Consider the following 72,089-nt stretch of genomic DNA (forward strand, 5'->3'; position numbering starts at 1 on the left):
GGGGGGAGTCAGGCCAAGAGGAGGGCTGTGGAGGAAGGTAAAGTTACCTCAAAATATTTCTACCTACATTTTAAAAACAGTAATCTGACTAGAATTGAACTTCCTTTTTTGTGTGGGACAGCATTCTTCCTAATTCGCACAGGAGACAGCACCTCTGGGTAAGATGCTGCCAGCCTGAGGTCGCTTTCATTTCTGTTAACAGGGCTATATTATTAAGTTGACCCGCCAGGTAAACACACCCGGGGGCAGCCTGGACTTTAAGGGAAACGGACCTCCAAGAACTGAACTCTGCAGGAAGCCTGAAGGACGGGCCTTCAGATGTAGAGGCCTGGACAGGTTTGGTGGGTTAAATTAAATAGAGATAGCCGCCTCCCATCACCTATAGACCTACAGCAGGTGGGCAGCTACAGCACCACAATATCAATATACCTGTCTGATGAAATATCGTCCAAATCTGACCTGCAGAGGCATAAAAACTCCACTAATAGGAATGAAATGAAATGTAAAAAAAAACGTGTTTTATTTTGAAAATTAATGTTATTTAGCTTTACATGATGCTCTGGGGGGGTTAACATTAAAAAGATTTATGTCACAGTGTAAAGGTGAGGTGTGTGAGCGTGGGAGGGGGTGGGTGGGTGGGGTGAGTTGGGATCTAACATCCCTGATCCTGATTCGTGCCACGCCGCTCCGTCCCCCTCGGACTGCTCCTGCTGACGGGGACACTCAGACAAAATGTCTCAAATGAAGTTAGTAATGGTCCACATGTGCCAGATCACTCAGGCAGCACAGACAGGCCGCGGAGAATCTCATATCATGCAAACGCACTGAGGGGAAAAAAGGGAGGCTGGACATAAAAGACTGCGTTAAAAAAAAACAAAAAAACCTGCTTTTTGCTTTTTGTGATTTCTGAAGAAAATACCAAACAAATATTCCTCTAACATACGTTCATATTCAGATACCAGAACAGCCATGGACGCTCGCCTGTCATTGCACTATAGAAAACGACCCAGACAAGATGCATAAAAATAAAAGGTAGACGGTTTCCATTAAATTAAAGCACAGTTTTATAGCCCGTTCGTTTCAAAAAAAAAAAAAAAGAATACTATTTACTCGTAAATTACATTTAAAAAAAAGGTGCAATCACTTTTCTTGCAGCAGAATCATTTTCAAATTCTACAATCCCACATTTGTTATTTAAGAAGAAAGTAAAATGCCTAATTTATTTTTAGTTTAAAGCCTTTTTATTAATATTTTTAAAAGCAATAATTGACAAAGAAAAAAAAAAATAACCCTGAACATTAAGAGCTGACTGTCACAATTTCTCAGAGGATGGCCTCTCGTAGCCACTTTGAAACGGATCTCATTTATTTAAACGCTCTTCCTAAATATTGAAACAGAGTTAATTAGCTTAAACTAAATGTTTTATGTTGAACAGCTCTGCACACGTTATGTTTTAAGCCATTTTAGCTAATAGGTTTACACTTCTCAAACTGTGCTGCAGCTACAATAACGAGGTATTTTATTGCTTTAGAATAATCTTTTGCTGCAATTACTTTGTCATATATTGTCATTAGAAGTCTATTAAAACATCAAGTCATTATTTGGGCATCCCCGGGCGGGGAATTAGAATAAAACCATCTTTGCCACACGGGTCCCATTTAGATTAATGGAAAAATATGTAAAACATTTCGTTTTAATTTTCCTCTGACAGTGTTTTGCATACATGCATTTTCTCCGCCTGCGCTGTCCCTCATAATTTATGAAAGCAATCTCGACCACCACATTACCGGGCTATGAAATACTGCTCGCAGCCTAATTGATTCCCGTCACAATTTTGTGAGGTTATAATCGTGTTAATTGTAATTTACTCTCTCAGGGAATACCGGAGAGATGTATTTAAATAAAACTGCCGAGCGGACGGAGAAGATTATATCAGTTCCACACATAATAGAAATGTCATGTAGAATTACACAGTGGAGGCAGACAAGGATGCATTCCTCTAATCAACAGAGATGTCACTGAGATCTTTTGCTTTTTCACATTTCATTTTCATTTCCCCAAATGTTCTGGGACTGCAGTGATCGCAGAGCAAGAGGAGCTCCATGAAGACCAAAGTAGAGTCGTTTGTGTCACCTTTCATCAGAGAGGGGAGGGTGAGAAAGTGTGGGTGTTTGTGGAAGTACCACACAAGAGAGGGCTTATTGGATGCAACGAAAAAATGATAATATATGTGGCACATAAAACACTCAGGGGATGTTGTGTTTTGTTAAAATATAAACTGGCCAAATCATTTCCTGATCGTCCTCAGAAGAGTTGCCCTTTTTTTTTTATTTTTGCTTTGTCCCTGCATGATGCCCTGTGCTGCTTCCTCTGCTTAGAGGTCTTCCTTCCTGTCTGTGGGGACACCTGTTGGCACAGAGCAGCTTGGAAAAGCCAAGATGTCCCGTCAGACTGGCCCTCCTTCACCACTAATGTCACCTGGTGAGCCTCTGTTGAACTCTGAGTGCAGGATATTCACAGCCAAGTGCCTATGAAGGACACTGCTCTCACTCAATAGGGACTGCCAAAGTTGTTTTATTAAAGATGAATTAATCTGAAGAAAACACCCATTCTGGCAACTTTTCATTTTAACATATATTGATGGAGACATTTGTTATCAAACATTAAATAAAACCAGAGGGAGAAACTGTCAAACTGTTAAGAAACAGCTCTTTATTTGTATTTAACCATTTCAACAATTAAAAAGAGACAGCACCACAACTTATTCATTCTGCAACTTGCAAGTTTAAAAAGTGTTTCACAGTTTGATCAAAATCCGCAAAACCTGCTTAATGACATAACACAAAAACAAGATACATTATGATTTAAGCAATCAGTACAGGCTACTCAGTCTACAAATTCTGTAACTGACAAGAAGAAACATTTGAAATATTATACCGTTTAAGTCGACCGAGTTGAAGATATGGCTTGTCCAACATCTATTTTAAAGATCTGGAGAACCTCACAAAGTGACTCGACCTGGTTTATTTAATCAAAGTCATACATAATAGCAGTTTTGTCCACCAACCTCAGGGTATAATAGTAGATTGGGTGAAAACAAACAGACAAGCTGAATGTGAATTCACGACAGAAAAAGTGAGCCAGGGGTGCGAGAAATATGTGGCCAAATGCCAAAGAGACAGCTTACTGTTTGGGTCTTTGGCTGGGCGCAGGAGTGGTTTCAATCTTTTTGTCTGGCCTGGCACAGACCACAGTCCTGCCCCAGACACAATAGCTCATACAGTACTGAAGAGAGAGAGAGAGAGAGAGAGAGAGAGAGAGAGAGAGAGAGAGAGAGATGAGTGGATGAGGTGGGGTTGGGGAGGTATGGTGCCTTTCATTACCATGGTCACCAATGGCACTATTAACCATTCAACACCCCCCCAATTATCCTCCCATCCACAGTCAGAGAGACAAAGCCTCGGTCCTGGTCTGCTGGAGCAACATGGCCACTAATCTGTCTCACTCTAACATCACACCCACTTCACTGTCTCTGGAAGTCAGACGTGCACAAGCGCTCCACAGAGCCCCATTGTACTTTTATTTGTGACAACACAACAAATGACTTCACTGAACTTGTTTGGGAGTTCATTTTTAAGCAAAGTGATCCTTTAAAACTGTGGATAAGTTGAATTGTTTTTGAGGATGATGATAAAAAAATAAAAAATAAAATAAACAGGTGAAGTTAATCTAGAAACAATAGCTGAAAATCAAAGTTAAACTCTTGGTGTTAAATGAGAGATCAGTTAAAGAATACAGCCGCAGCATGCGCATGTATGCAGTGTTTATTTTTGGTACAGGTCATGGTGTGTCTGACGCCACACGCCTTCTCCATCAAGACCACAGGCTCACAGCTGCCACAGAGCGAGCTGCATGTCTTTACTAAGGAGGCTGACACAAAAAAGCTAAATCGTGAGTTTACGCACTTCCATCTGTGTTTTTTTAAGTGAGCAAGACTTTGATGTTTGTGAGTCAGGCCCTGGGCAGGGGGCTGAGGCCTGACTGGAAGACTGGGGCCTAATGAATAGATCCACAACAGTGGCTTGTTGTGTTTGTTTACCCTTTTGCCCAGCTGCCTGGACCGTGGAGATGGGAGAGCATTCATCATGACCTAGGAGAGATGGGAGGCATGGGCACACACTGGAGAATGACGTGATGGCGCACACACACACTGCAGAGTGTGCCAAGAAAGTGCCCACACAGGGCAATAATCCTCGACACTCGGTTTCAAGACGCAGATATCTGCTGCTGCTGCTGCTACTCGCTATGTGCAGATTTTATATCGTTCAAAAGGTCTTTTTTTAAAACATAAACTGGACCTCCGCAGCAGAAGTAAAACATTTCAACAATTAAAAAAAAAAAAAATTCACACTATCCACTTCCGTCAGGGAACTTAGTTTGTAAGCTTTTGAGGAGCTATTTTTGTCATGAAACCTGCAACATCTCCAGTTTCCTTTGACCTCTCCTGTCAGGGTTTAGTCGTGTGGTTCCTCACGTTTCTTTTCACCAGTCGTGTTATTTCTCTGGCACCACGACGGAGAGCGTTAGGATGTTCTGTGCCTGCTTCACCGAGGGCATGTCAATCATGCTGCCCCGGAAGGTGAACGCACCCTGAACAGGTCGACAACAGAGGCGAGAGCAGAAAAAAGAAGCATTAGACAGGACGCACACAGTAAATGCACTTCAGACGTTCTCAGATGAAGGATGATGTTTATAGCAGCATGTACGAAAAACACAACATGCCACTTCATAAGAGCCATCATAATATATATTTTGTGTGCATGGGGATGTAGCATAAACATGTTTTTATTTTAATCTGTACTAAAGCAAAGAGGGTGTTATGGAAGAAAATGTTACTGAAAGAAATGCTGTGAATTATACTACTACTTCAAAAAGATCTCCAAGAAACCTCCAGTCAGAAAATGCAGTCAATAGCTGAAGGTGAGAATTATGAAAAACAAGCACCTGTCGTGTTGTAAGACAAAGGGACTGACCCTGCACACACACACACCACACACACCACACACACCACACACACCACACACACCACACACACACCACACACACCACACACACCACACACACCACACACACACCACACACACCACACACACCACACACACCACACACACACACACGGCAGAGAGATGGGTAGGATATGAATCCCTCGGGCGATGCTTAGTAGGAGCAGCCCTGGCAGGGAGAGAGGTGTGGGCAGATTGTGTATTACCTCAGCAGATAGCCCACAGAGCTCAACACACAGGATCCAACCATGCACTAAATTAGGAACAATAATATTGTACACTTAATTGGCCCCAACCCCCCCTCGCCCCCTATGTTGTCTCTGAGAGTCACCCAGGGGTGTACAGTATGTATTCTCTGGGACTACAGAGGTGTGTGAGAGGGTACACAAAGGATCAGCCCGTGTCTCAGAGCAGAGAGCATGCATTTCAGAAAGTTTTGTATAAAAGAAATCCTCTGGTTTACACAGGTCTCTTAATTTGTGAAATAATTTATACATTTGTTTTGTTGTTTTGTGAAGTGAGTGCATCTTTCAACTGATTTGGGAACAATTCATCGTTCTGTCTAAGATTTAAAATGAGTAAATAAGGTTGTAGAATGAGTGAAATTACTGGAAACATCCAGTGAACAACCAGGACAAATGCTGACAAACTATAATGAGCATCATGGGCAGTGTGCCATTTTTTTAGTTATCTGTCCATTTTGCATTTGCATGTAAAATTGATTTCTAGGCAAATATTAAAACCATTTAGACCAAATGGTTTAATTTTAGACCAAAACACTGACGTGATTTTTTAAGCTTTAAAATAATGTGATTTTACTTTTGGCAGAGGATGTTAACCTTACCTTTCCCTCCTTTTGGTGTTGGTCAAAAGCAGCAATGAGCTCTTTGGCCCACTGAACCCTCTCTTGACTGGGGGAGAACTCTTCCTGCACAACCTGGATCTGCCCTGGGTGGATAACCTGCTTACCTGCACAGAAACACACCCACACCCACACAATATGCTAATGATAACAGCAGGCTGGATGTGGCTTCAAATAAAATTAAAATACAAGAGCCATTTGTGCTAAAAAAAAAAAACAGCTTTTACTTGTTGGCACAGAGCTATCAATAACACAGTTTGTGCCAATTACCCTCCCTGATTATAACAACAAAAACATGTCTTTTTATGAAAACTGCAAAAAGCTGTACAGAACTGGACGGAAAAAATAAAAAGCCTGAGAATTTGGAGGGATTGCAGCTGGCACTTCTCCTGTGAGAGAGAGAGACAGGTGAAACAGGAAATACAGAAGACTAAACCGCGTGTGTGTTTATGTGTCAGTATGTCCTACGGCACTGAGATGAGTCAGATGGCCGGTGCAGGACCAGAGGATGCTGTGCATCATGAAGGAAATCAAGTGTATCCTCTCTTTTTGCAGCCCTGCTGTCAAACACAAACTTTGCTGAACGCTTAGTTAGACTTCATTATGAGACAGACGTCTCTTATATCCAACTGAAACACAAGCCAAACATGGAGTGAAAGCTCTGTCTGACACAATCCCGCCCCCCCGCCCCCCCGCCACAGACATAATCCCGTGTACATTTGCAGATCAAACTTGTAGTGATAAGTTAAGGTTATGAAACGTCTGGTGAGAACGACGGCTCAGCGGCAGCCAGCAGGAACTCGACACTTTAGGGCTTAGCTCTGTCGCCGACAACAAATCCTTCAAGGTGGCCGAGCGGGCGGCCTGCACAAGTAAAAAATTTTGCCCAGGAGAGAGAGGCAAAAAAAGAGGAGAGAGAGGGAGAGGCGAGGACGGGAGAGGGAAGGGGAGGAGAGAACCCACTCCCTTCATCCAGCTCCGCTCACCCCAGTTAACCTCAGAAAAACACACACAGCAGTTACACAATCAACACACTGTAGTTGAAGGCAATACAATTACTGATGAGAGAACTTAATTCATTCAACTGCGACTTATGATTAATGGACACCTTTGAGGGAAGTGTGCGTACTATGAAATATGACATTTGGCACGTTTGTGAGTCATTGCAAGTGCATGAGTGGTGTGCGTTTGTGTGTGTGTGGTATATGTTGCACTCGATGAGGAGTGAGGCAAAAAGACTGTATTCCCTCCTCTGCCACCTGTTTTACTACTGAGCATGTTTCCACACTGAAAGTGGCAGGCTTAAATATACTCAAAGAGGGTGTATCTTTGTGTGCGTGTGTGTGTGTGTGTACGCATGTCTGCGTAGGACAACAGGAGAATGACAGAGCGAAGAAACAGACAGGGTGACTCAGGTGCCCTCAGTTACAACCCATTGGTTCCCCTAAAATGCATCATTCATGCCCTCCAGCCAATCCCGGCCTGCCATGTGGTGCTGGCATCCCATTGGAGGATTGCTATTTAGCAAAGTGCTCTCAGGCGAATGATGGGCAGGGTCCTGGGGATGGAAGTGAAATGTGGTCCCTGAAAGCAGAGGATTTTGTGGAACCGTCTTCTATTGCTGGGAGGCAAACATTTATATAAGGATCATCAAGTATTAGCAGCAACACGTAGTTTACAGCAATAAAACAAAGCGCTTATGAAGTAAAAATGCTGCACAATGAAATCCCCCAAATTAATGACCTTCCTCCCCAACTGACTTGATACTTGTCAAGGTTTTGCAGAATTTTGCCTTCACACTGTCGTGGTTACCAGTAAGAAGCACCGGGTGTTTGTGTTTCACCAGTGTGTTCTGTGCTCAGTGCTAATGGGTGCTGTATGCGGCTTAGGTAGTGCCAAGGTCAATTACTGCACAGGTAGAGGCTTTTGGCTGCACCGTATTATTGCTTAAGCACACTCGGGCCAGTAATAGCCACTAACTAAGATTATACAGAGTGCCCATGGCTTGTAAGCCACTAATCCAGCGCTTTGAATGGTGCTGTTCCATATCAAATCTAACAATTTATTTCATCAACCAGCGGGTTCATTAGCTTTTATATTTTTTACCTCATATAAACAACCATATAAACAACACCTTAAGTTCTCTTTTATAAACTTCTATTTGCTAAAAAAAGATGAGCTGAAAATCATTCTGATTCAAACAAGCGAGAACAATTAAAACAGATTATTATATTTGTAATACATGCATACATTTGAGGGACCTTGTGCTAAACATAATATGCAACACATCACATTGCAGTGTGTAAATGCTTCATTGTAGAACTGCAAAAAGACAAATGTCAGTAATTGGTCAGTAACATAGGTGGCAAATGGGGTCATCTGGAAAATAAGTTGCTGTATGAGACAGCAAGAAGCACTCCTACAAGGTGATTTGATGATGGGAAGTGCAGGTAACGTGCGTCTAGGCCAGTGCAACATGCAGAGTGTGCTCAGGGATTCACAATTTTGCATTGTGTCAAGTGCCTTTTTTTCCCCTCAATTTCTTTCCAGTGTGAAAGGTGACGCTGACGTTGTTCTGTGCTATTCAGTGATCTCACATTCGCAGAAAAAAAAATCTAGGTAATAAAACATTATATTATGAGACTCAATGATCAATCATACAGTGGGAAATATGTCAGATTTTGAAATAATAGTCTTCAAGGGATGAAAATACCAGACTAAATATATTTGCTGAGGCAATAGAAGACTGACTGGAATATCCACTTTGGAACAGGCTGTCCTGCCTTCTGTGGTCTGTTACACGCAGTCTGCGGGACACACACACACACAGACACACACAGACACACACAGACACACACATTCTGAAAGCGTTGCCTGGCTACAGACACACACAGAGCGGTGGTAAAGTAGACGCTACCACTCTTTGCTAATAACACCCTTTAATCATACTTGCACATACATGCACATTTAAACACGAGTGCGCACACACACACAAAAAAAATTCACGCTGTCAGAAAAATGTCAGAAAAGCATTTAAGGAGGGCAGCATTGTTCACAATTCACTTCAGCAGCTAAAAAAAGACAAAGACAAGCAGCCAGTTCTAAAATCACAGACACGATGGTCATTTTGAGGTGAGACTTTCACCACAATGAACAACACAAGCACATCAGTGTCAAATGAAAAGCCAGGAGCTGTTCTGCATCCTTCCAACTACATTTTAAAAAACAATTATCAACCAACTCATGCATCCTACTCTCACTTGGAACGCAGGAAGGGCAAGACAGAGTAACAGAGGGGCGGAGGAGTGAAAACTGAAACGTTGGATGTATGCTGCTTGTAACAGGAAGTTGAGGGAAGCCCGTTATAGTGCCGCAGGGAGGAGTGAAGAATATATGAGTTACAAAATAAAAGAGCAACCACTGTGAACGATGTGAAGCAACTGCAGAAATCAGAGGTATCAGGGGTGGACAGACATGTTGAGGTCACATCACTTGAGGTGACCTTAGTTAATGGGACAGGGGCAGATCTGAGATTCAGATAGCAGGAACTTTACCTGTGAAGCCCATGAGAGCTCCCTCTCTGGCCTGTCGCCGCAGCCCCTCCACATCTTTGTAGTCGATGTAGACCAGGTCGATAGCCTGCAGCCCAAATGCTTTGGTGGTCACGACCACCTTCTGCCTTGCGTAAAGGAGTTCCCTGGCATCTTCAGTCCGTGTGGCACCTAGAGAACAGAATATGGGGGTACAGACACATCATGTAGGTCACATGCCACTTAAGATCTCAGAAAGAGGCAGGTGGATAAGAGGTGGAGGTGGGAGGAGAAAAGGAGAGATTTGAGGAGAGTTTGGTTAATAAAGCATGGTCTAGTGGAGCTGTGTGATGTGTAATTTTAATGTACTTGTAGTAAGTGGCCATACGCTACATGTAATCATACGCTCTGAAGTGTTCTGATATAGAAAATAATGAACTTGGTAGAGGAAATGTGTCCTCACTTCACAAATCCCACATCCGCAAATCTCAAAAAAAAAACACTTTTCCTGCAGTCCTTTAATCATGTATTGAAAATAGGGAGAAGGGAAGTGACCTGTCAGACATGCTATTACAGAGCGGCAGTTAAACTTTTGGATTTTACAATGCAATACAACCAGATGTTCTCTCTCTGCCACAAATCCAGAAAAAGAATAGCACATTTGTGGCCAACAAGGAGTGTGAAAGTTAAGCAGAAGGTGTAATAGTTACCTATGCTGGCACAGAAGTCATCAGAGCCAAACACCACGCCATCATGGTGGAGACCAGCCTTGGGAGCAAGTCGACGGACTTCCTCACACACCGCCTGGAGAGAATATATATGAGTGTAATATAAGCTGAAATGACACATACGGAAAGAGGGGGAGAAATGTTGGACACAAATGCTACTGAGTAAATCTAATTACACTCCAATGTTCCGACAGTAGTTTCCTTAGAGTCACCTTTGCAGACAAAGAGCATCCTAAACAGCTGTCATCAAACTACATTCTCTCTAACAAATATGCAAATGAACACATATCTGTGAAAAACTTGTATTACATTTTCTTTCCATAAATATGCCACCTGCAGACACACATACTGTACATACATGAAAGCAAACCAACACAGCCAGGAGCACCAGAGAGGTCTCTTCACTCTTGGACGGCCCGAGACACTTACCTAAGTAGTGTTGGGTTTCAAACCTCAATACTTTTTGAGTACCAAGCAGTCAAATTTTAAACCTGTCCAGTACTGAAAGCTGGCATTGAATACTTGGTCAAATTTATACAGGTTTTCTTATTCTACGTATTTCCTGATTTAAATGTTATTTTTGCTCATTAAAAGACTGTATCTTATTGAGGTTATATAAGTTCTTGTATGGCTACTTTGTATTAAGACAACATCAGTTAGTTTATTTATGTTAAATGAAAAAAAAAATCATATATTGGTACTTTTACTGAAAAATGTAAAACAATAACAAGCCACATTCATTATCGAACAAGGTAAGTGCAATAATAAAAACTAAAAAAAAAATCTGGAATGTGATTGTCTGTGGGGATGAACGTGAAACAATAAGGACGCGTCTCCTGCTTTTGTTGGCCTCCAAATTAATTTCACCACTAGCTGTGCCACAGCGATTTTTCTTTTCGTGCTTGTAACCTGGGGTTCAATCTGGGCAAAGATACAGGGTGTTCTCAAGAAAGCACACAGAGGCACCCCCTGCCATCAAGACACACACACACACACACACACACACACACACACACACACACACACACACACACACACACACACACACACACACACACACACACACACACACACACACACACACACACTAACAACCACAAACACAGTCGCAGAATTAGAGTGGAGAACTAAAAGACAAATCAAAAGAAGGAAGGACAGATTGTTTCTCCCCAAATGGCCAAAACCATGCCCTTTTCCCCATGTAGCTGAAGGTCGTGCTGTACTACAACAGGAGCTGCTTTGAAGCTTGCCAAAATATCATTAAGAACTTTTCTGCTACGATGATATTAAAACAATTCTAATTAAAAAATGTCAGCATGTCTGGAGAGGGATAGAGAGAGAGACGCAGGCAGACAGACACAGAGAAAGGAAACAAAAAAGAAAAAGAGGCTCATTTTGAGAGACTGTCCAGGAGCTTTGAATCCTTTTCATTTTGGACACGTGGAGTGCTCCGCTCACTGACGCAGGCTTTAATCTAAAGTGAACACTGGACTAACAGCTAAATGTCTTACGCATGCAGTTTTTTCGGGGGTTTGTTTGTAATTTACCTTAAAATTGAGCAGGCCCACAGCGGTTTCCACAAAGGTGACCAGGCGCACGGGTTCTGTCAGCGCCCGTCCTTTCAAGTTGTGCTGAAACCTGTCAACAAACTAAACACACAGGGACAATCTCATGCACCACTCATTAACTACACCCACTGTTTCTGTAAATAGAAAACAATAAAGCTCCAAACAGACAAATTAATTTGTTCTCACTACTTTGTACAATCATAGTCATCACATTCATTAGATGTGTGTGTTTTGTTGGAGCACATATACTCTCTGCTGTTACAAAAATACTTTTCAGACTTATGATCAGCTTGAATCCATTTGTGATATTGTTTATAATATTCACAGATCTTCAAGGAAACATTATGTTTTGGTGGACTGTATTTCTGTTCAAGTTCCTGCTCTTCTGTAGAAGGTGTGGTAAAGTGTAGCTGCCACTCTCAGTGGACTTATCAATGCATTATACGTTATATGAATGAGAAAAACAGGAAACCCATACTGAGATACTGAGCTATTGTGTCAGAGTGAATTTAAAACTGGAAGAAAAAAAATGTTCAGGAGTAAAAATACATAAATGATATGACACATCTTTCAAAATCCACTATGGGGTAAGACAGAGAGAGAAAAAAGAAATCTTAACGTGCAAAAACTCACTTTTGATACAAATCTTGACACCTTTATTACCTGCACTGTTCCCATTTCAGTCCTTATTCAGAAACACATCTATGAGGGTTCAAATAACAGAGAGAGCGAGCACAGGAGAGCAGCAACAAAAGCGGGTGAAATGAAATATTTTACATTATCACCAGGGTTCCCCCTTCGTCTGAAGTCTTCTGCTCTACCTTCTTTCATAGACTCTGCACAACTACAGCACTTGCTCCCCTGAGAGTGTGCACGCATGTAAATGCGCACATGCACGCACGAGCACATGCATACACATGGCCAACCAAAGAAGAAACAAAATACCGAAAAGGGGAGAAGAAACAAGATTTGGGATGTCTTTGAGTGTGTTTTACTCCTACATTATTCTGTTTTGCGTCCCCCCCCCCCCCCCTCCATGGCAGGGAACAGGGAGACTGGAGCAACAATCAGAGAGTGATGTGACACTTTGCTGAGGCCTTTATTCTGCACGACTCCTGCTAATATGCAAGCTCACCTAAGTAGGGCTTTAAAACCAAGTTTAATTCTTTGAAGACCAAAGCATTTCAATTTTTTCCAACAGACCAGTTCACAGCTAGCCCTGGACTGCCAGTGGGGTAGCCCAAATTCCAAAATCTATCATCTGGAAACACACAAAAGCCCCCTCCGTCAGATATTTCCTTTCAAAGCCAGTCAAAAAAAAAGAAAAGGAGAGGGCGCAAAAGCTCAGAGTAGAAATGTCTAACTCCATGTCCCCCCTTCCTCGCTCCCTCTTTGACACACCAGGAAAAAGACAGATATAAATAACCTCAGGTACAGCACTGCTATTTTTCTAAATGAAGAGCAAAATAACCCATGTGCTCACACTCACCACTCTTGTTCTCAAAACTGAAAGAGTGGGCCTCCATTGAAGGATTTCAAAAATAGGGGCAATTTTAATCATCTCTCCATTCAATCTCAGTTGGATAAATCATATCTGAGAGATTTGCATAAATACAAACCATCAAAGACTTTTCATCTTCAAAGAGGTTTTCAAGACCCAATAGGCTTTGTACTGTAATCATCTGAGGTCACAACCCTGTGGGAGCAAGGCTGCTATGGCAACATAAAAACTAACGCTGGGGGCTTAGCATAATATCCCCCCTCCTTCGCAAACACAGGAAGGGGTGGGGGGGTCCGAGAGGGAGTGTGAAAAGAGGGTGTAGATAAACCTATTTCTGTGACAGAGGAAACTAGATAGATATGGCCCGTTGTGGGGACACCTAGCTGATATTACACACAGAGATTACCACCAGGACACTGTGCCACGCAAACCCTAACAAGGCTGCGGCGAGCCATGCAGGCTGTTTGGATTCTGCCGGAGGAAAACAAATGACAGCTCAATGCGGCACCACTGGATAGAGAGAGCCTCCTAGCCTCTCTGATTACATGTTTCTGTCCTTCTGCTGTATTCTTCTCTTCAGCTATTATGCAGTTTGGAGGGCCTGATTTACACAGCATAAGACGCACTATAGTGCTTGTTCATTGTTCCTCTGGCGCGTACAGCAACCATTAGCCGTCAATGGCTCTCAAAACTAGGATCCTTTAAGATGTTATTCACTACTGAATTGGGGAAAAATAAAAGAAAACAAAAAAGAAGAAATAACACCTCTTCTTGCCATTCAAAGCCACGCTACAAACAAGCCCTCTGACAATTTTGCCACCCAATCATGAAAAGAGAAGGAGGGAGAGATGGAGCTAGAGAAAGGAGGCTATAGTGGGACAAGTTTCAATTAATTTTCTTCAAAAGGGGGCCAGATTAAATGTTTCCGGCCTGCTGAAGTGTTCATTTCACAGAGGGGAAGCGGAGAAAGGGAATGAGGGGAGGGGACAGGAGGAGGAGTAGAGGAGGAGGAGCGGGACAGGGTGCGATTCTTTCGGTCCCAGTGCACACCAAATAGTGTGGTGGGCAAAGAATGCACACGGCTCCGAATCTGTGTGAGAATTGTCCTCAGACAAAGGAGGGAGTTACGCCTGTTATAGCCCAATAAGGCCTGTCAGTCACACAAGGGCTGCGGGAGAGGAGAAAGGCAGAGCTAAAGGTTTCTACACAAAGGGAAACAAGCAAGTCCATCTTTTAGCGACAAATCAGTCTGGAGGTTCCTGTGCTAATATCAATAAAAAGGGAGAAAAATAAACAAGTGAGGGATTTACAGCGCTGCCTTACAAGAGTGGAGAAAATCAGACACATGCTTAGAACACAGTAACACAGAAAAGCATGTGTGAAGGAGACACAGAAAAAATTGAAGGCACAAAGATGAGATTAGATTAGCATACATGAATGCATCAAAGTCCCATCCAGAGCTACAAACTTGACTCTGTTTCAGAAGCACACATGCACCTGCTTATGCAGAAACACCCAGACAAACACACTGTAAATCAAAAGTGCAAACAGAGTTACAGTGCACTCAGTGGTTTTGCAACAAAGCTTTAGTATAAAGAAGAAAAGAAAATACATAAGCAGGCAATTATCCGCATTTTAGAGCTCTCAAAGTGCTGTGGTTTTCAGCATAAATAATAATAATAATAACAATAATAACAAAAAAAGTGACTTTTATTTTGAGTGAGGAAAAGTAGGGAGGGAGAAACGGCTGAGCTAAGGGAGAGAATAAGTGAACACCTGTCAGCAATTATGCCTGGAAGAAAGAAAGGGCAGCAGGAAATAGATGTGTTCCAATTAAAACCACTAGTTAAAAACTTCCTGCTCCTGCCCCACAACCATGTATGAGTACATATATGTGTGTGTGTGTGTGTGTTAGTGTGTTAGTGTGGGTGTGTGTGTGTGTGTGTGTGTGTGTGTGTGTGTGTGTGTGTGTGTGTGTGTGTGTGTGTGGTGTAACACTGAGGGAAAAGCTAGACTAGACACCCTCCTTTCACTACTCATTACCTCTCTTAATCACCAAACACTGGAACGTTTGTAGCTTGGCACAATAACGAAAGCTTTATCTAAAAACGTAAATTAGCTACTTAAAAAAACACTTAGGTAAACTGCTTGTCCATGTGAAAGTGTGTGCAAAGAGAGAGAAAAAGAAAAGCAAACACAGCTCAAGCTGTGACAGGTTTTGGCAAAAAGTATTTCTGAGCTGAACATCAATAAAAGCACCTTTGAACTGTATTCAGACACAGTGAAGTAGGCAGACAGTAACCTGGTTGCTCCTGGTAAGTGAACCATATGGAGCTGATCAGAAAGACCTACATTAATGATGTCACTGTCTCCTGACCTTTCGGGACCTGACATCCGTACAGCGCCCCTTTATAGAAAGCCAGAGGGATGGCCAGGCCCAGACAAACACCTCTTAACTAGGGCACCAGCCCAGTTAGTATGGACAAATTGCATACAGTAATTGATTAGAACAAAAAATGGGAACAGGGAATTAGCAGACAAATCATTTCAAACATATTTGTTTAACAGTTATTTCATGTGTGTAATTATCAATAACCACTGTAGGAGGGCAAAAGCTTGTAATATCTGGCATCAAATCCAGTCTGTGATACATCTGTGAGGACTTTTAGTGAGAGAGGTGCCAGGAGACCTTAAAGTACCAATTCAAAGGCAACTAGATTCTCTATCTCACTTGCTTTTGACTTTGTACTTCTAGATATCAGTTGGTGAGCTTTCTCATACATACAGTAACTGGGAAGATGGCCTATCGACTTTGACAGTTGAAATACATTTTCAATATAAAAATTTTTCAAAGGAGTGCATGACTAAGGGAACGTAAAGTTAACTGCATAGTTTTATTCATTATACCTATCTGGCCGAGAGCTTTAAGTTTGATTAAATTAATTCTTAGCCACAACATCACACTGTTCAAGGCAGTCTCCAGTAAGTTCAGCAGTGGTAGAAGGCACCGTTGTGTTGTTACAGAAAGCTATCGGGCTTCTGAAGCTAATGCGAAGAAATGTCATCCGTTTCTTGAGCAGCAGCCAAGAAAAACACTCCTGTCTGTCCCTGAGCCCTGCCACAGGGATTGATTCCCACTTTTACTGGGAAATGGAAAAGTTTGTTATGATTGCTTTGAAGATTCCCGCGGTTTCCTCTTACTTACTTACATGACTTTGTGGAACAGCACCAGTGTGTTTTTTAAAAAGACACCCAGAGGTGAAAGAGAGAAATGCCATGGGTATTTTTAGTCTTGTTTAGTTTTTGCATGTATTGCAAGTTTGCGTTTTGTTTAGTTTTTTTGGGGGGTGGAATACAAGCGGGGCAATATTTGTAACTTACCCACTGCACCTCCTGCGTGTCCTCCACTTTTGGCAACATGATGGCAGGAGGGAGAACCTCCGCCTGCAGGATGACCTCCAGGTCAGCCTCAGCTAAGCCACTGGACACCGAGTTCACCCTCACACACTTCTCCGTCCGGCCCAGGTCCAGTTCCGCTAACATCCTGGGAATGGTCTCCCTGGCCTCTGTCTGCAGCACAGGAGCATAAAACAGACAGAAATCATGATTATTTCATGTGATATATTTGGTCAGACTGCACTTGGGAATCATTAATTAATTCAGAAAAACAAGCATAGTTACAGTGAGAGATGACTACCCAAGAATATACTACAAAAGTGCTAAACAGTGGGGAAAAAAAACTTAATAAAAAGGTGGAACTGGATGCAAATCAGTTCCATTCACCAAAACAGTACTGGATAAATTGTTGAAGAATGCAATAAAAGTCCAATTTCCTTCAAGGAAATGATCACTACATAAATTTTATTGACCATTAAGCATGATCATGAAAATAGACATTGCATTACAGACACAAATATGTAATAATGTGTCATCAAAGTGGGCAATTGACAAAGCATACCATCAGTCCCATTTACTCAGTCTGGAATACATAATATCAAGATGAAACATTAACACAACAAAAAAATAATAAACGGCACATCTGCAGTCTCCCTGGACTACAGTTTGTGTATATACAGTACGCCACAAATCAACAAAAGAGAGGCTGCACACTCAACTTTATTCTCTCAATGCAGGCATTGTACAAGCTGAGCAGGAAGAGCGATGAGGAGGACGGAAAAATCAAAGAGAAGCCTGCAGTCCCAACTTCTATCAGTAACACAGTAGCACACGCCGCTATATTCAAACCAGATGCTGGGCTACAGGAATGGAGAGAACGAGAGATGGAATGGGGAGAGAAGTCCGGTGAGTGAGGGGAGAGAGGCTCTCTGGGAGAAATGTGGTGTGAGTTAAGCAGCATGAGGAAACGGTAGCTTAGGAGTTGTCAGGCCAGATCAGAGGCTGGAGCCTTTGAGTACTTGTGTGTGTGGGTGTCGTGGAGATGCTCAGATTGGGATTTTCTTTTTTTTTTTTTACCCCAGTTTCCACTTATCCTACAAAAGAAATCTCTCAAAAGAAAAATACTCTCAAATTGATACTGGGTTTTGGATATGCTTATTCATGACATGAAATGTGGGTAATTAAAATATGGCACGGATGGATGGTGGCGAATGTGGCATCATGCCATGCGATGAAACTTCATCCTTGATGATGTACATGCTTTGGATTTACTGCAAAAAAAAACATCTGAGTGGTATATCCAACAGGCTGATCATTAGTGGACAGATTACTGAAATAATGTGGGTGTGTAGAGAAACTGTAGACAGATACAACATGGAGAGCCCATACATCACAATCTCTTGTAAAAACTGAAGTGGACTAGAGTCAACCTAGGTTCAGTTGTATGAGAGCTTATGGGGACCCCTCAAGGGTCACGGGACAGCTTCTGAGACAAAACAGCCCTCGCTCTGATCTCCTGGAATGCAGAACTGTACTTGATATTACGAACACCCCTCCAGTATCAATAAAATATGGTATCAAAGTACATATCAAAGATTTGCTCGGATTTAATAGGGGTCATGAGCGGGCTGGACTGCTGTGTGTCATCTATGTCTCCCCTTTGCCTCATTGAATGAGACAAGAGGGATTGTCACACCATATGATGAGTGCACTGTGATCTTTGACTCTTACTCAAGTTTTGCTGCAACCTCTCTGTTACTCTCTATTACTGTCGCTCTCATAAGCCAAGATAGACCCATAACTGTATCGCAGTAACTTAAAACGGATGGAGCGATTTACGCACCCATAATTCACTATTCATAAACCTGCTACTTGGTGGATAAAATTCTATCTGTCCCTCCCCAGTTCATGGTGACTGGAGAAAATTGATCTGTGAGAACCGCTGGCTGCCTCAAATGCCAGGAGTCAAATTGATCCCTGACCAAACTAAATAAATAGCTATCCAGAAATGATCAAAAAGCATGGTTTATAACATTCACAGATCAAATAGACTTGAGAGGGCCAAGTCTCCCACTCCAACCCCAGCCTGATATACTAGCGTGTATAAAATTCTTTTAATGTAACTAGAGGCCACTCATTGCAAGGATTGTCTCCTGTACTTCTCTCCTTTTGCGATGGTATTTCTGAAACCATGACGCCAGGAATGGCTAAGGAGACGGCCAGGTCACTGTGCACTATCCTTTCTTTTATCCCTCTTTCTCTCTAAAGCGAGAGAGATTATTCTGCCAGACACCTTGACCCCTATGGGCTCCGCTACTCCGAGCTTGAATAAAGCCCTTTGAAAAGGAGATATTTTACATTAATGGACAGCCATCCAACAAGTTGCTTCAAAGCTCCCTCCCCAATCACCTGGTGTCCCATGGAGAGCTCGCCCCAACGTCAGCTCCATCTCCTCTTTGATTCCCTCCATCATCCTCATCATTAGAAGCTGACACACAGGCAGGCAGGCGGGCGAGCGGTCAGCCAGGCAGGCAGGGCCGTCGAACGCATAGATGCGCACAAGAAGCTTTTCAAGTGCAGAGAGGCTGACCTTCCAGAGAGCGAGGTCAGCTCCTTAACACACAGCCTGAGCCTTGACGCTCAGGATCCTACAGAGTGCTGTGTATACATGACACAGCATGGCTACTGCCTTGTAGACACCACATCAGACTGGAGCGTCCAAACCGATGTGTGTACAGTCCACAGCGGGGCCACCTTCCTCTCCCGCATCAGATCATGGATGTCCAGCTCTGCCGTCACGCAGCCTGAAACACGCAAAGTCGATCATCGCCTCTGGACAGTCTCTGGTGTAGACTCACACCGTTTATCCAATTTGAATTAGATCTCTAGTTACTGTATATACTGGATAGAAACGAGGACAAATAAAGCATGACATGAAATGTGTATTAAGAAAAGGCATATGAAGGGGTAGGTAGGTAGATTCTAGTAAAATAGCAATTGTGGGTACAGCATCAATAGCCTGAGAGACATCACAACACACAAAAGACAAATGGCATAAATTAAGATCCTTTACAACATTAACAACATTCTCAAAACATGGCTGTGTCTGTATTCTCAAAAACAACTTGTATGTACATCACACCCTTCAAACAGTGGAGTGCTGTGTTTTTATTCTGAAAGAGTACATATATGGTTTTGTGTGAGTGGGAAATCATGAGTCACAATGAGTGTTTTTCCTTTTTTTTCTCCACTTTGAGAGCTGGCATTTTGCATCCTGCTGTGCAACTCACAATGCCATTTAAAATGAACTGTAGACGATCGCAGGTGAAGGCTGCCTGCCTGAAGTGTGACTGTGTACGCACTTGTTCGTCTGTCTTTGTCAGTTTGTGTGTATTGTGTGTGTGAGCAGGTTTCAAGTCAGGATGGGTTTTGACAAGTGACACGCTGCACTCCAGAAAGCTGGAGTGAGATGACTGACTAATTCAGGCTACGCTGATAACTGAGATGTAGCAGAAGGAGATTCAGGCTTTCACTCCGTCAGTTGGAGGCGCACTGTGTTATCCGTTATCCTGTCAGGGCAGACAACAAGATGTAACTAGCAGGATAGAGAAGGAGGATGAATTTGGAAATCATGAAACCTGCTTGTCATTGTTGGTCAAAACTGACAGCCTGGGGTGGAAAAACAGCTAGTTATTACACACTATTTATTCACTTTAATTAGCCATGAAAAGATCTCAATACAGCTCTTTGGTTACAGTTCATTACAAGCTGCACTGCAATGTTTTGGAGGAATGAATTCCCAAGGCTATGCATCCATTTTGTAGGAAAAATGAAGACGGTAAGGCTCATTATTCAGTATCTTTACAACATATATTATCTATTCTCCACATAATTAAAATTATCTACTGAATTTTGTTCATTAATGATATGCATCACAGTTTGTTTCCTAACAATTTATGTCTCATTTGCAACTCCCAGTACAGCGGCCCAATTTACAGATTGTCCTGACTACTCTCAACAACTAACACAAGACTAATTATGCTTAACTTCCCGTCTCTCTATTAGCTTTCTTTGATGTTAAGACCGTAATTATTATTAAAGTATGTAAAGTATGACTTAGATTTGGCTTTATTACTGAGCTGTAAAGCCTGTATGAGCTGGAGGGCATCTTCAAATCATCATGATCCTATCAAGTCTTCCTACATCTAGGCAGAAGCGGACCGAGTATGCGCATCGGGGTGAAAGAAACGATGGATTGGGAAATAAATAACAAGCAAGAAAGCAATATGTAGGCTTCAATGTATTCTAGGCTTTCACGTAGGCAGGTGCTCTCTGCTATTATGAGTCAACACAACCTTGCTGAATTGGGTCAATAAAGATTATCATATAATCTTTTCCTCCTCATTTATTTTAAAGCTGCATATGTACAGGTATGCTACAGATCACCCATGGTTAAATTTAGCATATATATAAAATTATGAAAGCATCAAAACTGGCACTAAAACAAAAGCAAAGATTACCTTTTAAACAATATGCAACATAATAAATCATATCACTGCAATATGATTCCACAGACAGTCAATTAAAAATAATATTGCCTGGCCCTACCATATGAAGGTGCCTGCTGCGTCATAAAGGAGCAAAAGCCTGTTTAAGAACACTAAATTCACAAAAGGAGAGAATTCTACAAAAATGCACAAATTCAAATCAATTAAAATGTGAAATTGTTAATGAAGCACAAATTACTATTTGAACTGTGCAAAATTGTTTTCATGACCTCAAGAAAACAGTCTGTTGCAACCTAGGAATCTGCTATCTTGAGGCAGTGCAAATGAAACTGAAGCTGCACAATGTGGAGAGAAAAAGAAGTCTTGGCAGATCCCTGTGAGGATGGATTTCTTCTCAACTTGGTGTCATAATCAGTTCATGTGACCAGGGCGCTAACAAGGTGAAGAAGGTGTGAAAACACAACAAGCGAACTGCAAACATGTGTCTTGAGACCACATGTGAAAAGTGCAACTAATTGCATGATGACAACAAATGGAAAATGACAGCACATTGGAGAACTGCACTGTGCAAAGCTTTGACTGGAGGCCTGCACACACGGTTTCCAGTCAATAGTAAATGTGGTGCTTCCTTCTGGTAAAAAAAAAAAATAAAGTTCCTAGACAAGGGTTATTTAACTTATTTAATTCCCATTTTTACACTTTATATATTTACAGTTCTTACTTGGACTAATGTATTAACCTTGCGTGTATCTTACTTTATATATATTTTTAGCAGGAATACTAAAAGATAATTTGAAAATGGTTTCAAATGGCTAGATGGGGTCTGATTTGTACAGAAAATTTCTCGCAAAATAAGAGGGACATAGCATAGCTTATTTTCCCCCCCATTCGTGCACCAACATCTGCTCCATTCCTCCTCCTTCCATTCTTTCATGTTTTCCTCTCCTCGCAGCCTTCTCCATCATCACTCCTCCTACCGGAGTTACTCTCCAAGTGTTGCGTTGCACAGCCCACGTAGCACGGAGCAGTGCGGGCTGTGGCTCTGCCAGTGAAAACACAAGAGTGTAACAGGATAATGAGAGAGGCAGAGAGGGCCTCTCTGTTCTCTATGTCTCAGCATTTTCCGATCCCTCGCTCGGTCTCAATCCTCGCCCTTAACCCACGGTATCTGGAGCTGCTGCACAAGTGTGTTTCAAAAGACCTGAGAAAGTTCAAATGTAATTGAGGACTAATATTGATATCCAAGATATCTCATTATGAGAAAAAACTTTCACTCTTTTAAATCCCTCCACTTTCTATGTGCTCCAACAGCAGACAAGCCCTCTCCACTCCTAAGCAACCAATGCTAATCACAGCGCTGTCATCACTCTCCTATGCACCCTGACCTCTCGTTCGTCTATCATACCCTCCCAAGGACTCCAATCGATACCTGACACATGACACTTAACACACACACACACACATACACTGACAAACAGTAAGGTTTGCAATTGAACGTCTTTCTGATCTGGCAGGGACAGGGTCTATTTTCTGGCTGAGCGGCTCACATCCCGTTTGTGAGTCTTGGCAGCCTTGACTGGGAGTTTCTCTCTCACCTCCTGGGTCCTCGGAGGTGTTGAGCGCACAAGTATACAAACACACGCACAAGAACATGTAAATATACACGGATGTAAATACACGCACGTACTGACACACTAAATGTTCAGTATTCATAATTCAACTGGCTAGCATTATTTCCCAGGAGCTCTTTCTGTCAAGAGTTTAGTCATTTGAATCCACTTAAATGGAGAGCAGATCTTTCAGTGTCCTCTGGAACAACACAGTGAGCATTGAACTGAGGTCATGTATCAGTTGACAGTTGGCTGCATAATTTATGTTAAGTTGAAAATCTCTGGTGTCAGACACAGTTCATGCATAGACCATAGCTCATATATTGACAGCGCTACAACTAGATAAAAAGGTAATAGACCGTAATATGTCATCCACTCTACAATGTGCCGTCTATTCTTCCCTCAGCTGCTCTTACTGCGACCACAAAAGGTTGTCTCCGGACCAGTGCCTAGTCATGTTACCGGGGAAAGGAGAATGACACCAAAAAGAAAAGAGGCATTTTTATCAGTGTGCACGTTCCCATGACATAAGGTTTACTTTCTGATTTAACTACCACATATACAATTAATGGGGGGTACATGACACCTGTATCTTACAATACAATAGACCTACAATAAATGTGAGAGACATGAGACTGTGACAGGGAGGTGTTGATTTACCTCTCAACTAATTGCTCAGCCTATATAGGATTGCATTATATGCATGTCTGTTCTATGGTCTTATGTACGACATGGAAGATTATTATAGGTTCTGTCATGCAGTATACAGTATTTATTGTTAAGTTATACAACCGGATAAGTAATAAAATTGAATATTAATTGAAAAGAACGGTAAAAATGACATCTGCAATCTCTAATCTCTCCTCTAAAATCTAATTCCTGTAATTTTGTTAAACCATCGAACAAAGTAACTTTCCACAAATTGCATCAATTAAACATGGCGAATCAAGCATGTTTGGTGGTTGTAATCACATCCATGTTCTCATAAAACTGTAAAAATCCAGGGGTGACGGGTTTCTGGCTTCCACATGGGCGCAATAAAAGCTACTGAGGGGGTTGATCAGTATCTACAGAAGTTATTTTTGATGGTTTGTATACCTTCAGGTGAACAAATGGTGAAGTAACTCATTTTAAACACTAACAAGTGGTCCTGCTTCTATGATGTACTGATAGTGAAAGCAGGACACCGGTCTTCTGTCATGCTTGACTGATGTACAGTGGACTGCCAACTGTAGCAATCTGTGTATGTGTTTGCGTGCATGTGGATGCATTGTGTGTGTGAATGTCTGTCCGTATGTGTGCACACTCGCCTGTGTGTGCATGTTTGTGTTCTGCATGTCTTGTGTATTCGTGTGCATTTGCAGGCGCGTGCTGGTGTGCGAGAGGTGCTCCCTGTTGTGTCGGCCGCGCCACCATGCCATCTGGAGAGGAAATCGAGTGTGAAGTACAGTATAGTTTGGGACCAAGCTCCGTGGCGGCGGCTCAGCAGTTAGTTCATTAGTTCCAAACTTCCAGGGATTAGGAGAGAATCTCTACGGCAGGGAGGCAGGGGGGCAGGGAGGATGGAGGGACCCATGTGGGGAAAAGAGAGGAAGAGAGAGAAACACCAAGAGGAATACTGGGCCATAGGGCACTAAGAGACAGAGAGAGAACATGAGAGAGAGAGATAAACAATCTTAACCCTGAGGACCCTGGCGAGGGGAGATGAGCGAGAGAGAGGGACAATGAAAGAACAAGACGGCGAGGGAGAGAGGAGGAGAGAGGACAGGTGTAGCCGTCAGTTCCGCTCCGGGGTTTCAACCTGCCCTCCCTCTTCCTCCACCCCACTGATCATACAGATATGATGATATGTGTAAGAGTGTTAGAGCAGTCAGCCTTGTCTTCCCTCCCCTCTCTCCTCCTCCTTCTCTCCCCTCTGGGTCTGTGGTGACAGTTAGCAAGCTCTGGGTGGCTCCTACCCTTTACTCCTTTTCTCATCTCCCTGCCTCTTAAGCAGCCAGCATTACTGCCAAGATGGAGCGCAGACATTTTTGGAGTCAAAGCGGCAGGCAATTAAAGCGGGCACTCCCGGATTTCAATTTTCAAGGGGAGGGGGTGGACTGACCTTCATGGCGTACCTTTTTGTCATGAATATCGCTCCCTGTTTTAAGGTGAAGGTGACAGATAATGAAAAGAATACATTAATGAACACATAATAGGAGGGTGGTTGTGGGCAGTAGCCCCATCTAAGGCCTATCCATGCATACCCGGTAACTAACCTCGCATTTCACCTAACCCATTGTTGCCGTCACCAAAACACTGGTTCAGGATGGCATTTAGTAAGCTCAGCCTCTGCTCCCATTATCGCTTCCCAGGAAAAAAACAGACATGCATTACGAGACCATTGTTGAGGCCTGGCATCTCCTGGCAAACACACAATGCCGACTGTGCGGTTGTCATGGTGAATATAATCGCAGCTATGGTATACACTGTAGAAATTGTCAGTGCAAACACACTCATAACGCAAAAGCTAAATCTCTCATTTATTTACGATTCAGCTGGTCCCAGAGCAGATCTAATAATCTAATCTTAATCTAACAGAACAGAACAAGCAGATGTAAAGGTGTCCAACAACATGTGCATCCGAGTGCCGCCATTTAAGATCTTAAATCTTGGCAGATGCTTTTGTCCAAAGCAACTTGAAATAATCAAAACTCAAAAGTAACATGAGCCAGATGTCAGTGCAACCAGTCCAAATAAACAGTTTAAACGGTTTCAAAGGCCAGTGGCCAGTGCTGAGAGATTTCTTTTAAGGATGACAAGAATGACCTTGTGCTAGCATGAGGTGATATCACGGTGTACAGACACACCCTGGAGTACACTTCTACATCACTACAGCAAAGACAGAGGTCAAGCCACCAAAACAGCTGAAGGACAAAGCACTCGGTCACAGCTTTGACCAGGCAACAGTCTCTCTGTGTCCAATAAAACTGTTCCCGCAGATTTTACGTCATGTCTACACATGGAGGGCAGTGAGCAGCACGTTGACAGCGCAGCACGTTAGCAGTGCAGCAGCAACAGCTTCAGTACGCCATCAATGTCTACACAGGATGCGTTCAAGCGCAGTGCTGTTGCATAGGTCACTTACATTTTGGCAGCGCTGCGATCCCAATACACAAGACATATTTAAGAAAATAAACTTTAAAAGCCATAACACAGCTGTATAAATTAAAATAAAAGTGTACCCGTTCTGTCAGACTGGTGTGAGAAGGACAACCTGTAAACGTGGCTGAAACACCTCCTGTGTAGACAAGCCTTTACATTTTCTTTACTCAGATATTATGTTGATGTTAAATGCACTCAACAATGATTAAATCAGGTGCAGCAGCTATTTGTTTGAATTTCAATTTTCTAACTCCACAATTTGCATCTCTTAACAGGAACATCCTAAGAAATATATTGCATGACTTCCTTAGTGCGGCCTTTTATGTAATAAAGAAGACAAATAAAAACAAAACATTTTTTAAAACTGAATTTTTGAACACCTAGTGAAAAAGTGATGACAATGATTATGCCAAATCGATTTCAAAACATGGAAATTAATATCCACAACAAATGTCCTAGTGGTGTTCCTTCCAGTGCGCGCACACACACACACACACACACACACACACACACACACACACACACACACACACACACACACACACACACTGTTAATCCAACAGGAAAAAATATCATCTTAAGCGAAGGTATAACTACACAACAACCCCCATGGATTTCCAATTGCCAAAGTGGAGAAAGAAGCTGAGAGTGTGGGAAGTGAAGAAAGGATGCCAGTAGGAAAGGCGCATTTTGTTATTGAGTAAATTACTAATTTTTATATTACACAGTGCAACCTAGCAAACACATAATAGGTTATAGGATTTTTGTACACTGTGTCAGACTCTTTTAAAGTTAACATGGACCTATGGTGTCAAAAAATGGCTGAAATCTGTCCTGATGTCATGCTTTGTACTGTGCGGTGCTAATGTAGCCAAATCAGAGAGGGAGAAAGTAATGAGATTATTAGGCAGGGAACAATTGAGGTACAGTACTGGTATTTTGATGTGCATTACTCAGAGTGCTGTTAGTGGAAGACTGAGAGGCAAGCCTGCTGAGGGACTTGATTCTGCATGTTAAGGGAATGGAACTGCCCTGTAGTTAATGCCATCCATTTTCCCCTTTGTTTTTAACAGCATACACCAGGGCCTAATGCTATTCTCTACTTGTACAACCCACCAGCTAATTGCTAACAGAGAAAAGGATTTTTTTTTTAAATCATATCCTATTCAAAACTCAGATAAAGTCAGAAATATTGTCAAATGATTTATGTGGAATGAGTGGATTGGTGAAAGAAATAAGTGGGTTGTAGCAGGATACTTTTGTTGAAATAAAATAGAGACATGGAGCAGTCACATGCTGACAGCTCAAGAATCCAGAGTCTGAATTCTCCTCAAGCCTGAATGGCTGCTTCAGTGCTGCATTCCTCTCCACATTTCCCCCTCTAATAAAGACAGAAGCTCTGACATCCACCAACACCATCGTAGGGTCACAGTTTTAGCCTGTCAGTCACACAGGCCATCATCTTATTGTCTTTATCTACTACAGGAACAGCCTCCAGCCATATCAATCATCTTTATTATCATGACTTAAAAACCTTTGTTAGTTAACTTACTACCCGGGCCCCTTCTTTATCCTACTCTCCAATCACAATTTCATGGGCAGTTCAGCAGGACCAATGGGGAGGTCGTGTGGGCGGGAAGAGAATGCTTTTAACCTGCTGCATCTGGCGCTTTCCCGCTGCTCACCCAGTGGGACATGGTCACCTTGTTTTAAAAGGACCCTGATAGGGGGGCACCACTGCCTTTATACCATCATAATAGGGTGAAATGTTCTTGTTTTAAACATCTCACTTAGGTAGTTTTCCTTTCAGTGATAAAGACCGAGCACCTGTCTGAAGGAGAGAGATGGAATTAAAATCATTCAGGATCACACAGCTGTACGCAAGGGGTTTGTGTGCTCCTTGCTGACCCATTCATACGAAGCTGCATTTCATTTACACATGAGCATCTGTGTATTTATGTACCTTTTTGCTGAGGGCTACACCATCCTCACAGTCCAAGACGGCACAGTCGACCTCCAGCGAGGCTAGTTTCCTCAATTTTCGCTCATCATTGCCAGGGCAGTAGAGAACCGCCCTGCGGGGTGTGTAGCGCAGCGAGGGGCCTGCCGAGTGATGGTGATGACGCCATGCTTCGGTACACAACTGCCAGGCTGCGGGCAGGAGCCAACCGCTCTCCCTGTCAACAAAAATATATACATACCTAAGCACACAGCCAGCACACAGACATATACATGTGTTTGCGTACACAACACTCCGTAGTAATATGAATGCACTAATGCATGTCTTTGGTGCATACATTACTCATGAGCACACACAGTATCAATACAGGGCTAAGGGCAATGAATAATTAAAGGTTGTTGCTGCATTCATCTTCATAATATCTACAGTGTTTATATTATACGTGAAGATCCAGAAGGAGGCTTCTTCCTCCAGACTAGAGTGAAAGTCTGGAAACGTTTCATTTTGGGAGTTCTGTTTGCCCTTCAGCTGTCCATTGAAGTGGATGAGAGACGCTGACCTGTGCTTTGGCTCTCTTTGTGGAGAACAAACTCACCCAAACACTGAGCCAGTCATATGCTAATGATGCCACACTGCTGAATATCTAGGCAGGGCAGAGAGTGAATGAGTAGGGGGGTGTCAGTGGTGGTTGGAGCTGAGTCATGGAAAAATGGAAGTTTGGGGAACCCAGAAGGCTAAATTCTGTATCTTTGTTACTACTATGAATTCTGTAGGTGCATAACCTACTTTATAGACAATTCTACTCTATTAGTGACGAAATGGATAAACATCATCAAAAGTACAGGTACTTTAAGATGCTATTGTGATTTGCAATGTCAATCACAAAATGCTGCATTGCAATATTTATTGAACATCAGTAAAATAGTGGTACATTATTTAATATTGCCGAGCTAGCACACCTTTCGAGAGAGAAATGTAGTTTTAAAAGATAAATCAGCTATGCACAACTTTCAGTCACACGTGAAATACATTTAAACGTTCAAGAGTAAGTACAGTACAGCATTGTAAATGCAGTTGTGAAAGCGGTTTTTAGAAATAAATGATGATGAAGAGTCAACTAATTACTAAAATCTACAAAAGAAAAAAAAAAACGTTTTTGTTGAAGTGTGTTCAAAACAACTCCTCTCTAAGTAAAGCCACATAGTATCTGTTACCTCTTGACAGCATGTACATTATTCTTTTCATTTTGGGCTTCTCTCAAATGTTCTGCAGTGTCTTTGCTCTTCAGAGGATGCTTCTTACACGTTTAGAAAAACATGCAACAAACCGTTTTTGGTGGCTATTTTATTTTTAGAAGCATTTCATGTTTTAAGCAGCACTGACTGAGCGACTGTGCTGCAGCACAACGAGGGGGAAAACGTGCATCAAGTTATTCATGTTTTCCAGCTTAACAACATGAAAATATAAATGATTTACTTGGATTGCCACACAGTGAAATACCAGGTTGACCAGTTGTCCCACCTCAACATGCACACTCAAATGTGTCGAGGGTTCACAAACAAAGTCCCAAACACACACAGCTATAGTGGCTTGTGTCCCCCTCCCTCTCCCATCACATACACGCACGCACACACCCACACAACTGTGCACAGCAATAACCATAATCACTGCACACACGTCTTAATTATTTGTTCCGTCAATCTGGCCCGTGAAACAATTGTCCCTAATGAATAGCTAAATGTTTAGGATCAGATATATCTAATTACAGCGAGAAACAGCTTCTTCCTCCACTAACTCTTGCTGGGTATCAGAAGCCCTTCGAGGGATCATATTGGGAGATAGTGTCCTTTGCCTAAGCAAGACAAGAGAAAAAGAGGAAGAGAAGGGGGGTATTCCTTATGTTGAAAAAGGGGGCTGAATTATTCTCTTTTCTTGTCTTTTGCTCTCTAAAGGAGCTGAAGTCACTTCAATAGCCACTTAATCCTGTCAACTACGCTTCCACATGCCCTCCAGTCCCAATCAGGCCTAATCTACACTGAGATGTTGCGGTTGTAGCAGGCAGTTAAAACCAATTCAGGTTGTTTCCAGTATTTTACTGCTTCCAGGTACATAGAGCCTATTCAGACTGGGAACAGTAGTCACAAAAGGCTTGGAGAGAAAATATAGAAAACGTTGGCGGGAGGACTCCGGCACACCACCATGCGAATTGTGGACCAGTGAAAATCAGCAGAGCTCACAGTTATTTCCGGGGAAAAAAGCTACAGGGCCCAAATTGTTAGGGAAGAGAGAAAAAAAAGCAAACAGTAAAATTAAAAAAGAAACTAGTGGATGAGAGGACAGAGGTGTGCTGAGTGGTAGGGGGCAAGAGGGGGCTGTTGAGACCTAAATTAAATCAGTCTATTCTGTGCATACAGCTCCAGGGGAAATGTTAAAGAGCCATACTAAGAGCCCACTTAAAAGGCAAATATATTATAATATAAGTGAAGTACAAAAAGATGGTGGCTGTAATTTAAGAGCAGGTTTCATTATGAAGGAAGAAAACTGAGAACGGGGGAAGGGAATGGAGGTGCCTTGATGTTGGCTACAGACAAGACAAGAGAAGCAGAGGTCAATAACAGAGACCAAAATCAGCCATTTTTTCCCTTAATTCTACTGTGCTACCTCTTTCTGCTCTTTCATAGCTCGCAGGAGCTCTCATTTTACAATAAATTGGTAACTAAGGGGTGAAGAAGGCAGGTAATTTCACTTTTTTTCACCCTGACACGGAAATAACTACAACATGTTTGGTTCTCCTTAAAAAAATAACTATCTAAAGAGATGATATGTAGGCAGGCGGACAGGAAGTAGCAGCGAGGCTTATGGAGTCCCATACATTAGAACATATCAGAAAGTGGTGAAAAATACCCAGTATAATTTCCCAGAGCCCATGTTAACGTCTTCAGTCCACCACCCAAAAGGTGATGTAGCTGAGCTTTACATGACAGATGATGTTATATGCAAGCTGAATTTCACTCTCTTCTGTTAACAGACACCAGTTCCATCAGAGACTATGAACAAACTTAATGGCATCCTCTCAGAAAGGTGGTCTTGCCTACCAATCTTTTTCAACTTTCTGTTCAGAGCCTACAATTCCTTTACCTTTTTGTAATATTGCTGTGGTCCACTGTTGCAAAAATCTAGGAAACATGGCAAACCTTAATTCTTTTCTGTCCCCAAAAAATCTTGGCCCAAAAATTGTGCAGACAGAAAACAAAGGAAAGTATTGTCAACAATATGGTAAGTAGCATACACCTAAATCAATTAAGATTTGCTTTTACATACCCTGAGAATGACCAAGCCAATGACAACCACCAAACTTAAAAAAGAAACATCCGTGTGGCGTATATGTCTGGTCAATATAACTCAAATGTGACCACATCTATAAGCAGCTTATTTGCAATTCTTTTAATTAATTGATTTACTTTAATCTGGTGCTGTTTTTACATTATGGTCATAAATGTAATATTAAACATTTCAAATTTCCCATAAAAACCCCAAAGGAGCTGCTTATAACATCAGGTGGCCATAAACATCACAGATAGATTTGAGCAGAGCTGTAACCAAAGGGGATTTAGGCACCAATCACTTCCATATATTACACGCAATCTGGATATTTTTATTTACACCATCTCACATCTGGTGCACATTTCCCATTATTAGATGACTACATAGTTGTGTTCTATATATTTAACAGTCCCCAAAGTACCATATGCACCTACGTTACCAATTTCTTTTCCTCTCCCCTCTTTTCCTTTCTTTTTTACATGAAAGGTTATGATAACACGGGGCTGTGTGGCTAAATTAGCAGCTGTAAAGTGGTGAGACCTGGCCACAGTGACTACGTTTACTGGTCTGAGATCAGAGGTAAGTGTGTGTTCGTGGGTTTATATGGTGCTGGATGGGACTGGTTCTCATTAGCAGAGAGGCAGCAGTAGACCCAGGCCCAATGTGGCACTAAAGGGGGGAGGTTGAGGGGAGGATAGGGAGGTGGAATGCAGTAAGAGGGTGGTGAGCTCCATGTTAGACTAGACATGGGCCTTCCTGAGGCATGTACATGAGTTTTGAAGACCCAGCAGTACAGTATGTCATATTTGAACCTGCTGTCTAGCAAGTAATTATTATCAACAGCCAAAAAAAAAACAAAAAAAAAAACACTGTTCTTACAAACTTTCAGGCTTATTTTCCTCTACAATATTTGGCACCTCTCCATTCTGGCTGAGCAGCATTTTATATGCAGATTTGTGTTTGCCTTCCCCCAACACACAACAGAGAGTGTCTTGGACAAAGCCGTTCCCTGGTATAGAACCATCAACTGATCTTCAATCCAACAGAATAGCTTCTGATGATCTGACACTCACTGTAAGGGTCTCTGTAGTGTCCGACTACAAAAAATGCACCTTGAACCACATATCCTTGAACTACACATCTTATCTCCACCACTGTCAGACAACTCCGTCACTGATGTACACGTTTGTCATATTCAGCTCCTGTTCCCCAGTTTCATCTCCTTATCTCTGAAATCCCTTGTCATGTAATCCAGACAGATGCACCAATATTTCTCAAGGTAACAGGTCATCTCAATAAGAAATGTCAAACCTGGACCTGAGATTTCACACTTCCACATAACTGTGTGAGTCTTGTGAGTCCTGTTTCAGATTATGCTTTTGGCATTTGGGGGTTCCATGAATGTGTCAAATGTAAAAAAAAAAAGAGCTCATCACAGAGCTATGTTACATTTCTAGGAGTCCAGACGTTTACACCAGTTTCGGCCATCAGTGGTGATACAGGATGGGAACCTCCAAACATTTGACATGCAAGAGAGAGGATGCAGACTTTGGAAAATACTTGTGAATGTGCTTTAACAGCGGCTCACTCGAAAGATATTTAACTGGGACATTTTGAGACCGAAAAGCAACAGTATCAGTCATTTCAGCAAACACCCAAGTACAATATTTGTTTATGTTTAAGTGACAAAGACCTCTAGCGGCTGTAGTTAAACAGATTTATTTACAACCATTCCAGTGATTTGTAATGGTTTTAGAGGCATCAGATCAGAAAACGTTAATGTTAATTACAATCAGCGTATTTTGTCCTATTATTTGGAGGAAGTATTCGACATTTTGCATGGATTTGGGTTAGTGAGATGTCAAGTCAAGTCAATTTTATTTATATAGCCCAATATCGCAAATCACAAATTTACCTCAGGGGGCTTTATAGTCTATACAACATATGACACCCTCTAGTATTAGATGAAATCTTTATTTTATAATGTTTCATTTACTTTTTATTTCTCAAAACAGGTTAAAGTGAAATATTCATGATGCTCAGCGTAATTCATGTTTTATTACTTATTATATGATGAGTTCAGCAAAATACAAATTTCTGATGAGTTCTAGGAGGGGAACCCTTTTTTGGGATGAATTTTTAATAAAACAACTAACTAATTAACTGTCAAAGACTAGGCCTCTTCAGCTGCAGCATGCCACACTCTGGCCTATAGAAACAGGAAGGAAGAGTATATTAGATCTTAATAAATATTTAACTTGACATAAGATCTATGACATAATATGTAGCCACTATTGTGTTGTATTGTATTATGAATAGCCTGTAGTAATTGCTTCATTATCATGACGTGATGATCACCATTTCCTGTAACTCTACTGGCCTCCACCTGGCAGCATAATAGCCTAATTCAGGTGGTAATATTCATCCTACCACATGAATTACAGCAGATAACAAGAGGCCCACTCCAAAACAGACCCTGGCGACAGCCTCCCTCTCAATATGTAGATTTCCACAATTATCTTCAGCATGGTGGTGCAGACAGAAGCTGTGTCTAAAATGCTCAAAATTAAAGATCTGTGTTTCTACCCCACAATAATCAACTACTTCTTAATATGCAAACTACATTTTGAGGTCGGTGGTGCTTAAGATTCCAGATTAAATTTGGTGAAAATAAAGATGAATAAAGAGTAGGGAGGAAATCGATGTGTCTGAAGCATAAACAGGCTCTCCGTCTGCAGAAAGCTGTCTGCGGGTGGGAAATAAAATGGTCAAAAAGTCATCAATATTTACCTAGCTTAGTGTCCACCTGCCTGTCTGACACTTTTTGTTTTTTAGAATGAAAAAGAGAGCAGAAGCATTCCTCACACATGGCCCTCCTCCCAGCATGATGCTGTATGAGTGGGGTTTTTTATTTTCACACTGCCTCAGGTCTGAAGACACAATTGGATGGCAGAGAAATGCTGAAAAATTAAGCAGTGACACCCAAGACAGGGAAAGGAAAAAGAGTCAGACACTTTTCCTCTACTTTTTCTCTTTTCTCCCCCCTGCTTTCTTTGCTTGCCCTCCAGCAAATTGGAGTTTGGGATGAGCAATCCGTCCCCCTCCAGATAAGATCAACTGGGGGCTACAGAGTTTACTGGGGGCTGGTCTCTCAGACAAAAGCACACTGGAACATTTTGTTGATGACTGAATTGACTGTACTGTAGTATTGTGTTACCAAACGAACAACTGATTTAAAAGAACCAACACCAGATACTCAATATGCTCTGAGAAAGCAACACATGCTGTTCCACTGGCATCATAAAAATGCAATACCTTACTCTTACATGCAGAAGAGATCATGTTTTACCCTACTCTAACCCAAGTCTTCAGCCAACTAAATTTAGCATGTCATGTTTGGCGCAGAGATTGGAGCGTCCATTTTTTAAAATCTCTCTTCCTCAGATTATAACACCACTGGGCCCACATCTTCCTCTTCTCACTTTAAAAAGCTAATTCCAGTGACAATGTCCGTCACAATCAACAATACCCCTTACACCTCCTCCCATCCATGTCTTCTCCCCCTTTCCGGTCTCATTAGTTTGGGTTTTATGCCTTAATCTACACAATGAGGATGAAGTCATGGCGGTTATCTTCAGCAGCCAATGTCTGCCTACCTGTAATCCTTCTCAAAGTCCCCGGCTTTCTCCCAGCTCACAAATCGGCACACAATGCTTTTATGCAAGGCCTTTGCCGTAATGCCCAGAGACGACAGCAGACTTTTTTCTTCTCTTTTCTCATCCCTCAACATAAAACTAGTTAAATCCCACTCCTCCTGAGAAGAACGGGGATGTCTCTATCTAGGTCTCAGGACAGGGAAAAGTCATCAGGACAATCAAAAGGACACCAGAGCTATCATTTGCAAGAGTTACAAGCTGGTTTTGATGACAGTTTTGATGGTAGTCGTCTGTCGAGCCCTCTCTCTCTCTGGCTATCATAGACAACATGATAAATCCATTCAAGTCAGTATTGATCATTGAGTAATTCATGCTGTATATACAGTATAGGCTAAATTAATTTGAAATAAAGAAATTAATAACACAATGCAACATTGCATGTGTGTAGAATAATAGATGACAGTAAAAAATCAATGAATTTATCATTAAAAGTTAATTGAGAGGGGAGCTTAAAAAGGTCAAACAAGTCGCTCCATTCGAGGAGGGCATAAGGGGGTTAGCTTTTAACTTAGCATTTTTATTGACTCTGGCAAAACAAAATGAGCGGGCTCTGTAGGATTGTGCACTCTGCATTGGCCATTCAGGCCGTCAGAGCCCCATTGTAGTACTTTAAAGAGAATGAAAGGAAACCCCACTGGTGGAAATGCAGTGGAACAGCCCCACAACAGGCCACAACTGTTCCCTTATGCATGAAAGGCAGGGACATAAAAGACAAGATGGACTTCTGAGGTAGGGCCAAAAACAAAGGCAACAAAAGTGCTGATCACGAGGGGATGACACGACTCGTCTCGGCAGAAGGAGCAGGGAGAAAAGGAGCAGGGGACAATAGCACTCCCGGCCAAATGACATGTTGAAGAATTGAAAAATCCACACAAGTAGTGTCTTCTCAATTCACTAAACCCACAAGAGCTGGGTGACTGTCGGCTGGACCCTGGTAAGCCTGAGGGGGGTGGACTATAACAGCCCACAGCTTTTCTCTCTCTAACTTTCTTTCCCAAATCTTTCCCTGTTTTGGCAAACAACTTGGCAAGGGCAGAGATGGACTGGGGTGATGGCTTTAGTCTGCACACACCAAACCGAAACCAAACCTAATCAAAACGTGGTGGGTTCCGCTCCCGCAGCTTCCGTTTTGATCTGTTGGCTGTCTGTGTGTCTGATCTGTTTCTGTGTGCCCTAACCACAATTATGCTACTGCCTAACCTCCATGGAAACAGTCAGATGGACAAAAACATGTTTGCGCTCATTCAAAAAGCATCCTTGTTTTAAGGAACACAGTGTAATGGCTGCTGATATTCGAGCCAATGTTTCAGAAGTCATACTAAATAACGCTTCGTTAATAAGAACACTTCCTGCCGATTTTCACCCGGTTGGCTTCTAGACTGGGAACAACTGTGTTTTCTTTATTTCCCATTGCAGGAAATAAATATTTTTTCAGTAAAGGGGACGCACACACACAGCTATGTGGGAATTTGAGTGTGCAATATCTTAAATGAATGGCTAGGCCTAATTTGAAATTCATCCATGACGTTCCGTGCACCCAGGAGAGGAATTTGTGTGAAAAGATGGCAGTTTAGAAAATCAGATTCATTTAGCTTACATTAATAAATCACTTTTCACACAAACACACATACGGATTTCATGCATTGTATATGTGAATAAGAACCTACACATGCCTCTAAAGTAAGGGCTAGGACTACTTGTTGTATGCCAAATGCTGAACAGTGCACTCCACCAGTGAAGGCCCTCCTCCACGATAGCCTGAGGCCAACCCACAATTCTTCACACATACCCACGGGCCCTTTCACTGGCTATCACCCTGTCTGATTAATGGATCGATGTGGTAATTGATTAGTGAAGAGGAGGTGGGAATAAGAACATAGGTCAAACGTCAATAATGTCTTCCTGACAAAAGGTGGAAGACGTAAAATGTACCAGTGATAGCCTGCAGCCAGACCTCTACCCATCAAAGCCCTGGCAGGGCTAACATAAAGGCCCTGGCCCATTCTCCAGCCTGCCCTGCCCTCCCTCCCCAACGCTCCTTTTCTCTTGGTAATGCTGTCTGTTAAAGTGACAGGAACCATTCTGGGAGCTGCTTGTCAGCTCACCTTCATAAAACAAGCCATAAAGCAGCAAATAACAGGCTTATATGGCTTCATTATGCTGGCTATGCAGGATCACAGCCCTGGGCTGAGGGGTGAGGGGAGTCGTGCTGGTAGTGGAGAGGCGGGGAGAATGTTGGCAGGACAGCCTGGTTCTCGTGGAGGTTTGTTGTCCCAACGGCTGTCACCATGTCCATGTTTGCTCAGGATAGAGGACCACTTGACCCCCTTCAACCTTGTATTACTCCAAATCCAAGGCAGGACAAACAAAGAGGTATGACTCACTTTGGAGATGCTATGATAGCTCACACTTGTTTAACTTTGGTATCCAGCTTCATACTTCATCCTAATTAATTGGAATATATGCCCTGCTGCATTTAACACAAGGTGCTAAAGTTAAAAGATTATAATTTGAGTCCTCTAACAAATATCATCCATAATCAAGCAAGAACCATGATGGTGTATCTGAACAGTTATAGACTGGAGATGAGGAGAGCAGGGCCAGATGGAGCATGCATCTGCGACAGTAAACCTTTGGCCGGGGCAGAGCTGGACGTGAGAGAGATTCTCATTTATTTCATGCAAATATCTTTGGGCTGTTTCACAACCTGACAGTGGGGGCTGAGAGGTGGTCAATATCTCAGGTTGTGTCTCCAAAACATTTCCCCTGTTTTTCAGAGTCAGCCACGGGTGCCTGGCAAAGAAGTTAGCAGCAGTGGCAGCGAATGTGTGCACTTGTGTGCTTACCAGTCTATGGCACAAATAAAGCAAGTCCCTATTCTTCGGGACGCAGCTTGTGGCATTTCCCTACTGACTTGCATTGAATGGAATTTGAGCCCTTTCTCAGGTTAACGGTTGAAATCTTGTTTTCAAAGAGCAACATTTAACATAGCGATTCATCTTATATACATATATGATGTGAAGTCATCACCTCAAAGCTTCAACGAGAACTATAAATAGGCTGCTGATATTAGCAAGTCAAATATGCAGAATAGAAAGCTTGCAGAACATCTGGTAGGCAAGCTTACACTATGTTCACCAAAAGTAACTGTCCCTTTATGTGCTTATCTGTCATCTGCCCAGTCCCAGTCGTGTTGAGATCAGTCACTTATCTCTTTAGCAAGGCTGTGAGGCAGCAGTACAAGCGCCATCACTGTGATCATTGTATAGTTAATTGTCACCTCCATCAACATTAGCACTCTCTAACATGCTAACCAGAGGGGGAAAAGGGGGGGAGCCGACTGCACGCTCTATTCTGAGGCTGACACTTCTTCTCTGAGGGGCGGTTTTCGGTGTCAGGATTACAGTGCATGGGAGAAAAGAGGCGGAGTAGAGGTGGGGAGCTTTCCCCACAACTCATGTCACCGGGTCTGTCTGCAACGACAGAAAGAGAGGGAGAGAGACAGGGAGCCAGGGAGGATTGATTGCCGTTTACTTTTAAGCAGCCTCTCAACCAATGGCAAAGCAAAGAGTCCAGCATGCACTGGGACTAGCTTCCCTTGACACATGGGTTAACTAATCCACCCCCCACCTATTGGGTTGGTTGCTTGATACAGACTCTGTCACATGACTATACACAGGTCACATGACCTAAATAGGCCTACTTGGATATAAACAATAAACGCCCATCAAAAACACACACAAGGTTGGAAAGGGTTCAGTATAAAGACAGTGTGACACACACACACACACACACTTATGTCTGTTACATATATTTGGCACAGGGCCGAACGATTCAAATGTGTCACCACCGAACCATATGGATACACACATCCGCGCCTAATCTAACAAACACTGCAGCACACACACATTCTGGTCCGCACACAGACACACATATCCGGACTGTAAAACAGCATTGCCATCTTGAGCCCCCTGGATCACTGGGGCCATCTGACACTGTGGAGCTTGAATGCATTAAGACTGGCGAGGTGGCTGCACTTTCCATCTCAGCTAGCACAGTTACATAACCCTCCATGATATGAATGCATTAACAGTATTAGTTCTGCGGGTGAGGACACTTCTCACTGCTCACAAATGGTACAGCCTCAAATTTGCATAATAAATGATGTTGCTGCTGGATGTCAAAGTTCATTATCTAAAAAGATAAAACAACTGCTGATACACCCTCAAAGCTGACTGTCATGGAAGAGCATCTAAACAGGATACAATAAAAAGTATTTGCTCATTTTGAAGTCACTTTCACTTGTGCGCAAGTCAACTCAACTAGGATTTAGAGTTGAAGCAGAAGAGACGATGCCTGGTTGACTCTACAGGTGTCAAGGGTGCTCTGGTGGGGAAGACAAATCAATGGGAAGGGAAGGTGGATGAGAATGAAGGGGTGTTGATGAAGGATAAAGCAGATGCACTGGTTGAGTCTGAAGTAGAGAAACAGGGAGAAAGCAAGAAATGGACAAGCGTAGTTGCAGGGGCAAGCTAAAAAAAATGTCTTTCAACTTGCACTAGATGGGACAATCTGGGCTTGGTTGTGCCTGGATAAGCCCTGCATATGGATATGACTGGGACAGTAGATCAGATGGTACATCAGACTATTAGGATATTTGGCCTACGATGTGATATGTACTGCGTCTGATCTCTTGCCCCCACCCATCCACCCGCCCCGGCCCAGACAAACACGCCCCCGTACCCCTCCTCGGACCTCGGAAAAAAGTCTGACAGATGGGTGTACTGGAAAGATCCACTCAGGAGACCAAAACATACTAAGGCGCTGTCTGTCTGACGTTTGGATTTGGAGGGAAACAACAACCAGAGAAAAACAGGACAGAGAAAAGGGGACATCTGTGGCATTTATCTTATTTCCTCTCTTGTGGGACATGATGTGTCATGAGTGAGCAGAGTCTTTTGGATCATATTCCATTTAATTAATGAACCCTACCACACATACAACACTCACACTCCAGCTCAGAGCTCCTCATCTCTTCCATGTAAGTTGCCTGTGCCCCCAAGTGGTTGAAAATTATAACTGCATCTGCTTTGCAACTGAAAATATTTTAAACTTTGGAAACAACTGCTTCAGTAGCCAAGATCATTGGAAACTCACTCATTTACTGTGAACTTTACTTTTAAGCTTCAGCTTCTAACACTCTTGTACCATTGTACTATTTAACAAGCAATGAGAGGACGTGACGATAAATAAGGAAGGGCTTCAAGACGGTGTACTGCAAAAATCCTTCTTTTTGTAATAAACATCTTTCCATTACTCAAGTATGCTTAAAAATGCTGTTAATAGAGAAGAGTGGATATTTCCCACAAAGGACTGAGCATTACACTTCTTTCATAAATCTTGAATACATCACTTTTCTTGTCTTTACAGGTGTTGTTCCGTTTTGTCACTTCTTTGTTGTAAATAAAATAACCACAAAACAATCAAAATATGAGGTGCCTTTTTTACCATGGTGCTGCTTCACCCCCTAATTTCTACTGGGGAAAAGATATATACGTAAACCATCATTTTCATTGAATGGTAAGAATTTTTAAAACAGGAATTTTAAGTAATAAAGCTGATGCTCCCTATGGTGTTGTAATGACAGACGCTTCATTCTTTTAACCAACAGGGATGCCTTTTGCCCTCGACTTCTGCCCAGCCCCAAGCCTTTAATTAAGACTGGCTTAGGCCCGATTGATCCTGACACACCAGGAAGTTTCTTGAAAATCTGACTGCCAAAACCATGGAAGTATTATATAGGCCACAACCCCCCATTGCAGCCCAAAGCCCCTCCCCACACCCCACATAAAAAAGGATTGTAAGCTGAAAGCCCTTCTAGACGGTCCATGGGACCTTACATGATTGAGGTATGCCTACACATTCTGCATTAACACTTAGCTACTACATCTGGCTTGTCTCTTGTCTACATGAATTATTACACATTTTTGCAATAACTACACACATTATAAGAAATAAGCTGGTAGGAACTATACCAAAAAATGGCCTGACAACAGTAATTAAATTATTTGATAATGTAAAGCTAGTTGTATCCAAGTTTAATCCTCACATCTAACGTTATGGCGTTATGGCTCTATTACGTCAAATACATAAGAAAAAAAAAATACAGAAAAACGTGTCCTCCACAACAACAGGCCTACTCACCACCACATCATTAAATCAACAACACATTTCCTGTAGCAAAAGCTGTGATGCAAATAGGAAGCTGGGATCGTCAGATTGTCAGAGCCCTGTGTGCTGCGGGTGTTGTGCACCACATGGAGAGAATTCTTGTACAGACTTTCCCTGCAACACAGCCGCTGATGAGTCAGTGAGCCCCATGAAAGTGCAAGAGCCCCACAAACACTGCTTTCGTTTTACGGCGTTGCAGTATTCCAAAGGACCAGAACTGTTTGATAATGTTAATGTACCGTTAATATAGATTATATGCAAAATAAAAATCAACGTGTGACAAGACTTTTTTTTAGTAGCTGACAAAGTTGTTATAAAACCTTATTGTAAGATCAAAAGGATGATTTGTTTGGAGCGTATGTAGGTCTAAGGTTTGGGGGAGGAAGTACACATCTTTGAATAATGACACTTTTGGCACCTGCCTCTTTGGCTCAACACCTGATTTTAGTAAATTGCCAAGTCAAAGCAAATTTCAGACAAACTGCCCTGAAGCCCTGAGTCTTCATAGTGTGACAGAGATTCCACACGTCAATATCATGCAAAACCGAAAACTACAGCAAGATGCCAACACTTTTACTCTTCCACACTACGGACAATGAGACTCCACTCCATGCACTACAGTGTGATAGTTCTAGAAAGAGACAAAGGTTGACGAATGTTGGTCTAATGGTGAACTGAGGGTCTTACGTTGTCATACTGGCTGTAATGACCCATGTAGCAAAGCTAATAATGCTGTGTTAGCAGATGAAACATTCAGAAACATAAACACAGACCCATCCACAATGTGGAAAGTGACAGGGAAAGAGCAGGACCCTACCTTGGCCTATTTCTCCATTAAAAGGTGTGGTGTGGGTGGGGGTGGGCAATAACCAGTGCCTCTTCCTTCCCTTACTGGGAGGATCATGGAAACTCAACGTCACATTTTCAACATGTTTGGCTGAAACCATGTATTAAAAGCACATAATATTTTGTGACTAGCTTGGCAATGAAGACCTTTCAGTATAGATCACACAAGATGAAGGGGATATCATTAAAAATGGTTGCCTTTTCCACAAAATGGGACAGAATGTGCAGAAACATTATTGGATTTTATTTATTTATTTATTCTTATGTGGAAGTCAGGGGAACAAGTTCCACTTTACAATAATGGCCATATATATTTGTGATTGAGTGTAATGAAAATTATGGCTGAAAGGGCCAGGACTAACTGCTAATGCCTACCGGTGGGTTGTTATAGTAACTATGTAGTTACCGTATCTTACCATCCCGTTCACCCTTTCATAGTAAAGCCATCACAGGCTCTTTCAATTGTCAAATACAGGTTTTTCCAGGCTGTAAGTGTGAAAGAGTTAGAGGTACATATTTTTTCCCCTACTAGAACATATTAGCATTTAAGAAGATCACTTACCATACTTTATCCACACTACAAAGATAGGAAAACCTGAATGTAGTGCTGAATGGTTTTGCTATAACAGGACATGACTACAGCATTATTGGACTATGGAATTACAACAATGCCTAACCAGAATCAGAATCAGAAATACTTTATTGATCCCAGAGGGGAAATTATACAATTATTCAACCAATCTGGCTGATTGCTAATTTTTCCTTTAATGGGGCCTAAAGTCGTGCAAGTCTTGTGTAATTCTATGATATAACAGTGATAGTGTATGCCCTATGGAAGTACAGCTGATGTGCTTGTGTGAATGGTGAGTATTTGTCCATGACTGAAGTGTGTATAAAGAGTCAAATGTTCATTCTCCTGTAATATGACTTGAGCGCTTGACATAGACATTATTCTCAATGGCGATTCCTGAACAACAGAAGGGCAATGTCAAGGTCAGAAGTCGGGAGTACAGCCAAACCTGTACGTTGCTGGAATCCAGACAGCAATTACAGGCATCAGGTACAGGAAGTCATTAAGAAGATTCCATTTGGAGTTAGTAAAAAGTTTCCTGAACAGAGTGCAGAAAGGGTGTCGGCATACTCTTGCTGGAAATGTCTGCTGATTGACACAGGGCATGACCGTTGACTGTTTTAACTGGAGTATAGCCTAATGACCAAAATGTTTTTGAAATGTTATGATATGGAATTTCTTTTATCAATCCACACAAAAACATGGTCATTTCATGAATACAGAAGTGTCTGCTGCTGTACCACCAGACTACAGAGCTTCTTTCCTGCTGTCAGACTCCTCAAATCATCCTCTGCACTCTGCACACATGAAACTTTACACTGACATTGCACATACTAAACATACTGTTTGGGTGTATACACATATGTAAATGTTTGTATATATGATCTCATGACAATAAATCACCCTTGATACCTTTGTTCTTATTCAACTGCAAACAGAGGGAGAGATTCTGAATCATAAAGGTAAAAGATATCCCGAACATATCAAAAAATCTTTGACTAGAAATGTGAACTAAACCTCAAATTTGAATCTCAAAAAAAGTAAAAGATAGCTGGCTTCGTTTTCTCTCCAGTTTAGCAGCTGGCTCTCTCCCTCTCTAGAGGTCCTGTAGTAAAGCTGGACTTCAAAAGAGCCTTATCACCGTCACATTCTCTTGGAAGAGAACACAGCAATGGAGACCGGATGGGCAGGCTTACACTAGGTTGGGCTAACACAAGGAGAGGAGTGAAGAAATGCTTTGAATGTTGCCTTGTAAAAGGGAAGAGCTCCTGTATAGGCCCCCTGACCTCCCCACTACACTTCCTTCCTGAGAAGTAAAGGAATGCTGTGTCAGGTTTTATAAATTAGTAAGGATGTGCTTTTTAGCTTTCTCTCAGTAGCTCCCTTAGGAAATTCTAAAGCGAATTTTCCAATCAAAGCGTTTAGTTGGACATCATCTTCCCAGTGGTTGCTATGATGTGATTAAGTTATAATCTGGAAGATTTTCATTATATGAAACCCCATTTTTGATACCATTTATGAAGCCTTTTTTCAGGAGGTGTTCTGTAACTGCTTGAAACGGAGGACAAAAGCTGGTGCATGCACACGTTACTTAATGCGGATGACAAATTGTGATCAGGAGTTCAGTATTTTGACAGATGACATTGTCTCCTTCAGTGTTCTCAATTAAAACAACCTGACACGATGACTCCTCTCAATCCACAGGTTGTTTGGGTGCACCGCAAACAGATGCACAAGTTGCACTTCTTCTTTTTCCTTTTTGAAAGAGTTACTGCTTAGGACAAGTTTGCTGCCCCCAGTGGTCAATCCATTGGCATTTCGATGGGAACTCTAAGATCTGCATTATTTAAAAACACACCGGCCAGTACCACCAGTAACCACAGGAGTCATCAAATCAACCAGGACTGAAATCTTAAGGATTACTACTTTAATAGAATAAAAGAGTATTAAATCACACACAAATTGAACCAGTACAGCAACTTGCAGACCTGCTCACACTGAATAGTTGACGTCAAATAACACTGTAAATTAGTTAGTTTAACTTTAAGTTCGTCGAAAGAAGATTGTTTAAAATGGTGCTATTATTTAAAAAGTCAGTACACAGCAAGGATATGATGATCTAAAGACTTGTTTTGTCTTTAAAAGCATCTTATAAATTAACCTGAACTTGAAATAGGGACAGGCGAAGCAGGAATGTGTACTATGTCAATTTGCAATTGACTTTTTGACTATTTGGTCTTTATGTCTAATTGCAAACTATTTCTTATCCCACGTGCACCTCCTTTCTAGTGTATTTACATAGCTTGGATTCTGTTTGCATTTTGCACATTGGAATCAAAATACAAAGCGAAAACATAAAATAAAAAGACATTTGAAATGTATGCATTTGATTCTTCCTCTCCATGTTTTCTTCCTACATTTCTCCTGTTCTCTCTCCTCCACCCTTGCTACGGCTAACTCAGTCTAACACAAGGTCCCCACTTTGACTGTGGCTTCATCCTGTATTTTCCAATTATCACCTTTTAAAGGCCAGCTGGGTGCATTCCAAACCATCGGGGGGCAATTCCATTTGCATTGCTCTGAGACAAAGTCATGCCCAAGTTCTTTCATGCTAAAGTTCATAACAGACAGTCTAAAATGACGCTATAGCTGCAGCTAAAAAGTCACCAATACCTTCAACTTGAGAAAACATATCAAATGGAGAAAATGTTTTTTCTTTATATAGCTCATGATTTAAAAGTATTTAGAGAAAGAAAAGAAAACTTGAAAATCTGAGGTATATTGGTGGACAACATCCCCAAGCTTTGAGGTAACAAGTTTGCTTTATAAACACAGAGCAGCTTGACACAGACTTTCTCATTTCAGACTGATCAATGTAGCTCTCAGCTCTGTTTACAATCACAGCTCATTATGCTGATTTTATTCTCCTTTTTCATTAACTTGATTTTTCAGCAGCTCTGGGAATATTTATTTCATTCTATTTCTGAATGAATCTATTTCATTTAGGTGTTTTTTTTTTTTATGTCCTTTGAACTCCCCCGCAATTCCGTCTATTGAAATGACCATTGCATTTATGTGTGTGTGGACATGTGTGTTGTATAAAGGGGCAGGGGGGATGTAACTGTTACATTTGCTTTGCACATTAATGAACACTGCCATCTCTGCCTGCCTTTAGGCTCTCTTTCTTAATACTAGGGCTGCTCACTAGTGTAAACCTGTGTTTGATTTCTCCTCTCCTCTCCCTCTCAGACTGCATATAGCAGCATTTAGCTGTGAATTAATTTTCATGTTTGGATATACCCTGCTGGGGTGTGATGCCGGTGGCGCATAATCAAAATCTGCAACACTACATATGGGTAGATAGGCCTTGTGGGTATTTTCACAGTGCAGATCTGTAGCTGGGCGGGGGTAAACTAAAAGCAGAGAGTGGGGTCAACGGGCAACAGACAAAACAGAAGTCAACAGGACAATGGGACATTTAAACACAAAAGAATAAATCTATTGTCTTATAAACGGATACGGAGCAGGATAACTTTTGCAGCGTGGTGTGCAGCTGTGTGTGTGTGTGTGTGTTTGTGATAATGCGCATGTCTCTGGCTATGGGACAAGACACGCATCCACAGCCACAGCTCAAACACCAGCAGCCCTTAACATGGTGTGTCTAATGCTCCTATTTAGTGTTTGGGGTGCAGCGGCGCGTGGCCTGAGGTTTTTGGGAGGGGACGTGGATAGCACCTAGCCTGACAGCTGTGCCCCAAACTGGAGACAAAAGCCTGAGGAAGTACCGCATCATCGAAGATGGGACTAAAAGGCATGGCAATTTGCTTGTGGTCTGGCCTATACCGACGTCTGATTCAGTGCATAGTCTGCTTTTCATGGTGAATACGGCCAAAACACAAACACTCCTCTTATAATGCAAACTTAAACTGGGAGGACATCTTTAAACAAATTCCACTATAAAAAGGACATGGCATCACATGGTACATTTAGATCAAAAGCAGAAACACAAACTACTAATTCATAACAGACTTTATTTCAAATAAACAAACAGAAGGAACATAGGCCACCTTTTGTGCATCAGTCTTTTCATTGGAGTTTATTTGTAATCCTTTGATAGGAGGGAGTCTCTTTGTCAATCGGGATACATCAAAGATAAACCAACTTACCATGCTGCTTGTGTTTGTGTGTCTATGTGTGCATGTCTGTATTCTAGTCTTTAACATCACAGCAAGGCATGTTTTTAATCTATTGATTTAATAAGCTTTGGTAGCAGACTGTTGGCTAAACACGTCGTGAGGTGACACATCTTCAGTCTAAAAACTTGGTATGTGTTTGATGAATAGCTAATGGAATTTACAGTAGATGATAACCTTACTTTCTGTGAAAAACAATTCATGAATTTTCATTAACATAAGTTCTTTGTCTAATAATATCTCATATGCTTTATCACGCAGGCATCTGCATGTACAGTTCACACAGGCGCACACACACCTGAATATGGGAGATAAAATACAGCAAATGCTAGACTAAAAATCTGAAGTTAGGAAGGATCAACTTGAATACCAAATTAAATCTTCAAGCATTTCGCACCCAGAGTCAATTTTCATAAACACTAAACCATTATTACCATACACAGAGGTGTCTCCTTTGATGGGCTGGGCTAATAGAAGCAAAAGAGATAATTATTACTTGTTTGTTGCCACATCAGCTATTAGGTGATAATTAGGCGAGAAATTTTACTCTTTTAAATGGTTTGTTTGATCTGAACATGTGTTCCCAGATGGATGTCTGAGTATCTGCATTAATTATTATTGCAAATTAAAAGGCCAATGAAGCCTGAGCAAAACTGAATCTCATGGTTTAATAAGCTGTTCTGCGCACCACCGACTGAACACAAATATAAAAATGCAGTGACAGACATGTCTGAATCTGCAATCTAACAAAGCATGCATGTCTTACCATAAGGTGTGGATCGGAGTTTTGGTGTGAATAGATATTGACTGTGTGCTTTACTTGGAGCCCAGCGAGGCGGATGAAACATCGGTAAATGCACATGTGATCAAGAGGTACTCATAAAAAGGGTGGTGCAACCATTCCTGGCATCCATATCAATGACTATCCTTGTTATAAAATGGAAAACTAAATATTTAGAATACATCTTAACAGGAAAATAGGAAAACTATCCATCCCTCGCATAAAGGAACTTCCTTTATTATGCCCCTGTGTCCACATGCACACACACGCACAGACGTCAGGGGATTGAAATGGCTCAAAAATATCCACTGGTTTAAATTAGACCATCAAACAGTCAGCTGCTGATTTGTTTCCTGTGTGTGTGAGTGTGTGTACAGAGGTTGGATGGTGAGTCAAGGGAGAGGGCTGAGCAGGTTTCTGACCTCCCATGGGTGCAGCAGAGTGAGTGCAATGGTGTAGGGTTCACTAAAACAACAATGTGTGCAACAGAGGGTATTTCACAATGGAGAACCACAAACAAGCCTTTATACAACCTGCTAACAGTAAATTAACCTACTCTCATGTAACAATAATTATAATAATAATCTGTGTGTAAAGTTTGAAAAAACAGGGTGTCCTAAAAAAAACAAAAAAACTAGTCAATCAAATGAAAACACAATGAACGAAAAGAGTTCTGTAAGGCATTTGACAAAGTCAGCAAACAGCATTTACTTTATCCACAATTTTGCCATCTATGGTGTAAAATCATTACTTCTTCCATTACTTATCACTGTGGTGTGGGTACCTATGGGACTTGAAATACGATCCAGGAAGTCCAGTTTGAGTAACACATCCATGAGTTTGAAAGCTTCCCAGACGCCAAAACACTGCATACTAGATTATAATACTCAGAAACAGGATTTTACAACTTTGGAAAGTTATCACACCAGCAATTATTAATCTATCTTCTGTTGCAATGATCACAAGGCAAACAGTAGAAATACTTTTTTCAAACAGGGCTAAAGTCGGCTTGAACACGACCTTAGTCATGTTGGTTGATTGTTGATGGGGATTAGTGGCCACTTGGTTGAGATTACTGGGCGCCTGCTCACTAACTTCCAGGGTAGAGGAAATACTATTTTACACCTAGTTACCAGTTCATTAGGTACACCTGTACAATTAAATGGAGTCCAACTTCTCTGCAATAAATCTTATCTTTGAGGAGCTTCTAATGTTCAACCTTGGTTCACACTGTCAGATGTTAAGCCAACTCTATAAATCACTTGTGAAACCGCAGTTAGGGATAGTGTAGAGGGAATAAAGGTATGCAATTGATGTCACACTGCACACACAGTCACATTCTTTTACTCCACACTCATAAGTCAGCATATGCCACCGTGCAGTCACAAAACAGTGAAACACAAGTAAAATGGTAAGAAGCTGTTGTGTAATTGACTGCACAGAAAGAACTCAGTTTTTATAGACTGCCAAATACCAAATAGAAGAAATGCAACGTGAAGTGAAGCTTTCTCAAGGACTGTGTAACCTAGCACACTATTTTCTGAATGAAACATATCGATCTCGCTATTACCATTTCCTTCTGACAGTACTTAGTTTGTCCACCCCTATGTGCATGTATTAAGGGGACAGAATATTACTACCTATTAACACTATTAACCTGATACAATGTAAACCCAGTCTATACCCCATTATTACTCCACTACATTATGTAGTTGCAAAGAGTCTGGCATGATGAAAAAGAGCAGACCCTCCTTAGTGAGAGTGGCTGTGTCCTTAGAGGGCATTAGTACCGGCATTATCTTGTTGTGCCAGACAGTTCAGTAGTAAACACCCTGGCTTGCCTTGTTTACCCTTTGCAAAGGGCCTCGTAGTAAACTCTGATGGAACTGCACAGTAGAGCCGGATTGTTGTAGCCATCCTGGCACGGAGATATGGGTCATGCTAGGCTGTCCTCTCCCTCACCCCAGCACCAGAGCCCAAACCCTGATGAGATTAGCCGGCCAGCCAGGAGCTCAGTGGTGGTAAAACACAAACACCACTGATTACGTGAACATTAAAGTCAGATCCCCTCACACTTCAGCTCGGATCCCCTTGTGCAGGGTCACGAGCGGGTTAGTATGATGACCGTTCCGGCATACCCAACTTATATGGCACTACTGCGTCCATCTTTGCACACACCATGGACCTTGATAGATCCTTAGCAAGCACATAATTATCCTGTGATTAGAGCTGACGTCATCTGAGACACATGCTATGACAGTGGCACAGCTGGCTTCCTGAAATCTTGCACATGATGACTTTTACATGAGAAAATACAAAAACAAAAAGGAGCCAAGTCAGGTTGACATTTCCTTCCAGTGACTAGTTTTTTTCGGGGTAGGTCAGTGAATGCAGTGCCTTGGCCACTGCTACTCTTTGTTAAATCACTGCTAAAAAATGGGATTAGGCAGGTTGGAATGCCAGGGTAATCACTCATTCAGCAGCAGCCAGGAGAAAAGGCCTCCTTAAGGAGAAGGGGTGGGTTTTATATAGCCGAGAGCTTTGATTACTGCTCCGTCTTAAAAACCGCATCCGATGAGTAAAGACATGCACTGGTCCTCCCCCACATTTACTGGGCAAGTCGCCCTCCTGGGTTCCTGTAAATAAGTGATGTCACAGCGCTTAATGATGCCCAGGCTAGACTCAGCAAGGTCCTGAAAAACAAAAAACACACTACCAGCTTCATCAGTACTATGAGCATGTTGCCTAACTGTCATGTCAACAAAAGAATGAGTTTTGCACATTGTATCAGATTTCTCTGTGAGACTGCTGATGATGCAGTTAGAGGGTATTCTCTTATTCTACGAAGCCAGTTAAGTTCACCCTCTGAAGGAAAAGAAACATCATCTTCTTCTGTGGATTGACTGCCCCGTCACTGCTGAAGATGTTCAGATGGAGAGTGCGCAGAAAAAGAGACACTTTCTCTGGCCTTTCTCCTGCTTTCCCCGATGCAGACTGGTAGTGACAGTTGTTTCCAGTTGCTACATATAAAGGGCCCATCATAAAGCCCGGCTAGAGGAAACAGGATAAGCGCTTGAGCCAAGGCAGTAAAAAGCTCTCTGGGAACTTGAAAGCCACACAAATGAAGTCTGCGTCTGCCATCTGGAAACAATAAACAAACAAAACCCAGCAGCCAAACAAACACCACGAAGGCAGAGGGAGAGAGAGAGAGAGAGAGAGAGAGAGAGAGAGAGAGGACGAGGGGGGGGAGAAATGGAAGCAGAGATTGAGAGTGTGAATGACTGATAGAGGAGGGTGTCAATGCTAAAAACGTGTGCAGCATGCATCATTAGCAGACACTGATGGGAAGACAGACACAGAGACAACCCTTTGTATAAAATCTCCTTTGATGCTTGGGAGATGGCCCTGCTGTTTGAATGTGTGTGGTACTACTGAAACCTGGTTCTAATGAAGTACAGTGCTAACAGGAGGCTGTCTGTCTGCAACTTGTGCCAGTGATGTGATGAGAAGTTATAAGCCAGTTCCAAATAGGGCAAAATACCAAAAGAAACCAGCCAATTCTTCTCTGCATGCCCAGATAAATCAGAAATAGGAATTTTCCTATTTTCTATCAATTCAGAGAGACAGTCACATGACTGTTGTCCTGATTTTCACTGGAGGGTTTTGTGTGTTTATGCTCATATAGCTGTTCAATATGGACTGATCGAGGAGAGACGTTTTCTTATTTTACAGGAGCTACGAAAAACTGTGGAGTCCATTGAGAAATATAATGTCAAGCGCACGACCAATTACACTATAAAACTATACAGATATTGTAGTGATTTCTCTTTAGGGCTAATGGATTACTTATACTTATAAAACACAAATTTAATACACTTTGTGGTACTGAAATACTACAGTATTTGTCCATAGGTCCGATCCAGGAATACCATACCTTTGCATCCCTCTCAGCATAGGAAATCTCATTATTTGTGTTACAAGAGTCCAGTTGCTTAGATATCTTGAATATTGTATGTACATTGGCCCACTAAATTAACTTCGTGCATCATCAAATCACAACCCTGTTTGTGACAACAGAAATTATATAATTACAACAGGTACTGAATGTTACGTGTCTATTGAATTAAGCTCAAGCCAATAAGGGCTGCAGCTGATGAATACTAATTTACCCTGATCATGTCAAGTCTGTAAAATGACAAGATGCCCATCATGGCTGCCCATGTTTTACAATTGCTCAGTCTCATAGACGTTTAATTTACATCTGAGCCGCTGTGGTACTGTACCTAATAAAGACTTAAAAAATTAACTGGTTATCAAATGTGTCACTCATTGATTCATCAATTACTTAACTGATTTTTAAGCATTAAATGTAATTAAAGTAAAGCAGTAGTTTTTAGCCTTTGTGACTCACTTTAGTTTACTTTTGTTAGGTTAATTTTACTTTACTGTAACAATACTACTACATTTTGCTACTAGTTGTACTACTACTAAAAAGGCACATAGTACCAATACTACTTTTTTCCTGGAGGTCTCTTCAAAGAGGAAAAAAGGGCAGCACAACTTCATTTGGAATATCAACAACTGTGTCTGCATGATAAAGTTTCATGGATGGTAACTCACCAGTGTGGGACTATCTAATGAGGGAAATTCATGAGATGAAACTTCACTTGGTACTAGAACAAAACATCACAAGTTGCTCTCAATGTCCTCATCACAAAGCACACTGTCAATACTGACACCGAGGGGTTCGTCCAAGAATTGCAGTCATGTGGCCACAGCATGGACCCATGTACTATTACAGATAGTCCCACCTATAGGTGTATATACACTTAAACAAACATGTTAAGGCAGAATGGCACAGAGAACCACACACACGCACACATACACACACACAACCCCCACCTGCTGTGCCTGGTTAACAAACACTCTGCTATAAAAGCAGGCCTCTTACTCATTAGGGTGCTGTGTATCAGACAGGAAATGCTGGGTAAATTACACCTCATCACCCTGGAACTAGCCGACCATCACCATGGCAATGAGCCAACCTCCGTGCCGTGAGAAGACCAAAACACCATCGTGGCAGAGGAAAAGGGGGGAGGACAAGACGCATTTTCCCCTAATTACTGATAAAAATGATCTAATGTCAGTGATGCAAATGTACTCCCACAGGTTTCTGGGGTGTAAATTGAACCCAAATCTGTATCTATTTAATAGCCAAAAGAACCCCTTTGCCCTTTTGACAGTGGAGCTGACTCCAAATCTGGAAGCAATATCCTGCCCACACACACAACTGTGACTGCTACCCTATTAATGCTACATGAGGTAAACTGTACCAGGCCAACACACTCTTTATTAGAAATTGTTAGTCATGCCTACAGTAAATACTTTCATACAGTTCAATAAATGGATCAACACAGGCTTCAACGCGTCATGACAATCAAGAGGACATTGGGTGGTCTCTCTAAGGAGGTCTGTGTGTAATATCTAAAATAATTTGATGGCTATACACCGACCAAAAATAATTATGATTATAACATTTAATAGATTACTATAGACTATGACCACAGCAAGAACGATTTTTGCAGCAGTTTGTGTAAAAAACACAGTAGAAAGGTAATTGATTTAAATGCAAATTTCATCAAAGATTATAATAAAAAATGCCTATAGTTACCAACACCTATACATCGCTGTGTCACAAGTTTTTGACACCTTGCACTCGTCTTAAAAAAAGGATAATTTCAGCACAGCACTTGTATTGGCTCACATCTGTAAAAAGTTTCCCCCTCGTGTTATCATTAAAAACAGAGAATATTTCCCCAGCTTCTCATTCAATCCGACCACCACGCTCAAACTCTAAACCACACAAACCACTCATTAGCCAACCCCACGTTTCTAGAACAAAATTCTTTTGTTGCATTGTTCACACATTCCTCCCTGGCCGTGTTTATACAGATGCGATTCCATGTGTGCTCTGGGGTCCAAAGACGTCCTTCTCTGTAGCCAAAGATGTGCTGTTGATCAAAGGCTTCAGTGCGAGAGCAGAGACACTTGTTTTGGTTGTTTTTTTTTCTATGGGGATACAGGGTAACAGATCCATCTGTTGGCCGCATGGATCCACCTTGGTTGGAGCTGGGACAAGTGTAGGCCTCTCTTCTCTGCCATCTCACACTACTCCCTCGACCACGTTTACTCAGCTGGTCACCACACCAGCCGCCAGAGATTTGTTTTCACAGAGCAACATGTGTTACTTAATGCTCTGTAACAGATTTCAAAGACAAGACTAGCTGGGTCAACAACAGGTAATAGAGCGATTTATTGATTCATTGGCTCAAAAAAGGCAATGTGTAAAAAAAAAAAAGAAAAAAAAAAGGGCCTCTGTAGGCTCTGGTGAATACATCCACAGGCAGTGATGTCAGGGTGTAGATTTAGTTTACTTTAACCACATCATGTTGTTGTGTAATTCAGCTTGACAAAACAAATAGTCTCCTGCCTGACTGCGAGACTGACCGACTTACACATAATATAAAAGGGGAAAGAGAAGGCTTTTAAAGTGGCTCACATATTTTTCAAGAATTTCAGGCAAACTTTGTTACCATGAGGCAATGGCCAAGAACGTGTCTAGTAAACAATTGGATAAACCATTAAATAGTTCAATAACAAGGCAGAGCGTGGGGTTTGGGGTTACTTGGTCAACCTGCTCGCCCTCTCTAGCTTAAGAATTTGGTTACACAGTCCCCATGGTTGTTTTCTTGCTTGATTGGATTATGGCCACACAACTCAAGCTCAGCTTCCACCACCAATCAATGAGGAAATGAGGTGTCAACACACTAGTGTTTATTCAACACTCATTTATTTTTCTACTCTAGCTCAACCACAGAAGACACCAGCTGATTGAAGGGATTTTCTTTGAGCATTTAGAATGATTTCTTATAGCATTACAAACAAGGAGTTTGTGGTGTAAAAGTGCTAACTATGTTCATACAAATAATCTTTTCTCTTAAAATGCATTACATGTAAATTCCTCTCATATTATAGGACAGTTTTAAACAGAAATTTGCCAATTGACTGTGAAATGACAAATGCATTTATGATGTCACTTTGTGCTACTATTAAGAGTGTATAATATTACAAGTGTATATTAAAATTCTGTCTTGTCTTATCTCTAATCTCTTTTACAACTGAGAAGATGGGGCTCTTAAACTTCAGGCTGTGCGTCCATATGACCAAGCTAAAAGAACTGGTAATGGGAAGACACCAGGAAGTCAGTAATGCTTCCAATCAGCATGAAGTGCCATCAAAATAAAATTCTGCACAGTAGCTGCTGCTTTAAAACAACTGGGGCAATTGAAAATTCCCCTCCCAATTTATGCCAAATGCCACTTTATAAACATTCTAGCATGACTGCCAAGTGTATGCACTGCTTTATGCCCCTTCTCTTAATTGAAAACGTTATAGGGGTGCATTACACTTGGGGTTTTTATAAGCTGTGCTATAAAGCCCTAGCAGGCCATGAGAGGGGAAACTGCCCATTAACTTATAAGGTCCAGGCCTTGGCTCTCTTAATTGACAACCTCTAGGCTACTTTCATCACTTGTCGACTTCATAGCGGCAGTCAATGCTTCCTCCAGGATGCTGTTGCATCTTTGACACGAGGGTGTTTGTGACAAAGAGCAGTCTGCCGCCAATGCCAGGGCGAGGGCTCTAGGCTGTCCATAAAACAAGCACACACATTCCTCTCCTAGTTCCAGCCATCTGAGAGGGCTGCATTTAACCATGTAGGTACTGCTTTCCAGAAACACCAGCCAAAATTCAATATGAATCCTATTAGGAAGGTAGACTTTTTAATATGCTTGTGCTGTACGCACGTCTACACGTCACATATCATAAAAATCTTGTAAAATATCCAGAAAAATACTTTAATTTTATAAATCAATTTAAATTACTACAGGAAAAATGTGAGATGCTAAGTATATATAAATATTTTATTTATAATCTGTTCAGGCTATCACCACCAGCACAAGCAGACAAAGACACACACACACACACACTCACACACAAGACTGGCGTGACAGTCACTTCACACTCTAATTTGGCAGGATCATCAGCTTTGTGCCTCTGGAAATTCATGCGCCTTGAATTAGGGCCACATGTCACAATGTAGTTGACCAGTACAGACACATTACTACCATATTAAAGCCACTTAAATTCTTTGTAACTGGCGTTTAAACTGAAGTTTCTCATTATGCCTCCTATGAGATTCACAAGAAAATTTACAAAAGATAGAAGAGTACTATGCAACTTTGTCTGCTAACCATCTGTCACTGAATCTGAATGATGTAATGTTGCAGAAATGTACACAAGACTACTATGCATGTACGTGTTTGTATTTGTTGGTGTATTTAAAGGATTACTCCAGCAATTCAGTATTGCGCCTCCATAAAGTTGGAGGACGTACAAGAAAGTCAGCACATATCCTGACTTTCAGTCATTACTATCAGTCAAGCTCCAAAAACACTGAATCCTACATTTAATGAAATATACTGTGAGACAATAGAAATGTGTCAACCGTAAAAGAGTTTCATGCACCGTTTATAGTAACTAACTCTTAAATTCTCAAACTGTATTAGGCCATTACGTACCATGTTTTACAGCAATACCTGCTAAACATCAGCATGTTAGCATATAATAGTAAATGTCTGGCTTAATTGTTAAATTTGTTTAATTTTTGCTTTGGCTCAAAGTCAGACATATAAGCGATACAAATAGCCTTCATTATCATAATTCAATTAAGTTTTTGTTAAGTTACTTAAACATTAGATACTGCTGATATGAAAGATTGTGACCACAATTCTTCCAGTGTAGATGGCAGGAAATGCGTGGGTGTACACAGTGCATGAGAAGGGCTCTATACTGGAATAACAACGATTGGCTGCCATGAGATACTGCCGGTACTTTCTGATATGATCATAACCAAACATATGATGATACAAACCACTGTTTATTCATCTGTAAGGAACATGTTAATCTGAGGATCCTGTCAATAGCTTTTATAATGTATCACTTTGAAAAGGACAATTCTTCACAATAAGCACTTCAGTGAGGTTAAATATTTGAAACATCATTTACAGTAGTATAAAGCCATACAACTCAACAGCACCGAAAACTACAAGCTCCAAATGACCATAAAGTTGAATCCACACCAGTCATACAGAAGACAGTTTAAGGGAGGACACTAAAAACTGATGAAAACACTGGTAATCAGTAAAAGGCTAACATAAGGTGTCGCTATAATCATATAGCCAAAAAAAAGCCAGGTGCAGTGACTTCCTGGACTCTTGTCATCACAGTGAGGTTCCCAGGCAACCATCACTACAGGGTTAGACACTCTGCACAGAAGTACTGGGCGGATGGAAAATAAATAGTTACAGAACTCCCCCCAAAACCACAAATTGCCCTTTTTTATGTTAGTTTCTGTTTGTGTATAGATTAAACAAACTAGATACAACGTGTGACTAATTCACATTGTAGCTAGTTTGAGCTTTAGGAGGTACTGGTGGAGTATTTGTTAATTCTGGAGAGAGCCGGGCTAGCTGTTTCCCCCCTGCTTCCAGTCTTTACGCTAAAGCTAGGCTAACCACCTCACACAGACACACACATGACCGTGCCATCGCTCCTCTCATCCAACTCTGAGAGAAAGCAAATAAGTGTATTTCCAAAAAAAAATTTACTAAGTTGCAGTGTGTTGACCTCTCTTGGCTACCGCAGATCAGGCCTGCCCGCTACACTCTGCTTTAGATTGACACTACCAGATTAGTTAGTAATATTTATCACGAGTCAAAAGAAAGTTTAAAACTTTTCCATCATGGCCCTTGATGGTAAAAAAAAAAAAAAAAAAAACAACCAAAAAAGTTAGAAACATGGAAACACAACTGAATGCAAAATTAAACACCTACCTCAACATCAGACTACACAAGAGCAGAAAATATATTATATACCTTAACAGTTCAGTAGATAAGACATTCTGCTGCACAGCAACAGCATCACAGTAACACCATCAAATCTGCACCTTATAAGGTGACATCGCCAGAATGAAAAGCTAACACTTACCCCAGCAGCTAGGCTTGTACTTTTCTCTTACAGCTGCCTGCTTTGGGTGTGTTTTTGGTATCAATAACGTTATTAAGCATATTCTCTTCATTCAAACAGCCACTGGAGCACAGGACACAGTAGTGTTTATATTCTGAGGCAGACGTCTTCAATACAAGCTCTGTGCACATTCCCAGCTTTTCTAAACTCATTCAAGAAGTAAGAAACAAGTAGCTACAAGCAAGTCGCCATTTTGGCTCAAATGACAAACGAATATAATGTTGGAAACACTGTTGCCAACTGGTGTACTGCTCCACAACCTATACATCAAGAGGCATTTGACAAACAGCTGCTGCCGTGATATGGAGAGAAACTTATCAGGCAAAAGTAGCGCCAAATTTTGCCTTGCGAGTTTCTCTTCGCGGGACAGAGCACATTTGGAAGAAGGAGGAATAAAAAACATAAACTGACTTACTGTGGAACAAGTCGTTTCACAGCTCTGGTTATGTGCGCCGCCATGTTGCCTTCGATGACGCGCCAAAAGAGCAAGCAGCAATTGGCTACAGAAGTAGTTCCCTTGTGTGGCCCGAGCTGTGTGGTTGGCCACAGCATGGAGAGGGGCGGGCTCTGGAGGACTCCCAGCACATGGGAAGGTAAACAGCGGCAGTGGGATGGTGCTGTTGTGGAGAGGGGAGGAACGGCAGAGGATGAAACAGGGAAATTACTGTTAATTAACAATTACGATAAAATGTAATTTATTGTACAAGATAATTCAAAAGAAGTAGTAGGAAGGACTTAAAGTGAAAGTTACCGTTGGTAAACAGTGATATTCTGTGTGGTTGCTCGGTTATAAGTCCTCACCTCGATTGCCTACATGCCTCACAGATGGTCTCTGTCTACCATAACACTGGTGTCCTTCTGCTCTATGAGACAGACGTACAATAACTCTGGTGTCCTTCTGCTCTATGAGACAGAAGGGACAGAGACAGGCTGAAGCTTGAAACGGAGAGAAACAGGGGAGGAATAAAAGGAAAGAGAGATTTGAGCACAAGGCACGTCACCCCAGGAGTTCTCTCTCACAGCAGTGGTGAATTACTACCACTATCATCAGCCAGGTCCAAGTGTGGTGCACAAATGACACGCAATATTTGCCATGATTAAGTCAGCAGGGGATTTGCTCCAAATGTCAGCATTCAGAGGACAGCCATTGGGCTGGGGGTGTATTTAAATGTGAATGTGCTGCTGGACTTACTTTACTTTATCAAGGTTCTAGAGCCAAATGTATTTTGGTGGCAGACCTTCAGTTGAAATAGAGGAAAAGTGTAAAGTCCATGATGACCATTTTTTGATGACACATTTCCTGCCTTGCAATCATAGATCATAACAAAGCAAATATATATCTCTATATCTATATATAGAGATATATATATACATATACGTATATGTATGTGTATATATATATTAAAAGCAACTGTGGTTTTCCCACTTTCAATTACATTCACGGCATAAACTTTTGATTTAATTCAGTGGAGTATTTTTATTTTTTCAGACATTTGTGTTTGCTGTTTGCTGAATTACTTGTAAGTGGCCTCTAAAAATGAGTGAATTTAAACAATTGGTCTGTTGAACTGCTCGCAACTCATAGACATAAGGCTGATAACACATGTAAAACAAATTTCAATACAAATGACAGAGACGTGAGTGATCCTCCTACCTCACAGTATCTGAAATAACCTATACACTTAAATAGGTAATTGGTTAAGTAAATCAGAAATACATCTCATCCATGATCAGGTAAGAAAACTTTTATATTTTTATATTATTTTATATATATTTTATCCCTAAACAAAGGGGGCTTATGTGCACATCCAGTCCTACATGGGATAAAAATGCAATGGAGTTGGAAAATTCCATCCATGGGTAACTTGGAAACTACTCCTTTCCCTCCCCCTCCCGTTCATCGAACACAATTGTTGTCTACTAATCCAGTTTTGATAGCATTTGGCACACTTTCTTTGGATCACAGCAAGATGCTCAACTTCCATTCTGGTCTCCCCTAGGAACCTCTGAGCCCAAGAAAGCAGCCGACACCAGGTCGCGCCAGAGCAGGGGGGTTCTCTGTATCCTCATAGAGCACAGAAAATTATTTTTTGATTCAAGTCACCCCTTGTCACATGCACACACACACACACACACACACACACACACACAAACATGCATACAAGATCATCAGTCTGGTTGTTAATTCCAGATATATGCTGAATATGTGTTTATTCTTGTCAATCTGTTATGTTGTTAAATGTTGCAATCACCTAATGACCCCCCTGTAAGGCAATAGAATATAAAATATTATGTCAAAGGCAAAAGCTTTTTGCCTTTGTCCCCCCCTCTGTACACCCTGATCCAAATGGACAATGCATCACTAGGCCTTGATGCCTCAGAAGTCTGGGTTCATTAAAATCTTGAATGAGTGCCAAAGCTGTAGTCATAGATAAAAGGAATATGAAAGGATAACGAAATTTATGGATGGCAAGTCACCACCTCACCCTGGCATTTATAATAAACAAATGGTTTCTGTTTCCAATTTAAATTTCTCATTATACTGTGACTTTTGGAAAATGTGTTTTGATTTACCAACATTTTATCTGAAAAACTGTATAATTGATTAGATTTACATGGCTCTGATTTCAATGCTGATCGCCTGCCTTCCCCAACAGCCCCCACCCTTAGCCCAACACTCACCAAAAAAGAATGATCTGAACAGCTCCTGAGGCACATTAACATCATATAAAACAAACCTACATATCAAACAGTTTTTTTTCTGATAAAATAATTGGCTTTAACCAGCATAGAATCCAATTCATCCCTTTGAAAGAAACTTCTGTGAGGGCACCAAAAAAAAATGGTGCGATAGACTTCACAGCCCGAGTGAGATGAACATCAATGCAGTGTGCCAGCAATGGCTATATTAACCCATGGCTAAATCCCATCACACAAATGTCAGTGTATCCGTTATGAAACCATGACATTTAGATCCAAGGTCTCCATTGTGGTTTTAGAGGGAGCTGATGTTTGTCCATTCTTTGCATCCATCAAACCCGCACACAGCCTCACAGCCAACTGTACTCTAAACACAGAAAGGTTAAAGATCATAAGGGTTTATGTATCTAATTTTATTGCATAATACATAGTGTGGTTTATATCATTTTTTTTATTTTCCTTCCTGAATATTATTACACAACATACAATATTTGAATTATTTCTTCTTTTTTATTTTACCTCATGTATGACCAATGCACAAATAAATATTGTGGTTAATAATTACACAATTTAGCAATAAAATAATGGATATCCTGAAATGTTTTCTAGTAACTGGCAGTTACTTTAAACAAGAACATCTTCCTTTAAAGGTGTTTTTATTACAAAAAAAGATTTAAAAAATGTATAATGAAAGTAGTAACACTATACTGTATGTTGACATTTTGGCACTTTAGTACTTTTATATTGTTACAAGCACCATGCACTGAATTACATACTCAGCAGCTATACTATTTTTGAGATCAACCAAACTCCTAAATTACCCTGTACAACCTCCCCAAACATCACCACCTTCACCACAACACACCAGGACATGCCCAATCTGACACATCACGACCGCTCATAAGTCATGTGTAATGAGGAGCAAAAGCCACATTCAAGAACAGGACAATGTGTCATAAAGCTCTCATGTTAAGAGTGCAACACCTTTAAGCCACTTGGCTGAGGATCACGAGATGTTTAATTATTGCCTCCTTACATTAGCTTGGATCTCCTCCCTCAGGCTTCAGTTTGGGGGTCAGGCTGTGGGGTGGTGGGGAAGAGAAGGGGCCGAGACTGGTGGAGATGGTGAAGAGGAATAAAACCCCTTCATTACCAGATCTCTCTCTCTCACTTTCTCCTACCAATGGCAGTCCAGATCAGGAATTACAAATGATATCATGACAATTTTTCACGCTCTTCAAACCAGTGATGTTTTACCGACTCATTTGCTATGATACCTTGTTACGGATCCAGCTGTGAATCAGGGATGTGTCATGGGGCTAGAAGCCCACCTCCTGCTGAGCCTGGCCAATGACCTGGAAGGCAATAGGGGATGCCAGTGCCTGCAGCATGTGCTGCACTGACAAAGCAGCAGGGCACCGTCAAAAACCCTCTCATACAAACTTTGCAGATCACTCCGTTTTTAACAGATGAGTAAGCACTGGTGCTGACTTTTTTTCTCTGCCCTAACACAAGGTTTATGGATTTCCCTTCGCGAGTCTGTGGCTCTGGTTGACGCATAGCAAAACCCTTGCCCACAAGGGGAATAGTGTAGTGGTGGATCTGGAATAGAAGGATGCAGATAGCATGTGGCAGGGTCACTGCGCAGGTTAAGCAACAATTCAGTTGAGTGCCTGTAAAGGAAGTGGAGTATGGTTGGAAAAGACCAGCACACCAGCTAAAGAGGCCACACAATCCAGATTAAACCTTGGCCTTTGAACAAATATTATAACATCCCTTCTACACTTTCAGAAGTGTATGTTTATGGACTTTAACATGTACAAATACTATTCCTTATCTCTCCTTACAATACCAGAACACTATATGGGAACATCTGAGAGATATTTCTCCAAAACACATCAATCCCAAACAATATGGTGTAATCCAATGAGACAAAGTAGCAACTTAATCCATTCATTAATTTTTGCATTCTTCAACAGGAATTCAATGAGGTTAAGGTTGTTTGGGTTTCCAGATGAGAGCCCTCACGCAATCCCAGGCCCTGATGACTTCTGCATTACTAGAATGATGCGGCCAGGACTGATGGAGCTGAGAGTGTCAGGAGGCATTAGCCTTCACAGCCCAAAGCTGGTGCACAAAACCAGACTGTGCCCCCTGACCCAATCCACCGCCAAGTTACTGACCCAGCAATCAAGAGAGAAACAGAGAGAGAGATGGGAAGCGGCGACGCTATATGGGAGAGAAACACGTTGGGGAAAACCAAAATGAGAAAAATAAGATGAATACGCATTCACATAGAGAGAAAAGGCAGAGAACAGGGGAGGCAAAGACAAATACTCAGCCTCTGACTTTTCTGCACGTTACCCAAATCACAGGAAATGGTTTTAAGGGCTTTTTTCCCGTTCGGTTCACTCTGATTCCCCCTCTCTCACTTCATTTAACTGAATTAATGAGCAGGTCCAGCCAGACCTCAGAATATTAACTTCTTGGGCACCCGTTATTTTGTTGAGGGATTGAATTTTTGTTGTTCAGTGATCATGGAGATAATTTTACAATAAATAAACATGTTTACTTTGGTTACCTTTACATTCATGTCACTCTCAAAGACTTCAGTGGGCAAAACATGAGCTGTAAGAAAGTTTTGGCTGAAGATGAAAATCCCAACACAACACTTGTTTTTAATCTTTAAGAGGTATGACTTCTAGTGTGGGCAGGGGTTTGCTGGGTGTAAGCTTATGAATGAACGTTCCCATACTACTCCTCTCAGCACACTGACACGGAACAAACACAGTGAGATGGTGGCCTCGCAACACGACACTGGCGGACCGAGAAACACCTACATCAGAGAGGACCTAAAGCTGTGTACACATGGTTCACCTCAGGACAGACCTGCTTGCAGCACAATGTCAATGTTGGACTCCCCCTGTGCACTCTGTTGAATGCACCTCTGTGATGGTACAGTAGACAGTGTTCCCATAGCATGCTGCGGGCTATATCATACAGGATACAGCATTACAGCAGTAAAAGCAGCTTAAAATGTGGTGCTTTTATTTAACAGTGAAACCCAGTGGCAAGAATATGCCTGCTTATCTCCATATGTTGTACATCCCATCTGATTTATGAAATGATATGAGTTCATTCATTATTCATATTGGTAGTGGAGTTATTACCATTTTCCCGTCAGGCTTGCCACTGACACCATAAACATTATGAAATCACAGTTCGCCCAAGGCGTTGCTGCTGCTGTGAAAAGTGGTCACAATTGACTAGTTAGCAGGGGCATGCAGTACACTGGAGACAAGCACTAAATGCCATACAAGTGACCCGTGAATTTTTAATACAAGCAAAGTGGTGACAATAAGACAAGTGACAAGGAAGAAAAATGACTGTGGAACTGAATATTACTGAGGCATGCTCTGCTTAAAACTCAGGGCCGAGTCCTGTTATTACTGTGCCCTGGGCAGTGGCGGAGCACACAGCACATTCAGTCATGCCCTCAATCTTAATGCAGTCCAGGTCCAGAATATACTGTAGTCACACCAGGACCCAACATGCAATCAGCAGGTTCAATTTGTAGATGTCCTATTTTGATTAAAAAGCTAAATTCTTTTAAAATGAATAAGAATTTCACACCGCAGCAGACTTAGTTGTAAGCTAATTTGTCACAGGCTTATCAAGACCTATTCATCACAGATCTAGTAATTACCAGAATGAGCTACAGGATAACCCCCCTTTGCCCCCCCCGAGCGATGGTCAGCCTGTAAAACCAGGATGTGTTGGCACCTTTATGATATAAATACTCACACACCCTGGGCATAGGAAAGCTGTCAACAGAACATTTGTTTTCCATTTTTCACCACCCAAAGCACTTCAAGCTGAGGGGGGAAAAAAGGAGACAAGGCGTTAAAAATGTACCGCAACACTAACTATTTTGCCCCTTGGTGAATTTTGATACTTAAACAGATGGGGCTTGAATTGGTTCCCTTTTATTTAGTGCAACAGGATTGTCCGAATTTCCATTCAACAAGCTCTCACCTCCACACATGCATGGTTGTGGTTGGCACATGCAGATTAAACGCATTAACACACACACAGTACATTCACACATGCTTGATTATGCATGTGTGCTGACACACACACACACACACACACACACACACACAGCAGCTGCTATCGCTGTTCTCTCTTAATGCCCATTCATCACTAAACTTTTTGCTGATTGAAAAACACAAGTGCACGTCAAGTGAACTGAAAGACAAGGGATGTCAGAGGTGCGTGAGCTGACCCACGCATGGAAGTAAGCTGTTATGACCCCCCCGTCCACCCTACCGTAAATAGATCAAAGCACATCTGTTTCTGTGTCCAGCAGCCACACATCTATAATTGCAAACTGGCCTTAATGGCTTAGAGCGACCCATCAGATGCTAAGCAGTTTGGACACAGGAGATGCTAAAGCATATGAGCGGAGTGCAACCATCAGTAATAGCTGGACAGGGAATTCTCTGGAGCCACAGTGGCGGCTGTCTGGTCTCTAGTGGACTGAAATAGATATCACAACTTCAGCCCAGGGACGGAGGCCCTCAGGGGCCAGAGCTGACCACACAGCTGGGATTGTGGAGCAGGGGTAGACCAGTGGTCAGAGGCAGGGATACCACTGGGATCAAAGATAGATGTGGAGAAAAGGTTGTTTCAAGATATTGTGGCTGGGGATGTTATATTCAAGGGATAGAAGAAATGGTGTTTATCAGTTTATCTATCCTAAAAGGTTCTATTTTAGGCAAAAGAGAGAAGCCAGAACAGTTAATGGTTTGAAATGAGGTCTGGGAGAGTCCAAGCTGGTCTTGACTGAATGGAGTAAGTACTGAGTGATGAGAGAAGCCTCAAGTTGGCCAGTTGTCACAGTGTGACACTGATTCAGCCTAATGAGCGTAGTGCTGTCACCACACATCTGCCTCTCATTCACTTGTAGAATCTGGCAGACTCAAAACCTGCTGGAGTCACTGCTAGATGCTGGAACTCGAGACACCGCCACCTCACTGCATCAGCCCCAGTTGCCAGTATACAAGGAACCCAACTAAATAACTTGTACTTGTACCACAGAATCAAACATAACAACACAGAGTCATGTCTCGTCATGCCATCCACCTAGATGACGAGGCATAACAAGAATTGCTATAGTTGACAAGCAGTAAAAGAACAACAGCACTTTTAATCGGAACATAATATTGTAACTAAATAACAACATTATATTGTTTGTCTTGATTAGCAAACTTCTCAAACTGCTATTACTAATATATTCAAAAAGGTTTCTAACACATTTTACATGTATTTACTGGCATTTGTTTGCTTAAAGCATATTATTCCTTACATACAACACATATTTTTCTTAAATCATTGTCTTTTTTATGACCCACATAGTCATCAAACTTAATTTGTACATGACTTTCTCACATGTCACATATGCATGACGGGTAAATTCTCACTTAAATGATACCCCGTAGGTATCTTACGTGTGTTTATGATAACAAATGCCACATTGTTCTTGACTCGCTCTATATGATTCAGTGGATGAAATGTTACAGTAATGGAATTGGAGTGTATGTGGTAGATATTAGCCTGTCTGTTGATCAGAAGAGACAACAAGACAATGAGAAAGACTGTATGTCCTGTATGTGATAATGATGATTAGGTCGTGGTGTCTCTGATCTGCAGAGGACAGCAGTCCTCCCATCTGTCCTGACTCTGAAGGCGTCTCTGTAGACCGAGCAGCTACTCACAAATTCCTTGTGGGCATCCTCCTGGAAAATAGCACAAAGGTTTACTAAACATCATTGTGGCGGTGGCACCAATTATTGTTAATATACATCAAATAGCCTCAGCCGAGTCCAAGAAACAGACTGATCACTCCAATGACGGCAACTGTCAGTCTGCTCCCCAATGAAGAGAGCTGTTGAAATAATTAGTCCATGCCCTGTGAATAAAACAATAATACAACAGCCGAGATGACATCCAAAATATGCACATCGCCTGAGATGACCTGAAAACCTGCCACCGCACGGACCGTGGAACAAGGCCACGTCTTCAGACCCAGCCTGAGTCACTGGCCACAGATGAATACAGGCTTTGTTTAGTGGTGAAGTACAGTATATACATGTTGGGGTAATATCAGTGAAAAATACAGCATTTGTTGGGACATCTTTTGTTTGACCTTATGCTCATGAGTTTTGATCTAAGAATTTGCTGCACTTTGAGCTTACATTTAATATGATTTTTTAAAGATTACCTTGAACACCAATCAATCAAATCAGAGACAATACATATAAATACAAATAAAAACCACCATTAGACAAGGAAATAGCAGAGGCCAGGAAGGAGCTGGAAGGATTGTTTTGCTGCAGATCCTGAAGATGGTGCTGCTCAGCTGCATTTTTCTTTCTTCTCTTTTCAGGTTTTTAATAATAATTTTAGCAGAAGTATACAATACACACAAAATCACACTGCATCGAAAGCATAGTTTTGCGAGGCCTCCCGTCAACTGGTTTCAGATCCTATATTGGCAAAAGTATCCAGGCTGCTTACAAAGGCCCTGGCCAGCCCCAGGGGTGCTGTACTGAAGCTGACCTCTGACCTCCGATTCACCTAAGGAGGGGAATGGGTTAATTGGCATGAGGATCAATAATGTATCACACTATTTTTAATAACAAAGTAATCTAAAACTGATAAAGTCAATCAAACTTCAAAAAGTTGTGTGTCTGTGTCTGCAACATGTGTTTGTTGTTTGTCTGTATTCATTATTCAGTATTCATCAACTCAAAATACACCATTGCATATGCACGTGTTCACACTGCATTTGTTCATTTGTTTACTAAACACTGTAAATTAACTGTGCGTGAAGGATTCTAATTATTTTGTTTTGCAATATCAACACTTTTGTTTCACACTAAATATTCCCGGCTGCTGTAGCTCTATGGATGTTATGTAGATCAAATAAAAGTGCTCAGCATACAACTCATCTAAAATACTTGTGTAAAGGATATTGTTTAGGATTTGTCAAGTCAAGAAAGATGTTTTTGGAAAATTTGTTCATAAGAAATGTCTGATTGAACATGTTTTTTTTTCATGTTTTATTTGAAGCAAACCCCTGAACTGATCTTTTTCAGTTTTGATCAATTTCAGTGCACTTACCAGTAATTCCTTAGAAATCAAAAGCAAAGAGATTATGCCCACTGCACTTTGAAAGTAAGCAACATGATTAGTAAAAACAAAATCGAAGGCTTTACCAAATAACTTTTCAACACTGTTTTTGCCATATACTGCTATTTATGTACTTTAAAGCTATATACAATGTAACTGAATAACAATAAAACCATGTCTTGGTTTCCAGCAGTGGTGTAACCTTAAATGCTTTCTGTCCAGAATTGGGCCTTAAAATCTTAATGTGTGTTTTATTGTGCTGCATCGTTTTTAGTCTGAAGCTACATCAAAGCTTTCTTCTGTCACAATGTTTTTGATAAAATGCCCAAAACTCAGGAGCAACGTCTGAGGTACTAAAAATGATGTCTCTGGCACCAATGATCAGACGCAATTCTTTTTCAAGTCTTAACAATTAAGAAAACACTGAATCCCTCAATGTGTAGAGGCCAATCAGAGCTTACCATCTGTGGGTGCTCCTGTGAGTTGTGTATGTGTGTGAAGGGCCCATTAAAAAGATGAGTTTATGTACCATGAGACTTTCCTAAATGTGGGAGAAAGGTGGAATTCACAGCATGTTCATGGGTGTGAAGTCATGAGCAGTTCAAAAGGACACCAGGCACAAGGAGCTGGTGTGTGTTTTTCACAACCAGCTACACTAGTGCCAACACTGTGACATGTTAGATTAAGAAAGGCTCACTGTGAATAAAAGGGATTTTAGACATTCTTTAAGATGCCCTCCGTAAACACCTGTGACAGCATATAATTATGGCCGTTCACACTCACGCAGCCACAATCAGCACAAGAACACTTCTCTTCATCCTATTGCTCACGATTTACTCTCACACCAAATAAGGCATGTACAGTGGAGCAGTGTACCATTCTCTGTGAAGCAAAGGGCTTAAAAGTGATGGCTGAAAAAACAACAAACAGCTCATCAGTGGTAAAGGTGACAAGCGTGAAGCAAAGTGTGAACGAAGAGTCTTCACGCGAGCGTGGTGGAGCAGGGGACAGGGCCTGAGCAGGGCAGGCGGCGGCTGATGCATGGGGGGGTGGAGATGGTGATGATGAGAACAGACACGAGCCACATGAGGCCCCCTGACAATGCAGGAGTCCCCTGCGGTATGTCCAGCAGTCTACTTAAGCACGCACACTCACACACACACAGATCCAGAAATGCACGCCTGCACATAGGCACGCAATTTTAACACTACTGCACTGACTTTGGAATAAAAATATTAGATTACAAATACACAAAAAAGTTAAAAAAAAGTTTAAAACCGGAAACATTTTGCTCAAGTTAATTTTGTTCTTCTCTATGAATGCCACTGTATTATTTTCTGTTTCTGATTCGTAATGATTGCACCCCCTCTAGTGGTGTTAGGTTTTATAGCAATTAACTCTGGAAGCCTGCATAGCAGCTGTATACACACATATACAGTGTTTTCTTGCATGTCTATGTATATGTGTAAAAATCACCATTCCTAAAAAGTTCATGTCCATCAATATACACCAACATTGCTGTTATTTGGCTGTCGAACAGGTCGCCAGCAGCACGGTGAAGTTAGTTTGATAAACCAGACTCAAATTCAAAGTGTGTGGGGGAAGTTTCATACACAATTCATTTTGGCAGCAAAAAACATCCCAAATTTGGTTAGGCACCGTTTGTGGAACCATGCTGGCTATTCCACACATGTTGTGGGCACCAGAAGTCATTCCCAGTTTGCCTCACCAACACACCACTGGTCCCCCTCCACCATGAGGGTGCCTTTAAAACGATATGCCTTCTGGGGTGTTCTTTTATGGGCTGCAGTTGCACCATTGACTATTGTATAATTCTCTTCGAATCAGTTTGTCCCCCCCCCCCTCCCCTCCCCTTTTTTTTAGCCCACCCCTGACTTAACAACCAGAAAAAGGTCACATTTCTGAGAAGTGACTTCCATGCATGTTCCATGCTGGGTCGTCACTTTCAATTTCCTAAGACCTTTCATGTCACACACCCATCAACCCTGAAAACTGCAAACACACTGCTTCACACTACCATGTGCACCATTTTCATGGCGCTGGTATGATATATAAAATTCAATACTGTTGAATAAAATGTGATGTATTCTAAGGAGTTCTTTTGAATGGATTACATTTAGGTATTTATGTGAGTGTAGAGTCACTCTAAAAAAGAACAGAGGCATTGTTGCAATTTCAAGCTTTTGGTTTTACTTTAAAACCGTCATCAGGAGCAGATTTACAACATCCACAGATACTGTGTACAATATGTATTATGTTTGAGGTGAATAGGGAAGTAAAAGTTATTGATGTATCTCTTTCTTAATATTCAGTTAAAATCTCTATGGGTTTACATTGCTTGCTGTGGGTAGTGAAAATGTAAAGGGCATGCATGAGCAGAAGTGATCATCTCCTTATTTCCATGTCCTCCTGTGTTCCTGTAGTATTTAACACCAACAGACCCTCAGGACACCTAGTGAGCACTCAACAAACGACTGTCTTTTCCTTTTCCAGAGCGGCGTTCAGATGGTACGAGATGTTTAACTCTGCTCACAAAATTAATGGAGCATGAAATGTAGGCCTGAAGTGCAGCAGGCTCCTAACCTGCAGGTGACATTGTCTACATGAAGCTCTTATTGTGACCTAAGTGAGCTGTATTATAACCGCATTTGACTGATGACAATTAGTGACCTTTTGCCTATCCAGCAGCCATCCATTTCAATTACACCAACCTGGAGAGCTTTGGTGAGTGAGCGAGATGAGGTACTGTAGCCAGTGTGTTTCTACTGTACTTCTATGGTTAGCTTGGCCACTGTACTGTACTGCTAGTTTTACAATACTTTGATATGATTTAGCACACTGCTGGAACGTGTGTTGTATCAAATTTGAGGTTTTGAGGTTTTAAGTGATAATAATAAAGCATTAATGGTTATTATGTTGTTTGAAGGGTCATGCCAATGTGAACTCTGCTGAGAAATCTGTCTTTTATATAAAATATCAACTGATGAGTGTGTTGGCCATCACTGAAATAACAAATAAGTTAATAATTTGCAAACTGAGTTGGATTTGTTTGATGAAGTGAAGCTGCAGCATTTTCCTCTGCTGAAGCAGACCGACGTTGCTACATTTTTACCACCATGACTATTCTCAGAATTTAACACCATGTTTTTTTTTTCAGTTAACATTGTTCACATACTTTTAATCTTTTGGGGGGGTTGGTGGTTGAGATATATGTAGATGTGACTTTCTTCAAACTGTTAGTGATTCATCCACACATCATAGGATTGTGACAGTTTTTTACAAGCGCCAGCAATACTTGAGCTTCCTTCTATATCTCCCATCGGCTCCACCTCAGGCCCGCCTGCCTTCACCTCAGCTATATAGAGTACAAACTTGAGAAACCTCAGAGGCAGGAACATAATATAAAAACCTCACACTTTATCACTTCACACATCTAACCTTTCTCAAAACATGCTGCACCTACTGCAAGCAGTAGTGCAAATACATACACTGTTTTATTAAACTGTAGACACGGTACATATCACATTACAGATGCTTTTGTCCAAAGCAACTTAGAATTTGTGCATTTGAAACATGTTTGAAACAGCAACCACAATGAAATGGATACTTGATGCATGCAGAGAGGCAACATTAACAAATCGGTATTTGCTTAATCTCCCCATCACTATCTTTCTGTCTCTCTTTCTCTCTCTCACACACAAGCACTCTATAGCATTCCTGTATTAACCACATTGTGGGGACTGTGAGGTTTGTTCTCACAGTCTCAACATGGGGACTCATCTCCTATTTTGGAACAAAACATTAGTACCCATAAGGTTAACCATTAATATTTAGTTTTCTGGTTAGAGTTAGGGTTAGTGTTGCCCATTGACCTCCTAAGTAACTTGGCTGTGTGTGTACATGTGAGTTGTTCTTATCATGAAGAAAGGTGTCAGCAACATCATCAAATGTGAGAATATGGGTTCCCGTGCGACAGTGATAACCATTGCACCACCATGGCGCCCAGTATGATATAGTATCCATGTAAATGTTGCCATATACAGTACATGTATGTAATGTCAACTTGTATTTGTATAGGAGTTTTCATAGAGGTTAGTGCAATTCAGTGTCCTTTACAGATTATGGACAAGTCAATAATAAGGCACTACAAATTGGAAGCTAATGCTTCATGAAGAAAAGAAAGAAAATGAACATTTTTACGAATTTTCTCATATTTTTGTATTCATTTATATGAATATATCATGAATTACATGTCATTGAAAAGCTAGAAAACAGTTGACTGTGCACAGGGCATCAACCGACTACTGAGGTTACAGGATGACAAAGTTTGACAGACATATGATGTCAAAAAGGAGAGGAGGGATTTGAGCACTGCATATATGAGATATTTCAAGAAATGCAGCTGAATTTACAACCACAACCATCAGACTCAGGAGCAAATTTACTTGGGAACCCTTTTTGTAAGTACTCTGATGCTGATGATATACTATGATGTT

The 72,089-nt window shown here is 41.5% G+C and overlaps 1 protein-coding gene across 1 annotated transcript; it reads right to left on the bottom strand.

Moving 5' to 3' along the window:
• Positions 1-3,966: 3,966 nt before the first annotated feature.
• clybl (citrate lyase beta like) lies at positions 3,967-58,137 on the bottom strand. Its single transcript, XM_070915221.1, has 8 exons — positions 58,094-58,137; positions 27,874-28,087; positions 16,634-16,822; positions 11,731-11,832; positions 10,166-10,259; positions 9,480-9,647; positions 5,908-6,032; positions 3,967-4,650 (listed from the first exon to the last, which is right to left on the bottom strand). The coding sequence occupies exons 1-8, from the start codon at positions 58,135-58,137 to the stop codon at positions 4,555-4,557; spliced, it is 1,032 nt and encodes a 343-aa protein (XP_070771322.1). The 3' UTR covers positions 3,967-4,554.
• Positions 58,138-72,089: the final 13,952 nt, after the last annotated feature.

The sequence above is a fragment of the Enoplosus armatus genome, chromosome 11 (assembly GCF_043641665.1).
Source record: "Enoplosus armatus isolate fEnoArm2 chromosome 11, fEnoArm2.hap1, whole genome shotgun sequence".
Taxonomy (NCBI): Eukaryota; Metazoa; Chordata; class Actinopteri; order Centrarchiformes; family Enoplosidae; genus Enoplosus; species Enoplosus armatus.

Excerpts from the sequence above, each read along its gene's own strand:
- clybl (XM_070915221.1), bottom strand. The coding sequence starts at position 58,137 with ATGGCGGCGCACATAACCAGAGCTGTGAAACGACTTGTTCCACA. Across the intron at positions 16,823-27,873 it reads GTGTAGCCCTCAGCAAAAAG|ACAGAGGCCAGGGAGACCAT; the intron begins GTACATAAATAC and ends CCTGTGCTGCAG. Across the intron at positions 9,648-10,165 it reads TGACTTCTGTGCCAGCATAG|GTGCCACACGGACTGAAGAT; the intron begins GTAACTATTACA and ends TCTGTTCTCTAG.